The sequence below is a fragment of the Bombina bombina genome, chromosome 1 (assembly GCF_027579735.1).
Source record: "Bombina bombina isolate aBomBom1 chromosome 1, aBomBom1.pri, whole genome shotgun sequence".
Taxonomy (NCBI): Eukaryota; Metazoa; Chordata; class Amphibia; order Anura; family Bombinatoridae; genus Bombina; species Bombina bombina.
The window spans coordinates 950,818,889-950,890,977 of record NC_069499.1 but is presented as its reverse complement, the minus strand read 5'-3'; positions in this window follow the sequence as shown (position 1 = coordinate 950,890,977).

Genomic DNA, 72,089 nt, shown 5'->3' with positions numbered 1-72,089 from the left:
CTGAAGCAAAGACGTATATATACATCTTGCAGTACCATAGGTAAAGTACTGCAAGACGTATAAAAAAGTCTTATTGGGTTAAGGGGTTAATATATCAATGTTGGTTGTGGAAAGCTGGGGAATGGGTAGTAAAGACGCTATCTATCTTTTTAAACAATAACAATTTTGTTGTTGACTGTCCCTGTGTGGGGGTTAAGCACAAGGCTTTACTGATTCGCTAGTGTTAAAGTTATATGTTGTAAAGAATTTTTTTTTAACAGTATAAGGGGCCTTTAACCTTTTATATTTCTTGTAAATTTGATATTTTTGGATGAATTAAAAAAATATATATCAAGAATTTACTTATTTTCCTCCCCTTTGGATTATATTAGTCATTTAATTTGCCTGGGATAAACAGCACCTCTAAAATAAGTGTAATAAAGTAAAAATAAGATATATGAAAATAAACATACTGTAGTTAGTACTTATCAGTCATTTAAATGATGTTTCATCCTACTGGATATTTTGTTTTACCCTCTCACTTTCATTCTCTCGTTTACTATTGTGAGAAAAAAATTTGTTATGTAATTAAACATAATTTGAGATCTGAAATGTGAAGCATGAAAGAAGAGTACAACACTGAGAATGTGTTCCCACTATACGAGAAGGACATGCAAGCCAAATATTTAGCTTTGTCTAATGGCAAAGCTTCAAAATTAATATCTCCGCTAAGTACGTTCTTCCTTTCTCTAGTCTCTCTTGATAAAAGCAAAGGTCATACCAAAATGAGTTATTTTTTAATGTAATCCCACTAATTTTCTTGTTTTTGTGATTAACCTCTTTATTATCACAAGAGACCAGTGTAGCATTCCTGGGTTTCTCCTTTGAACTTTCTGATAGCAACTATAGGGTTAATGGAACATTTATTAGAGTAGAAATGAATCCAGCAGAGTATAATTATAGAACCGCTGGGATGTGAAGGAAAAAGGGAAAGAAATATTTAATTGTATCCTATTTGGCAGATATTAAGTAAAACAGATGGCTTGAAAATGAAGCCAGAGTCTGGATGGACATGGGAATAAAAGCTATGAAAATGTACTATGTGTGCACAATTAAATGTACATGTATATTGATAGACACATACACAGCTGAACATAAACTTTACTGCCTTTCCCAAGTACACATCTACCAGGTATGACTGTTAGAAGGTGTGTACTTTCATTAAACTCAAACATTTATCATCATCCATGTAAAAGATAATTATTTAATTGACATCTGCTTTTAGTTGGTCAAGTCCTACAAAAAAAAAATGTCACCCTCCCTCACATTTAATATTGTTTTATACACACATACACTCACACACACTGTGTTTATATTTATATAATCTATACACTTTGGTTGATGAAAGCAAATTAAATGAAAGGTTGAGTGGTTGCCTTTAGGGCTGAGAATCCTCCTCTGTCACAGAGTCTCACCCACTTAAGGAGCAATAGTCCAATTTCTGCTGAGAGGAGCTAAATAACCCCACAGCAAGCCACACATAAATTTAAGCACCATGTGTTCCACACAGTGAGGGGTGATCACACAGCAGGACCGCTGACAGGCTTGCATTTAGTGCATTGTAGAAAGTGTTACTTCCCATTACTAGAGGATCTCACTATCCCTCTAACAGACTGTGCTCCTGCTCCTCCCACCAGCAGTAGCAGTGTTTACTGAAGCGTTTCTGTTCTCTGTCTAGAGGGGACTTAGTTCCTCCAGCAAAAATAGTGCAGGAACTCCATTCCTATGCGTCCCCGCTCGACTTGACCCCTGCATTCATTGTATTCATTTTACCCAAAAAAGTGTCCCATTTAACAAAAAAATAATAACAAATAATAACAAATGCATGTGGCACAAAAACTTAGTTGTTTAGTGACAAACCTTCTGAATCTAGTAAGAAAAATAAGTTTAAACAAATATTCTTTCTTTCATGTAATTAGCAAGAGTCCATGAGCTAGTGACGTATGGGATATACATTCCTACCAGGAGGGGCAAAGTTTCCCAAACCTCAAAATGCCTATAAATACACCCCTCACCACACCCACAAATCAGTTTTACAAACTTTGCCTCCTATGGAGGTGGTGAAGTAAGTTTGTGCTAGATTCTACGTTGATATGCGCTCCGCAGCAGGTTGGAGCCCGGTTTTCCTCTCAGCGTGCAGTGAATGTCAGAGGGATGTGAGGAGAGTATTGCCTATTTGAATTCAATGATCTCCTTCTACGGGGTCTATTTCATAGGTTCTCTGTTATCGGTCGTAGAGATTCATCTCTTACCTCCCTTTTCAGATCGACGATATACTCTTATTTATATACCTTTACCTCTGCTGATTTTCGTTTCAGTACTGGTTTGGCTTTCTACAACATGTAGATGAGTGTCCTGGGGTAAGTAAGTCTTATTTTCTGTGACACTCTAAGCTATGGTTGGGCACTTTTTTATAAAGTTCTAAATATATGTATTCAAACATTTATTTGCCTTGACTCAGGATGTTCAACATTCCTTATTTCAGACAGTCAGTTTCATATTTGGGATAATGCATATGAATAAATCAATTTTTTTCTTACCTTAAAATTTGACTTTTTCCCTGTGGGCTGTTAGGCTCGCGGGGGCTGAAAATGCTTCATTTTATTGCGTCATTCTTGGCGCAGACTTTTTTGGCGCTAAATTTTTTTTTCTGTTTCCGGAGTCATACGTGTCGCCGGAAGTTGCGTAATTTTTTACGTTCTTTTGCGCCAAAAGTGTTGGCGTTCCGGATGTGGCGTCATTTTTGGCTCAAAAGCATTTAGGCGCCAAATAATGTGGGCGTCATTTTTGCCGCTAAAAAAATATGGGCGTCACTATTGTCTCCACATTATTTAAGTCTCATTATTTATTGCTTCTGGTTGCTAGAAGCTTGTTCACTGGCATTTTTTCCCATTCCTGAAACTGTCATTTAAGGAATTTGATAAATTTTGCTTAATATGTTGTTTTTTCTATTACATATTGCAAGATGTCCCACGTTGAAACTGAGTCAGAAGATACTTCTGGAAAATCGCTGCCTGGTGCTGGAGCTACCAAAGCTAAGTGTATCTGCTGTAAACTTATGGTATCTGTTCCTCCAGGTACAGAATTGGCTTCAAGATAAGGCCTCCTGCAAAGAGATTTTTTCTTTCCCGTGTCCCAGTAAACCCAGCGAAGGCTCAAGCATTTCTGAAATGTGTTTCAGATCTAGAGTTGGCTGGAGTAATTATGCCAGTTCCAGTTCTGGAACAGGGACTGGGGTTTTATTCAAATCTCTTCATTGTACCAAAGAAGGAGAATTCCTTCAGACCAGTTCTGGATCTAAAAATATTGAATCGTTATGTAAGGATACCAACATTCAAAATGGTAACTGTAAGGACTATCCTGCCTTTTGTTCAGCAAGGGCATTATATGTCTACAATAGATTTACAGGATGCATATCTGCATATTCTGATTCATCCAGATCACTATCAGTTTCTGAGATTCTCTTTCCTAGACAAGCATTACCAGTTTGTGGCTCTGCCGTTTGGCCTAGCTACAGCTCCAAGAATTTTTACAAAGGTTCTCGGTGCCCTTCTGTCTGTAATCAGAGAACAGGGTATTGTGGTATTTCCTTATTTGGACGATATCTTGGTACTTGCTCAGTCTTCACATTTAGCAGAATCTCATACGAATCGACTTGTGTTGTTTCTTCAACATCATGGTTGGAGGATCAATTTACCAAAAAGTTCATTGATTCCTCAGGCACAGGTAACCTATTTAGGTTTCCAGATAGATTCAGTGTCCATGACTCTATCTTTGACAGACAAAAGACGTCTAAAATTGATATCAGCTTGTCGAAACCTTCAGTCACAATCATTCCCTTCGGTAGCCTTATGCATGGAAATTCTAGGTCTTATGACTGCTGCATCGGACGAGATCCCCTTTGCTCGTTTTCACATGCGGCCTCTTCAGCTCTGTATGCTGAACCAGTGGTGCAGGGATTACACAAAGATATCTCAATTAATATCTTTAAAACCGATTGTACGACACTCTCTGACGTGGTGGACAGATCACCATCGTTTAGTTCAGGGGGCTTCTTTTGTTCTTCCGACCTGGACTGTAATTTCAACAGATGCAAGTCTTACAGGTTGGGGAGCTGTGTGGGGGTCTCTGACAGCACAAGGGGTTTGGGAATCTCAGGAGGTGAGATTACTGATCAATATTTTGGAACTCCGTGCAATTTTCAGAGCTCTTCAATCTTGGCCTCTTCTAAAGAGAGAATCATTCATTTGTTTTCAGACAGACAATGTCACAACTGTGGCATACATCAATCATCAAGGAGGGACTCACAGTCCTCTGGCTATGAAAGAAGTATCTTGAATTCTGGTATGGGCGGAATCCAGCTCTTGTCTAGTTTCTGCGGTTCATATCCCAGGTATAGACAATTGGGAAGCGGATTATCTCAGTCGCCAAACGTTACATCCGGGCGAACGGTCTCTTCACCCAGAGGTATTTCTTCAGATTGTTCAAATGTGGGGACTTCCAGAAATAGATTTGATGGCCTCTCATCTAAACAAGAAACTTCCCAGGTATCTGTCCAGATCCAGGGATCCTCAAGCGGTAAGAGTGGATGCATTGTCACTTCCTTGGAAGTATCATCCTGCCTATATCTTTCCGCCTCTAGTTCTTCTTCCAAGAGTAATCTCCAAGATTCTGAAGGAATGCTCGTTTGTTCTGCTGGTAGCTCCAGCATGGCCTCACAGGTTTTGGTATGCGGATCTTGTCCGGATGGCCTCTTGCCAACCGTGGACTCTTCCGTTAAGGCCAGACCTTCTGTCACAAGGTCCTTTTTTCCATCAGGATCTCAAATCCTTAAATTTAAAGGTATGGAGATTGAACGCTTGATTCTTAGTCAAAGATGTTTCTCTGACTCTGTGATTAATACTATCGTAAATCTGTATCTAGGGAGATATATTATAGAGTCTGGAAGACTTATATTTCTTGGTGTCTTTCTCATCATTTTTCCTGGCATTCTTTTAGAATTCCGAGAATTTTACAGTTTCTTCAGGATGGTTTGGATAAAGGTTTGTCTGCAAGTTCCTTGAAAGGACAAATCTCTGCTCTTTCTGTCTTTTTTCACAGAAAGATTGCTAATCTTCCTGATATTCATTGTTTTGTACAAGCTTTGGTTCGTATAAAACCTGTCATTAAGTCAATTTCTCCTCCTTGGAGTTTGAATTTGGTTCTGGGGGCTCTTCAAGCTCCTCCGTTTGAACCTATGCATTCATTGGACATTAAATTACTTTCTTGGAAAGTTTTGTTCCTTTTGGCCATCTCTTCTGCCAGAAGAGTTTCTGAATTATCTGCTCTTTCTTGTGAGTCTCCTTTTCTGATTTTTCACCAGGATAAGGCGGTGTTGCGTACTTCTTTTAATAATTTACCTAATTTTTACCTAGTAGAGAAATTGTGGTTCCTTCATTATGTCCTAATCCTAAGAATTCTAAGGAGAAATCATTGCATTCTTTGGATGTAGTTAGAGCTTTGAAATATTATTTTGAAGCTACTAAGAATTTCCGAAAGACTTCTAGTCTATTTGTTATCTTTTCCGGTTCTAGGAAAGGTCAGAAGGCCTCTGCCATTTCTTTGGCATCTTGGTTGAAATCTTTAATTCATCATGCTTATGTCGTGTCGGGTAAAACTCCGCCTCAAAGGATTACAGCTCATTCTACTAGGTCAGTTTCTACTTCCTGGGCATTTAGGAATGAAGCTTCGGTTGATCAGATTTGCAAAGCAGCAACTTGGTCTTCTTTGCATACTTTTACTAAATTCTACCATTTTGATGTGTTTTCTTCTTCAGAAGCTGTCTTTGGTAGAAAAGTACTTCAGGCAGCTGTTTCAGTTTGAATCTTCTGCTTATATTTTCAGTTTTTTTCTTTATAAGATTTAAACTTTATTTTTGGGTGTGGATTTTTTTCAGCGGAATTGGCTGTCTTTATTTTATCCCTCCCTCTCTAGTGACTCTTGCGTGGAAGATCCACATCTTGGGTAGTCATTATCCCATACGTCACTAGCTCATGGACTCTTGCTAATTACATGAAAGAAAACATAATTTATGTAAGAACTTACCTGATAAATTCATTTCTTTCATATTAGCAAGAGTCCATGAGGCCCACCCTTTTTTTTGTGGTGGTTATGATTTTTTTGTATAAGCACATTTATTCCAATTCCTTATATTTATGCTTCGCACTTTTTTCTTATCACCCCACTTCTTGGCTATTCGTTAAACTGATTTGTGGGTGTGGTGAGGGGTGTATTTATAGGCATTTTGAGGTTTGGGAAACTTTGCCCCTCCTGGTAGGAATGTATATCCCATACGTCACTAGCTCATGGACTCTTGCTAATATGAAAGAAATGAATTTATCAGGTAAGTTCTTACATAAATTATGGTTTTTGTGCTGCTGTTATCTTGTAGCAGTAACTCTAGCTATTATGTTAGCATTGTTTAAAGAGATGTGAAACCCAAAATTTGCTTCATTCCTTCGGTATTCTTTGTTGAAGAAGCAGCACTGCACTACAGGAAGCTAGCTGAACACATTGGATGAACCACTTATCAGCAGCTAGCTCCCAGTAGTGGATTGCTGCTCCTGAGCCTACCTAGTTATTTTCAACAAAGGATACCAAGAGAACAAAGCAAATTAGATTAAAAAAAAAAAAGTAATTTGGAAAGTTGTTTAAAAGTTGTTTAAAATTGTATGCGCTATCTGAATCCTGAAAGAAAATGTTAGGGTTTCATGTACATTTAAATCCTTCATTACCGGGAATTTCAGAAAAAAAAACTTGCGCAAAGTAGCATTTTTGATAGCACTCCATTTAAACAGAAATAGAGCCTTTGTTTATTTTATTTACTTATAAAAACTATATATATATTTTAAAGTAGGCAATCCAAGATATTGATCTAGCCCCATTTTGGTATAGTTGATGACACTATTTGGCCGTCAAATATGATCACATAAAAGAAATCATTAAATTTTTTGCTAACTTAGGTGTTCTCACTGAATGATTTACACACTCAGGGGTCAATTTATTAAAGTCTGGCGGACATGATATGTTGTAGCGTATCATGTCCGCCAGACATCGCTGAATGCGGACAGCATACGCTGTCCGTATTCAGCATTACACAAGCAGGGGGTGTCAATCAGCCCATCGTATAGGATCGGGCGGATTGCTGTACACAGCCTCAGAGATGGCATATAAGTTAAGGAGCAGCAGTCTATAGACCGCTGCTTCTTAACTCCTGTTTCCGGCGAGCCTTAAGGCTTGCGCAGAAACAGGGTGAATTGGCCCAATTCGGCCATTAATAAATTGACCCCAAATACTGTTCCTTTTTTAAACAAAAGCAATGGAACAATATATCTAGCAGAACCTCAACAAGGGGTTTATACGACATTCTTTCTCTCCTGCAGGAGCACGGTTCTTTTTTCTAAATTGACCATAGAGGCCTAAACTGCATTACTAGAAAGAACTGTTTGAGTTTTATGTTCAACTTTAAGGAGAAATTTGGTTCACAAAGTTGGATCTCTGCTCTGCATACACATAAAGGAGGGAGGTGAGTAGAAGACCTGGGTAGCGCTTGCTTATTGGTGGCTATATTTATCAACCAAATAGCAAGCGCTACCCAGGTGCTGAACCAAAAATGGGCTCCTAAGCTTACATTCCTGCTTTTCAAATAAAGATACCAAGAGAATGAAGAAAAAATTATAATAGGAATCTGTTGGCGCTCTACAAATAACCGATAATAATAATAATAATAATAATAATAATTAGAAAGTTGCTTAAAATTGCATGCTCTGTATAAATCACAAAAGAAAAGATTTGGGTTTAATATCACTTTAAATACCTACTGTGGGTATTATAAATATTTAGTATTGCCCTTAGGACTTTGGAATGCTCCACCTGCCTTCCAGTCACTCATAAATTATGTTCTCTGATATATGTTGTGTATATCTTGACTATATTCTCTTCTACTCAAAATCATAGCAGGAATGTTGACAAAAAGTGCTTAAAATTCTACTGAGGCCTTGTCAGTACCTGAGGCCTCATCTGCATCGGAGGCCTTGCCAGTAACTAACCTTGTCAGCATTTGAGTCAGTACAGTACTGGGTCTTTACTTGATTGATTTCACTGAACGTCTCCACTCTATTGCTGATGTCACCAGAATCCATACCCCAATAGCTGACAGAACCTTACAAACAGAAGTGGTTCCGGAAAAAAGTGCACACAATTGTAGTCACAAGGTAAACCAAGGCAAATGCATCAGAGTCCAAATTTAAAACAGAAAAGAAACAAAATTGTTCTGATGATGTGGCTGTAGCATAGCCACCAAATAATGATGCTATAATCAAAGAAATTGATGAACACAGTGAGGAAGTAAAAAATAAAAAAAATGATTGTTAAAACACGACACGGGTAAATGAGGTTGCAGCATGATATATATTTGTCCATAATATTGACAATGACATTCCAGCGCCGGTAATGTCTTCACAACATACCCCGGCAAATGTATTTTTGCCAAAAAATGTAAACACTGCTACTTCTACAGCAATAATGATGGTGGAGACTAGACAGCGGTTACATTGCGCTGACAGAACATTTTGTGGATGACATATTCAGATAATGGTAGCATAAACTGTGAGCAAAATTGCAAAACTTACCATTCCTTTTAAAGTGAATATAAACTTTAATTAATTAAAGGCCTGTGTCAAATAATAATCTTAAAAATAGGGGCACTTTAATTAATTAAACTTTACAAAGATGCTTATTTTTTAAAATACTTACCTTTGTGTTATGGTAAACATAACGCAGCTCCTGCTTTCTTTAGCAGAACAATGACGAATCCGACGTCCTCCAATTGTTGTGTGCCCCCTTTGGCATCCAGCTCGTGGGGCAACACAATGATTGGAGGACGCCGGATCGACATTGATATCCTAATGCAAGCACGAGCTGCAGGTCGGAGGATCAGCGTTATGTTTACAATAACGTAAAGGTAAGTATTTGTAAAAGTAAGCATCTTTGTAAACTTTAAGGAATTAAAGTGCCCCTGTTTTTAAGAGTATTATTTGATACTGGCCTTTAATTCCTTAAAGTTTACATTCACTTTACGTTTTCAATCGTAATAACATTTTCGCTCCTGAACTTTTCAAATGGTTGCCATTTATAAACAGCAATAATATTTATAGCTAGGGAATCACAGCAAGACATTCCAGATATTTTTTAATTTGAATAATTGCACATAATTCTTGAATACCATTATATGGCAATATCATTTGTAGCTTCATTATTTGCTATTTTGCTGCATAACTAATACGAGAGGGGGAAAAATATCCAATTATACACATAAATTACTTTTTGTACAGTATTCTTTTACATTCAAAGTGTTTTCATAATGATCAGTTCTAACTTGTAAAACTGGACAAAGAAAATATGGAATTAATTATGAATTAGATCAAATCTTTTAGGAGCCTAGGATTTGCATCAAGTTTCCCTGGCAGGATAAATGGTTTCTCAGCCAAACTAACCAACAGACATATTCAATAATAAAATACAGCTGTCTGAATTGGCTGATACCTTGCAAAAAATTCTCTGTTCTAAATGCTGACAAAGAAAATGCTGTAAAAGCCAAACATTGCTTTCCAAAAAGGGAATATTTATTTAAGTTATTCTTTCAACATTTTTACATTCTAGCAAAATAAGTTAGAACAAAGCTTGTCGTAATAGTTATGATAAAACATGCATGAATTGTATATGCTTTATGTATAATTGCAGGACTTTAAATGGATATTAAATCCATTGTTTTATACTCAAAGCATGTAGCAGTAATTAACTAATGAATTGTTAAATATCTGCCGACAAAAGAAAATTTTTAAAAGCATATAAAACAAAACTGTATTTTTTTAGCACACTTCTTATTGTTTTGCAGTCCAAAGACACACCCCTTGAAAGTGTCTGGAGTGTTGTTTTATATCTGCCCAATTAGGGGCAGATATAAATTAACTCCTGTACATGTCAAGCATTCACTCTACAGCACATGGGAAAGTCATTACCCGCAAACTGCATACCAGCCTCTCTAGGGGTAGTGGGGAAAAATGAAAATTTTTAGATTTAAAGGGCCAGGAAACTTTGAACTTTTATTCATTGTAACAGTAAAACTCATCTTTAGATATGAACTTTTTTATGCAAAAATCAATTTTGTGTAATGTACAATAACAGTTATAATTAGAGCTCCATATTTCTTCTTCAAAATCTTTTGCGCCATTATAACATCCAGTAGCAGCTTGCAGTATAATGAGTCTTTCTATATGTATTTTCCCAATCACATGCACTGCAGCTATGCGCATGTGCAGTCACACAAAAGTGAAGAGCGCTGCATGTAAACACAGAGCAATTATGTCAGGCTTTCTTCTCCTTCACTGCAGTGATAAGACAGTGTGCAGACGCTAGACATTGGTCGTGCATGCTCCTGAGGACTATATGCATAATCCTCTGTGGTTGGCATAGTATAATAAGTCACATGGGGGGCAGGGGAGCATAACCATGATCATTTTCCTGGTACAAATGTGCATGGAAGGAGATCAATAAATAAATTAACTGACTGCTATGAGGCATCTACATGTTAGATATTGTTCTGTGCAAAACTGGAAAGCTTTTATTTTTGGGAGATTGCAAGGCCATTTTAAGTACAGGAAGAGCAGGCACAATAAATAATAAAAGTGCTTTGCAAAGTTTTTCTCTATGCAAAAAGCTTTTTTATGGGAAAATTAAACAGCAAGTTTAATGTCCCTATTTAGACTGCTTTTTTTGTTATTTTCTTATTACTTGGGCTTTGCTTTGAGTGTTACTGGACCCCCACGTCATAGTGAAAGTTCAGATCATTGCAGTGTTCCATAAAACATAATTGGCCGCCTACAGTTTTCTTACAACAATTTTAACAATCTCTGCTCCGTTCTTTTCCCTTTTTCATTTGTACAAAAGTGGCAGTATGCTACATCACGCTGAAGTAATGGGGTTCACCCAACAGCTACACGCCTTGCTTAAGTATCTAACTGTCATAAGAGGGTGTGAGAATCGTTAGGATTGTTAGAATTATTATCATTGTCTTTTTAGTAACATAACAACATATTGTACAGTGCTATACATTAGGTGGACAAATGAAGGGGTTGCACATCTCATGCATCTAGAGTTGCCAACTGTTTTGGCAGAAGATAAGGGAGACTAAGGAGTTAAACAAATTTCACTCAGTAAATCAACAAATTATGCCTTCAACTCCTGCCAAAATCCCTCCCTGTTTCCTATGTCATTTGTTTAGCAAGCCTCTCTTTTGGTATGTGAATTGGGTCCCTGCATTCAACTCTTGCATTAAACTTGTGCCAAAATCCCTGTTTCCTGTGTCATTTGTTTAGCAAGTCTCTCTTTTGGTATGTGTATTGGGTCCCTGCATTCAACTCCTGACAATATCCGTGTTTCCTGTGTCATTTGTATAGCAAGTTTATCTTTTGGTATGCGCCTGTAGTCTGTGAAATAAGTTATGTATTTACTCTGCTGATATCTTGTCTTTATCTTTGTGATGTTCAAACCTTTTCAATACTTGTTATAATTCCTATATTTATAATTTCACTAATGTTATAACCCCAGCCTCCCCCAAATTCTATTGTCTGTTATTTTTACTTATCTCACCCTGAATCAAACTTTCCAAATTGGCCTTTTGACTGTCTTTGATCATGTCATCATTACCTAATTTATTGCAATCAGCTGAATGTTCTGGCCTATAAATGTAACACTGCTAAGGGGAAGCAATGCAGGCTTAGATGGCAGTATTCACCCCACCTCCCACTACAACTTCTCTCTCAGCTCAAGATGTTGCCAGCTACTTCAACAGCAAAATCAGAAATGAAATCGGCTCTCAACATACTACCGGTCTCCTCCCCCAAAAAAAAAGTTTACAAGAAACCCAAAACCCACATAGCCAAAAATTTAGCTCTTTTACCCCTGTTACAGAAGAAGAGGTTTATGCCCTTATACTATCATCTCACCTCACTACCTGTCCCCTCGACCCCATCCCCTCACAACTACTCCCTTCCATCTCTTCTACCCTTACTCCTATACTTAGACACATCTTCAACCTCTCCCTCAGCACTGGTATATTTCCCTCATCTCTTAAACATTCACTGGTCACACCAATCCTCAAAAAACCCTCTCTCGATCCAACCTACCCATCCAACTACCATCCTATTTCCCTACTCCCTCTTGCCTCAAAGCTTCTTGAAAAGCTAGTATATGCACGTCTATCCCATTTCCTTACATTAAACTCCCTACTTGAACCACTGCAATCTGGATTTCACACTGCTCTCTTGTGGTTCTCTTAATATCTGTCTAACTGACTTTTAGTGTAGACTTCTCTGGGGCATCCCCTGTGCCGTTACCTCTTTCTGTTGGGGTACAGCAAGGCTCTGTCCTTGGTCCCCTTCTCTTCTCAATCTACATGTCAACATTAGGTTCCTTCATAAAGTCCCATGAGTTTCATTATCATTTGTATGCCGACGACACCCAAATCTACCTCTCTGCACCAGAACTATCTCCTTCCTTGATAACCCGTGTCACTAACTGTCTCTCTCATATCTCATCTTGGATGTCCTCTCACTACCTCAAGCTAAATCTCTCGAAAAACTGAGCTCCTTATTTTCCCCCCTTCTTCCAAAATCTCCACCCCCCATTTCTCTATAACTGTTGATAACTCAATCATTACCCCAACCCCACATGCCAATGTCTTGGGGTCACACTTGACTCAGATTTCTCTTTTACTCTTCACATTCAGTCCTTGGCTAAAGCCTGCCGCTTTCACCTTAAAAACATCTCTAAAATTAGACATTTCCTTACACAAGACAAAACTAAGATTTGAATCCACTCTCTCATCCTTTCCCCCCTTGATTACTGCAACTCCGTCCTTTCTGGTCTACTTAGCTGCCGCCTAGCTCCTTTACAATCCATAATGAATGCCTCTGTCAGGGTAATCTTCCTTACACGATGCACTTCATCTGCTGCACCTCTCAGCCAATTCCTTCACTGGCTTCCTCTTGCCTCCAGGATTAAATCCAAAATTCTCACTCTGACTCACAAAGCCCTCAACTGCACTGCTCCCCCCTACATCTGAAACCTTGTCTCCAGATGCTTTCCCTCCAGTCCCTTTCACTCCGCTCATGATCTCCTACTCTCCTAATCTCTTGTTACCTCCTCACATTCCCATTTACAAGACTTCTCCAGACTGGCTCCCATCTTATGGAACTCTCTGCCTCGCTCCACAAGACTCTCCCCTAGTTTTGAAAGCTTCAAGTGCTCCCTGAAGACTCTATTCAGGGATGCATACAACCTACACTAACCTTCCTATCTCCACTGCTATCCCCTTAAATCCCATAGCATGTAAGCCTATGAGCCGAGCTGTTTGTAGTTCCAATTCATAAGAGACGACTACAACAGTGCAACTCTCGGCAATGCCCTCTACCCACTTGACCCCTGTAAATGTTATTTTATATTCCACCTATGTTATAACACTGCCGAATCTGTTGGCGCTCTACAAATACCTGATAATAATAATAATAATAAATTATACAGGAGTTACTGAATTATTATTACTATCAGGTACTGTATTTGTAGAGCGTCAACAGATTCCGCAGCGCTACTAAAAATTTACTTTATTTCATGATTTGATACAGTTTAGTGCAGCAATTTCTTCATACAAATCATCCACATTCACACAGTCTAGCTTAAAGGGACAGTTAATTAAAAATTTTTATTTTAAATTAAAAAAATGTAATTTGCTTTATTCTCTTGGTATCTTTAATTGAAAAGTAAAACTAGGCAGGCTCATAAGAGCTCAGGAGTGTGCATGTGTATTTAGTATTCTATGGCAGCAGTGTTTAGCAACATTGTATAACAAAGCTACAAATAATGTTGCAAAATACTAAGTACTAAAGACACGTGCACACTCCTGAGCTCTTATGAGCCTGCATAGTTTTACTCTTCAATAAAAGATACCAAGAGAACAAAGCAACTTTTATAACAGAAGTAAATTGGAAAGTTGTTTAAAATTGCATGCTCTATCTGAATCATAACAAATTAGTTTTGACTTTACTGTCCCTTTACGATAGACTGTGTGAATGCAGATTATGTTTTTAAACAATAAATATTTTAAAGTAGACTATCCCTTTAATGTCAATCCTCTTTATATTCTGCTTCCATCCTCTATAGAAGCTTATCAATAGTGGTTGGTGTAAAACATTAGCTTTTATTACTCAGCAGCTAGTAAAGTTGTTATCTATCTTTTTAAACAATAAAAAAATCAAGTAGACTGTCCCTTTAAGAGGATCTGTTACTGCTCATCAAGAGGCTGAAAACTGAAGACCCTTCAGATAGACTTCTGGAAACAAGATTAACGGTTCTTTTTAAAAAAAAAAAGTTTATATAATATAGATGTAGTGGGATTATTTTTTATGAGAAGGGGGTCCACATAAAGGTTTAAATATGGGGGGTTATTTAGTGGGAGGTGTTATATGTGGTTTGGGATGGGGTAACTTACCATAGTGGCAACACATTGTTGAAATTAATTGCAGTAGAGATGAGCTGGTTCCGGTATGAGTGGTATATTGTTTGGAGCAGTGTTTCTGAACCACAGTCCTTAAGTACCCCCAACAGGCCAGGTTTTCATTATAGCTGAACCCATGCACAGGTGGAATAATTAGCTGATCAGTAACAACATGGTTACTAACTTGCTCTCACCCGGCAGCTGATTATTTCACCTGCCCACTGGTCTAGCTATAATAAAAACCTGGCCTAATGTTGGTACCTGAGGACTGCAGTTCAGAAACAATGGTTTGGGGACCCCAGTGAGGTTATTAGTGGTGGGATTGAGTCTATTATTATGGTTACTAGAGGTTTGGTAAGGTCAGTATTAGGTTTAATTGCTTTGTATTGTTGCCATCCAGCTTATATTTTACCGATATGGAATTTTTTAGGAACAGGTCAAAGTTGGAAATAAAGAATAAAGGGGTATAAAGCCCAAAATAGTTCTTTCATGGTTCAGATAGAGAATGCAATTTTAAACAACTTTCTAATTTATTTCTAATATCATTTTTTCTTCTCTTGGTATCTTTTGGAGCTTGCCCATTTCTGGAGCACTTTATGACAGCAGTTTTGCAAGAATGTTATCCATTTGCAAGAACAATAGAGGGCAGCACTATTTCCTGACAAATAGTGCTCCAGATTCCTACCTAAGTATCTCTTCAACAAATAACATCATGGGAAGGAAGCAAATTTGATAATAGAATTAAATTATCAGCTTTATTAAAAACATTTTTAGGGTTTCATATCCTTTTAAATATAGACATAAAAATGTTATAATGTTGAAACTTCTTGCAAGTAAGTCTAATTATAAACCAATGATTATTTAAAATCAGTCCTAGCAGCTTTAGTTTCTCATTTATGCTGTATATGTAATAATTATGCAAATGTATGCTAATGAGCATGAGCAGTATTTTTTTCAGGAAAGGTGGCAACCCTAGGGGCAAAAATTATTAAGCCCCAAAGAAATGCACCTAAAAAGTTGCGATTATTTCCACTGTAGTTCGCAATGTGTAAATTTAAAAAATATTGCCAGTATTTATCAAAATTTTAGAGACATTTTTGGGGATTTTTTTTTTTTTTTTGCAATGTCAAGCGAATGGCCGATCTAGTTTTCTTGTGAAAATATTGTTTTCACTTTATCAATCTTAACTTTAGCCAACAGTAAATGGTTTTATGTTATTTCTTATATATTAAAGTTATTTTTATTTTGCCCCTTCTTTGGCTCTCTTTCATCGAGGAAGATTGCCCGTTTTTTGGAGCTTATCTTTGTTCTTTTTAGTACCCTTATTTCAATTACACTTTAAATTATTTTACTTTTTTTTATAAATATGTATATACCTTTTGTTAATTAATTAATTATTATTATTCTACAGGTTCTACACCTTGTTGTGGGCAATTTCTAACCCTAGATACAACCATTACGGCAAGAAAAATTAATTTTTCCATTTTTCCCCCTGACAAACAACAATATCGCTCTTTATTTTTCACTATCTCACAACCTACAAATTGGCAAGATTAAAAACAATGAATATTGCATGTGCCACTTTTCATAAATATATGAGAACTGCGAATATATACGGGCATTTTAAAATGCCAATAGAGATTAATTCAAGAATTAGGCATTTCCAGACAACTTATTTTAATATATTAAAGACTTGCGAATGGTCAAGAGTCAATTTGTTTGCACATATGACAAGTTGCGACTTTATTGGCGCATAACCTTTCATAAATATGGTGATATCATTTGTGAGGGGTTTTTTTTCGACAAATGTGAGAATTGTCTTATTCCCACTTTATTAAATCTTGCCCTAGGTATTTGCTGTAGGGAAAATTACAGTAAGGTTTAGTTTCAGTGAGAAGCATTGGGACAGCATCAGTTAGGGTTAAAATTTGATGGAATGGATCAGGTGAGCAGCAGTTAATCTTTAAAGGAGGGTGAATGTTTGGGAAGATCACTTCTTTTTGATCTTCTGCATTGTCTTTTTGTCTAAGCAATCATCATTTGTATGACAGCTAAGAACAGTTGTACAAATGCTTTTTATCATGGCTAAAAGGGGTCAGAGAGAGCACTGCAGGCTGCCAACCCTGTCAATATTATGGTCTAGCAGCAATGTTGCTATTGCTTGGGAGGTGCTGCAGTAACTCAGCAGCTTTTCTGTTTTAACCATTCAAATCATATCATAACATATCAGTCCTAAACTTTTCTAAATTAACTTAAAGGGACAGTGCACCCCAATTTTCATATAACTGCATTTAATAGAAACTGCTATAATGAAGAATATGCACAGATACTGATATAAAAATCCAGTTTAAAACCTTTTTAAAAAACTTACTTAGAAGCTCCCAGTTTATCACTGTTGATGAGGTTAGTCTGGGACACCCAGTGAAAGGGGCTGGAAAAACAAAAAGAGCAAATACTCCCTTCCCTGCCTATGAAAATACAGATAACATAAACAGGAGCCAGTAGGAGTCTGTAAACGCGTGTATACATCTGACACTGTGGGGCTTGGTTTGGAGTCTTAAAATTAGCACAATTTTATTAAAAAAATAAGCAAAACTATACATTGTTACAAAAACACTCCCAGGTGAGCTATACAAATGGATCATCTACAAAACATTTATGCAAAGAAAAATCTAGCATACAATTTCCCTTTAAGTTTGCAGAAATATCCATAAATGTCAGTAAGCCATAATACAGAATGCAAAAATCAAAGGTATTATTTTTTGGTTTGTTTCATTTTCTATAGATGAAATGGTAAAAAAAAAAAAAAAATGAACTCCATAGTCATTTATATCTGTTTTGTAGCTTGTATGTAAATCTTCACTGGAGGAAATACAACTTGCAAACTTAATTTTAGTAAAAAGTGGTAAAATTATCAATAATAACTGTAAATTTTATTTTGAGTTGTATGTCCTTTTAAGGAGCACTGGTACTGGATATAGCAGAAATGAAGCTATGGTATGAGATTTATAATATTGATATGGGATATACAGAGCAGATACATTGTTGTTATTATTATTATTAGTATTATTATTATTATTATTTTTTTTTTTATTATTATTATTATTATATGAACAGTAATGTAAGATGTAATGATATTGAATTTAATAGCAGTATTCTAGGATAAAGGGACTAATGTGCTATGGGGTCCTATGGTATAGAATACAGGGACTAAAATTCCACCTGTAAAATGCTTAGCAACATACAGCAGGGGATGGTTAACCAGCAACTGCTTTTACAAAATTCATTGCAGCTGATAAGCTAAACATTGTTGTTATACCTACTGCATAATTAATCTCAAACTTTGGCAAGCGACAGGATACTAAAGTTATGGGCAAAACAATCCACTAATGCCCACGGGTATCAGGCAGGCAAGGACTTAATGAGTAACCCAATGCAGAAGAATTTAAATTGGACTACAAAGGTGCAGATTTTTTTTATTATTATTATTATTATTATTATTTTTAGAAACGGATCAGGTGAGTTGATCCTAAGCTGAAATGTGATATTGACCTCTCCAGGGGACCTGCATACTCTAATTGCCTTAGATTCTCAAGGACATTTCAACCAATGTCCAATAGGAAGACAGAAGATAATTCTTGGACAAACAGATTTTACTTGTAATTTCAATGATCTTGTAAATCATTAAAATACTATTTCAGAAGTGTTCTTTTTCTTTGAGAGCTAAACAGAGAGAAATCTGGCTCATCATGCCCAAGTTTTTCCTCATATGACCCCAAAAATAACATCTCAATATTGTTTTAGACTTATTCAACACACAAGGATAACAAGGGCACTATATAGGCAAGCTCCTCATTGGTTTCAATTGTTTAAGATACTATATTTAATTTTAGTATCTATATTTTATATTCCTTTGGGGAGTGGTGCTAGCATCTAATACTGAACTTGCAGAAAAATTGGGATGTAATCCCTGGAAAGAAATGCTATGTAGCACTCTCTGCCCAGACTGGGGTAGAGCCACTAAAACATTTTAAAATGTAACCTTTATTTTTCACTTTAAAAAGAATGGGTGGACATGAACAAATTAAAATTTCTCTATCTCTAATGGCTGGTGGCAATTGTTTCAGGTTATTATCAACCTATTCAAGTGACCGGTTGATTCTCTAATACTTTTATATGTGATTTTGTTAGATCAATCGGTACTCCATTGTATTTGTCAAATAAGGTTGGTAAGAGCCTTGTAATGGGTGTTTATGGTATTTTGATGTCTCATATATTTTTTTTTTTACTTGTATTAGTGTAGAATTGGTTAGAATCAAGCCTGAGTGACAGCAGGGATTATCAGGTTTTATTCACGTTTGTACATAGATCTTGGTTGTGGTTTAGTATTTTGAAATTCACTTTACTTTATTGTGTTGGTGTACAGATGCCCTGGTTTGGGTATCACTTATATTCAGAGTTTATTTGTATATTCCACTTATATTCTATAATAGATTCAGTGACCATACATATGGGATCTGTTATTTTTCTCACTCCTTGGAAATAAAGTGATCCTGTATTTATATTGCATGTACTTGTTTATACACTCTTGGGTAATTAATTAAATAATAACACCAGTGTGCATGAATTTTTTGATACTGATAATTTTCTTTCTAAGCCCCACTGTTCACAATATTTCTTTTATGGTTACCCTTATTTTTGTGGGTGTCTGGGCTACTATATGTATATCAGTCTTATTCCTTCCTAGGCACTCAGAGACTGGTTTTAATTATAATTGCAGCATCCACCTTGGGATTCAGTTCCATTCAATAGTGATTTGGCTTTTTATATGAGCTGTATTACTAAGGTGGCTGCATAAATTAAGTGATCATATAATTGAGATTTGTTATATCTCTTACTACTTGATAATACAGTAATCGTGTGTATGTATTACATATACTTATTCAAACACTCTTAGGTAATTTATTAAGTAATGATGCCTGTGTGCGTACGTTTCTTAACTGATGATGTTCTATATAAGCCCCCCTGTTAACAATATTTTTTCTTTAAGGTTACCCTTGTTTGTGGGGTGGCTAGGCTGCTGTATTTTTTGTTATTACTTTTGCACCACACGCATTATGTAATTGTAAAGTGTTATTATCAGTACACAATGTTGCAACACTCTAACTCTGGTTCCTTACTGGGGACTCAGACATTAGTTGTAATTGCAATTGCAACTTCCACCTTTGAGTTAAATTTCACTCGATAATATTTTAACTGTAACTATTGACTATGCTACTAAGGTGGCTGTATATTGGTTAAATGAATCTTCCGGATTACCAAACAACCCGGTACTATGCACTTATTAATTACTATAGTAATGTTTACGATAATTCCCTAACTGCCGCTCTACGCTGTTTTCACTACAGCTGGGTTTGGCAATCTTGTCACTAATACGGGGTCTTGTTCGGTTGTAAATCTGTTAGCAACCGATGCTTCTGTATGGCCAAGTCCCTTTTTGACACTAGTGAGAATGCACTTGGGTTATTAGTTCAAATAAAGTTACCCATTAATTCTATTCAGGTTCTTGTCACAGTTAAACGTTTTAATGCCAACATGCACTCACACACTGTCTGATATAATCCCCATTACTTATTCAAATTGCAGCTATTTGAGATAGATTAAATTAAAACACACATATAACACTTTAGTGGGACCCCATCGTCCCACGCAACCCCCCTGACGCGTTTCGCCAGTTACGGCTTTATCAAAGGTGGCGGGCCGCCAATTTTCAAAGTCTTTATTTATTTTCAATTGCGGAAGTTCCGCCTCTACCGTATTCTCATTCGTTGATCTCGGCTGTCAATCTTGTATGTACAGCCTATTGGGATCAATGTATCTGATGTTATGTTTTGTTTTAAGGTCGACTGCTGGTTTTGGAATTTAAGGTGGACCTATTTCTCTGCTCAATTCCTCCGATCTTCTGTTCCTATACCAATGCTCATTATTACAGTAAATTCAATAGATCATAGATATGACGTTTATTATACTGTTGTACTATTGTATTTTCCTCCTATTTTATACTGTATTTTAAATAACATTGCTTATATAGATGTTGTGATCGACATATTTCATTTATATCTAGTCAAACCACATTATTTTTAATAACCCTCATTCTTAAATAAATCACATGATTAACAATAACATGACTATAATAATCATTTCTATTAAGGGCATTGGTAGTGTTGTTCCCCTGCATGAGATTATATGATCATCGTTTTCCTGTGTATGTGTGTTTACCATTTTTCACTGTCTGTGTGTTTACATGATTATTATTGAATTATGTAATATTTCTTGCTTTTTTTCAAATCTTGATTTTGACTTATTTTTGTGTGTATAATTGCATCTATGGATCTATTTGAGGTATATATTGTGTATTTTGAATTTATGTTCAGTGTTATTGGTTTATTTTAGATTAGCAGTGTACATTATATGTTCAGAATGTACTCTTATATAAATGTTGTACTTTCAAATATTTGTTTAATTCTTCAATGAAATTGGTTTAAATCTTTGTATTTACTTTAGCTGTATTGATTACAATTCTATTCAAGTATTGGTGTGTGATTTAATTTCTCATTGAATTAAGATTCTAAGTGAGATTGTTGTGTTGCCTATGTGCTCATATTGAAAGGAACTGGCATCCTTTGTGTTTTTGGTGCTTCCATGTGTGCCTATGTGCTCATATTGAAAGGAACTGGCATCCTTTGTGTTTTTGGTGCTTCCATACCCATATAACTTATTCTTAATTTGACTTGTGTTATTGTGAATTGTTCTATTGGTTTTCAGTGCCTGGGTGTCGGTTTGAGTTATTCTACATTGGGTCGGTGTATTTACATTATTTTATTAAATTATTCTCTGTTACTTATTGCATACCTTACTTGGTGCCATATTCATTATGGTGCTCTCAAAACAGTGTATATTCCAAAGTGAACTTGTGGTGTTACCTTAGTGATTGTGCTCTATTGTGCCTTGTGAGGTGATGTGATAAAAAACAATATTAATGCATTTTGGATTCAAATAATATTATTTAAAACTTGTTTATTTTCCCCTTATCCCATTACCCACTCTTCATGGGTTCTTGAAATTGTTTTTGTTTGTATATATATTGGTTCATTTTTTTCTGTATTTAAAACTATGATCTTTCTCTTTGTATGCATCTCTATAGGAATACACAGGAGTTGTTATTTCCATTTCTTATAGGAATACAAAAAAGTTGTTATTTTCATTTATTCCATTTGGATGTACCATATTTAATAAATATATCCACTTGCTCTCAACTTTGAGCAGAGCTGTTTCTAGGTCTCCTCCCCTTACTCCTAGTTTAATGTGTTCTATTCCCCAACATTGGAGACCTTTGGGGCTGGAATTATGTTTGAATAGAAAGTGTGATGCCACACTAGTTATAGCTTTGCCATCAGCCACATCTTTTCTGGCATTTTTGATATTTCAAAGATGTTCCATTAAGCGAACTCTTATCTTACGGGTCGTCATGCCTACATAATATAGTTGGCAAGTGCATTGTAATACATAGACTACCCCCTGAGTGTTGCAGCTTATGTATTTGTTGATTCTATGAGTTTGACCAAACCTATCCGTTATAATGTTGGTTTTCTTAATATATTGACATGTGGAGCATGTTCCACACTTAAAGGAACCTGGAGTGAAGGCATTCATTGTTCTCTTGCTGCTATAATGACTTTGTGTTAGCATGTCTTTCATATTTTTGGCTCGTCTATATCCAATCTCTGGTTTTTCTCCCAGTTGCACTCTCAATGCTGGATCTGATGTTAAAATATGCCAATGCTTTTGGATGATTTCTTTGATTTGGTTGGTCTGTGAAGTGTAAGTTAAGATCAATCTTGTTTTATTGTCCTTTTGTTTATTTTTCTTTTTTAGGAGTTCTCTCCTATTGGTGTTCATGGCTTTGTTTCTTGCTTTTCTAATACTTGTCTTACTATATCCTCTGATAGTTAGCCTTTCTTCCAGTTCTTTCGCCCTTATTTTAAAGGTGTTCAAATCTGTACAGTTGCGTCTAGTTCTTAAAAATTCCCCTGTTGGTAATCCTCTTAGGGTACCTGGTGCATGAGCACTTGATTTGTGTAGTACGCTGTTTGTTGCAGTCTTCTTCCTGTACAGATCCGTGGTGATTCTTCCATCTTCCTCTTTGATTATTCTTAGATCAAGGAAAGCAATTTCTTTTTGACTCATTTCGGATGTTAACCTGATGTTTAAATCATTTTGATTTAATATGGCTAGGAACTCTTGTAGTGTTTCATAAGAGCCCTCCCATATAAATAAAATATTGTCAATGAATCTTATCCATAGGGGTATGTAGTCAGTATATTGGGTATTATTTTCAGTGAATACATGCTCAGCCTCCCACCAACCCATAAATAAATTGGCGTAAGTGGGGGCGCATGCTGTCCCCATTGCTGTTCCTCGTGTCTGCAAATAAAAACCATTATCAAAGGTAAAAAAATTATATTGTAAGACAAATTTCAGTAAGTCAATGATGAATTTATTATGGTTTTCATCTTCTTCAGATTTTTGTGTCAAAAAATATTTTACCGCCTGTACTCCCTTATCATGGTCTATGGATGTGTATAACGCTTCCACGTCAGATGTTACCAGCCATGTCGTTTTTTCTATGTAGATGTTGTCTAACTTTTGTAGGACCTCCATGGTGTCCTGAACATAAGAGGGCAACTCATGTACAAAGTTTCTTAATCTATGGTCAATATATTGACTCGCTTTCTCTGTAAGGCAACCTATACCGGATAGTATAGGTCTCCCTGGGGGGTTTGTCTGGTTTTTGTGTATTTTTGGAATGAGATATAATGTGGCCACTTTTGGATTAGGTACTTCCAGAAATTTCCTTTCTTTTTCTGTTATTACTGTATCTTTGTATGCTTTACAAATCATATAATTGTAGATTTGTTGGTATCCCTCAATGGGGTTGAATAACAGTTTCGAATAACATTTTTTGTCATTGAGCTGTTTATTCACTTCTCTTAAGTACATTTCCAAAGGCCAAATTACGATATTGCCCCCTTTGTCCGAATTGCGAATGACCACATCCTCCCAGTCTTGCATTTCTCTGAGTGCCATTTTCTCTTTGTAGGATAGATTATGTATTTTGGGATCCAATTTTAAATCTGTGATTTCTTGACAGACCAAATTGTTAAAAACTTGTATTTGAGGCAAGTGAATATTTTTTGGAACATAGGTAGATTTATTTCTTAATTTACTTCTCCATTTTTGTTCTCTTTCATTGGTATTTTCATCCAATAGTTCTTCTAAGTCTTTTAAGCTGCTTAATTCCTCCATGCTCCATCCTTCCAGCGGAGGTGTAGTATTGAACTGTTTTTTCAAGGCTATTTTTCTTAGATATAATTGAATGTCTTTGATTACTTCAAACTTATTGGTATCCTGTGATGGACAATATTGACAGATAGAGAAATTTTAATTTGTTCATGTCCACCCATTCTTTTTAAAGTGAAAAATAAAGGTTAAATTTTAAAATGTATTAGTGGTTCTACCCCAGTCTGGGCAGAGAGTGCTACATAGCATTTCTTTCCAGGGATTACATCCCATTTTTTCTGCATTGTTTTAGACTTGATGTAAATGTCAACAGCTTGTCTTTTAATATGAAACACTAGTTCAATGTCTATTTTCTTTCTTCCAAAATTCAGGTAAGCAAATCAGTGATCAATATGATTGCTGAATCTGTATGTGATATTTTTATAAGGCACTAATTAATGTTCCTAACAATTCCCTTATGTCATGTGCCATTTTCCTCAGGCAATTAATAACTGTTAGAGAGTAAATGTAAACGTTATTATAAACATAAATTATAAACATGTCATAGCATAATTATAGTAGTAAAATTAATTTTATTATATAAATTATGTTATTGATCATAATCCTATTTAATAAAAGGCCAAGTGTGTCTGTCCGAAGCTGTCATGCGCAGTAGATACTGCGTGCGAGGACAAACACACTTGGCCTTCCAACTGACCTGGTGTGTCGAGTGGTGGAGTGGGCGTGGCCAGGCGAGTGTCGAGTGGGCGTGACCGGACGTGATGTGGGCGGGGCCGGGCGTGACTAGATGCCGGCCCGAGACAGAGAGCTCTAAGATTGGGATAAAGAGAGCAGAAGAGGTGGGATAGAGAGAGGGGGAGAGAAACAGCAAAAGAGAGAGGGGGAGAGAGACAGCAAAAGAGATAGGGGGAGAGAGACAGCAAAAGAGAGAGGGGGAGAGAGACAGCAAAAGAGATAGAGGAGAGAGACAGCAAAAGAGAGAGGGGGGAGAGAGACAGCAAAAGAGAGAGGGGGAGAGAGACAACAAAAGAGAAAGGGTGGAGAGAAAAAACAAAAGAGAGAGGGGGGAGAGTGCAAAAGAGAGGGCGTGATGTGGGCGGGGCCGGGCGTGACTAGATGCCGGCCCGAGACAGAGAGCTCTAAGATTGGGATAAAGAGAGCAGAAGAGGTGGGATAGAGAGAGGGGGAGAGAAACAGCAAAAGAGAGAGGGGGAGAGAGACAGCAAAAGAGATAGAGGGAGAGAGACAGCAAAAGAGAGATGGGGAGAGAGACAGCAAAAGAGAGATAGGGAGAGAGACAGCTAAAAGAGAGGGGGAGAGTGCGCAAAAAGAGAGGGGGGAGAGTGTGCAAAAGAGAGGGGAGAGAGTGCACAAAATAGAGGTGGAGAGTGCGCAAAAGAGAGGGGGAAGAGTGCGCAAAAGAGAGGGGGGAGAGTGTGCAAAAAAGAGCGCAAAAGAGAGGGGGGGGAGAGAGAGAGCAAAAGAGAGGGGGAAGAGAGACAGCAAAAGAAAGAGAGGGGGAGAGAGACAACAAAAGAGAGATGGGGAGAGAGACAGCAAAAGAGAGGGGGAGAGTGCACAAAAGAGAGGGGGGAGAGTGCGCAAAAGAGAGGGGGGAGAGTGTGCAAAATAGAGAGGGGGAGAGTGCGCAAAAAAGAGGGGGGAGAAAGCGCAAAAGAGAGGGGGGGAGAGAGAGCAAAAGAGAGGGGAGAGAGAGAGCAAAAGAGAGGGGAGAGAGAGAGCAAAAGAAAGGGGAGAGAGAGACAGCAAAAGAGAGGGGGAAGAGTGCGCAAAAGAGAGGGGGGATAGTGTGCAAAAGAGAGCACAAAAGAGAGTGGGAGAGAGAGAGCAAAAGAGAGGGGGGAGAGAGACAGCAAAAGAGAGATGGGGAGAGAGACAACAAAAGAGAGATGGGGAGAGAGACAGCAAAAGAGAGGGGGAGAGTGCACAAAAGAGAGGGGGAGAGTGCACAAAAGAGAGGGGGGAGAGTGCGCAAAATAGAGAGGGGGAGAGTGCGCAAAAAAGAGGGGGAGAGAGAGCAAAAGAGAGGGGAGAGAGAGAGCAAAAGAGAGGGGAGAGAGAGAACAAAAGAGAGGGTGGAGAGAGAGACAGCAAAAGAGAGATTGGGAGAGAGACAACAAAAGAGAGATGGGGAGAGAGACAGCAAAAGAGAGGGGGAGTGCACAAAAGAGAGGGGGAGAGTGCACAAAAGAGAGGGGGGAGAGTGCGCAAAAGAGAGGGGGGAGAGTGCGCAAAAGAGAGGGGGAGAGTGCGCAAAAGAGAGGGGGGAGAGTGCGCAAAAGAGAGGGGGGAGAGAGCGTAAAAGAGAGGGGGAGAGAGAGCAAAATAGAGGGGGGAGAGAGACAGCAAAAGAGAGATGGGGAGAGAGACAACAAAAGAGAGATGGGGAGAGAGACAGCAAAAGAGAGGGGGAGAGTGCACAAAAGAGAGGGGGGAGAGTGCGCAAAAGAGAGGGGGAGAGTGCGCAAAAGAGAGGGGGGAGAGAGGCAGTCTGGAATATAAACTTTTTAAATTTTTTTTATATACATTGTTGCATTACCGTCCATTTATCAGGTCTAATTTGTTCTCTTGATACTCACAGTATGCACTTAGTATAATTAATATAGTGTATCTAATTATTGCCTTTTAGCCAAGCATTGTTATATTGCATTTTTATTATTTATTTTATACACCGGTGTATTGTATTGTATACTGTTAACTATTGATGTATTAAATTAATATGTTACTTTTCATCTTGTGTCTGCATCTATTTTAGACTTTTTAAGGTTAACGTGCCCATTTCAGCATCATTTATGTGGGTTCTCTTATAGTTGGTATTAATACCGTTGATTGTTATTTGTTTTTAACAGTCAGCCTGAATTTGTCAGTAGGCTAATACTGTTATTCCAATCATAGATCAGTGTCATTTCTCTGTTTTTCCTTAATTTAGTTATTTGTAAAGCTCTGACTACAGGAAACCATTTTAGCTCTGAATAATAAACTTTATCAATAACTAACTTACTCCAAATTACAGTGTTTTGAGACCAGTAGGAGGGTAAGAGAACTGTTGGGGGGCAGGGAGGTGGGAGGCTGAGGAGGGATCCCTACACTACAGAAATTAAAATAAATTAAGGGCCAATTTACGAGGGGAGCACAATAATGCGCATACGTGAGCGAGATATTTGCGCTCCACTCATTAATTACATTGCTTGCAAATGTGAGATGGTATTAAAACTGAAGCGCGATGCAAATGCAAACATGCTTTAATAGGCTCCCATGACAGCATCATTTTAATGAAGGTAACACGGCAAACCACCTAGCGTAGCACAGGGGGCAAATTGCGCAGCATTGGACAGCAATTAATATATATGTATGCTTAAATACATATTTATTTACCGTATCTCACAAAAGTGAGTACACCCCTCACATTTTTGTAAATATTTTATTATATCTTTTTATGTGACAACACTGAAGAAATTACACTTTGCTACAATGTAAAGTAGTGAGTGTACAGCCTGTATAACAGTGTAAATTTGCTGTCCCCTCAAAATAACTCAACACACAGCCATTAATGTCTAAACCATTGGCAACTAAAGTGAGTACACCCCTAAGTGGAAATGTCCAAATTGGGCCCAATTAGCCATTTTCCCTCCTCTGTGTCATGTGACTCAGTGTTACAAGGTCTCAGGTGTGAATGGGGAGCAGGTGTGTTAAATTTGGTGTTATCACTCTCGCACTCTCTCACACTGGTCACTGGAAGTTCAACATGGCACCTCATGGCAAAGAACTATCTGAGGATCTGAAAAAAAAGAATTTTTGCTCTACATTAAGATGGCATAGACTATAAGAAGATTGCCAAGACCCTGAAACTGAGCTGCAGCACAGTGGGCAAGACTATACAGCGGTTTCACAGGACAGGTTCACTCAGAACAGGCCTCACCATGGTCAACCAAAGAAGTTGAGGGAACATGCTCAGCGTCATATTCAGAGGTTGTCTTTAGGAAATATAGGTATGAGTGCTGCCAGCATTGCTGCAGAGGTTGAAGGGGTGGGGTGTCAGTCTGTCAGTGCTCAGACCATACACCGCACACTGCATTCTATTGGTCTGCATGGTTGCCATCCCAGAAGGAAGCCTCTTCTAAAGATGATGCAGAAGAAAGCCCACAAACAGTTTGCTGAAGACAAGCAGACTAAGGACATGGATTACTGGAACCATGACCTGTGGTCTGATGAGACCAAGATAAACTTATTTGGTTAAGATGGTGTCAAGCGTGTGTGGTGGCAACCAGGTTAGGAGTACAAAGACAAGTGTGTCTTGCCTACAGTCAAGCATGATGGTGGAAGTGTCATGGTCTGGGCCTGCATGAGTGCTGCCAGTACTGGGGAGCTACTGTTCATTGACGGAACCATGAATGCCAACATGTACTGTGACATACTGAAGCAGAGCATGATCCCCTCCCTTCGGAGACTAGGCCGCAGGGCAGTATTCCAACATGATAATGACCACAAACACACCTCCAAGATGACCACTGCCTTGCTAAATAAGCTGAGGGTAAAGGTGATAGACTGGCCAAGCATATCTCCAGACCTAAACCCTATTGAGCATCTGTGGGGCATCCTCAAATGGAAGGTGGGGGAGAGCAAGCTCTCTAACATTCACCAGCTCTGTGATGTAATCATGGAGGAGTGGAAAAGGACTCCAGTGGCAACCTGTGAAGCTCTAGTGAACTCCATGCCCAACCGGCTTAAGGCAGTGCTGGAAAATAATGGTGACCACTTAAAATATTGACACTTTGGGTCCAATTTGGACATTTCCACTTAGGGGTATACTCACTTTTGTTGCCAACGGTTTAGACATTAATGGCTGTGTGTTGAGTTATTTTGATGGGAAAGCAAATTTACACTGTTATACAGACTGTACACTCACTACTTTACATTGTAGCAAAGTGTCATTTCTTAAGTGTTGTCACATGAAAAGATATAATAAAATATTTACACAAATGTATGTGCTTATATGTGTATATACTTATAGTGAAAACACAGTCCCCCCATTGACCTCCATGTAAAGGCATCTTTATTTATTTTGAGGGCAATTTGGGCAATTTTTTATTTTTAACCAGAGGTTTGCCCCTTTACAGCGCTCCACTCATAATCTGGCCCTAAAATAAATAAATACTGTTTTTTTGTTTGTTTGTTTTTTAAACAAGAGCCCTAAACTGCATACTGGCAAACCTTAGATGGTGGTGAATAATGGGGGGGAGTTGTTTGGAAGGGATTGGGTAGGGATAGGCGAGTGGGAGGGTAATCCCTACGCTACAGCAAAAAATAATCTTACAAGCTAACTGATTGACATATATGACAGAAGTAGCTGTGTGTAAACAATGTCAGTGAGAAATCTAAAGTTTGCGTAAAAATTTACTTTTTTTTATATAATCGCCTTTTGCGGCCAAATAGGGGCATCAAGTATACCAAAATGGACCTAGATCAATATTTTGGGTTGTCTCCTTTAAAAATATATATATTTTTCATAGGTAAATTAAAAATGCTAAAAAATGTCTGGTACTTTGGGCAAGTTTTTTTTTAAAAAATGTCTGGTAGCGAAGGGGTTAACCGTTGTCAGATTTCTCGAAAAGCATGCCATAACAAGTTCATTGCCACAGTGATCCGACTTAACTCTATAAAAATTATGGTTAGCGCCTGCGCTCTTTAGCTTTGATCGCCTCCAGAGAGAAAGACACGAGAGTTAGTTGCGCTGGTTGGAGTTTGTTGGTTTGTCTAGCTATTTGAGAGTTAATAGAGAATTAGAGAGTTATTGCAGGTCTCATATAATATTAGGAACACACATACACACCCATACATTAGAAAATTAACACACATTAAGCACACGCACACATTGCCTCACACATATATACATTTTTTTTTTAACCAAATACAAATCACATTTACACATTTTTATCTTTTGTGTTTTAATTCATTAATCCCATATCCCCATCTGCCTTTTTTAATTGAATTTCATTAACCCCATATCCCCATTCACATCTGACATTATTATTATTATTATTATTATTATTATTATTTGCATTTCATTACCTCCATATCCCCATTCACATCTGACTTTATTATTATTATTATTATTTGCATTTCATTAACCCCATATCCCCCTTACATCTGACTTTATTTTTGTATTTGTACATTTAATTAACCCTGTTTCCCCTTCACACATTCTCTTTAACTCCTCTTCCCTTCCTTATTACATATCCTTTTTTGGTCTATTGTTTTTTATATATTTCTCACATCTGTTTTTAATTCCATCCTGATTCTTTTTTTTCCCCTAAAAGCCTTTTCCCACTTTTTGTTTAGATTTTTCTTGGCTTCTTTGTTTCTTTTATTTCCTTTTTAGGGATCTAGGTTAGTGTTTGTTAGGGTCTAGATAGGTTAGTTAGTGTGAGCATACTTTAGTTAGGGATTAGGTAGGTTAATTAGTGTAGTTAAGGAAGCTAGGGACTTTAGTGTTAGGTTAGAGTTAAGGAGGTTAAAGGGATGGATAGAGCTAGCGGAGTGGATATGTGAGGGGGAGAGGGAGGGTAGTGGAGAGGGACAGAAGGGGAGAGAGAGGGAGTAGGATGGGTAGGTCTTGGGGCCAATGTTTGGGAGGAGGATTTGTCCTACCTCAAACTCTGGCAGAGGAGGGAAGTTAAGAGGGTGGATGAGTGTAGGTGGGAGGAGATAGGAGGAGTCAGCCTCAGCCAGGCACATCAAGAGTAGGGAGGGTGTGGCAGAATGTGACAAGTGAAGGTGGGGCTGCAGGTGGCCTTTCACAGCCTGCAGGAATGGAAGATGGCTGATCCCTAGTCACTGGAAGGAGAGTCTGGCCTTTCATATGTGAAGGGCAGGCTAAGGGAAGAGAGGTACTCAAAGGAGGAGAAGGAAGCTCTTGTTGAGGCCTATTTGGAGAGGGCATCCCAACTGGAGAATCCCAACCTTAGGCCTAGCCTCCGCAACCACCTTTGGGGGGAGGTACGAATGGCAGTCAGCTGCTTAGGTCGCAATCTGTCAATATCAAGCATTGGACATCGCTACCATGACTACTTGATGGAAACCAAGGCAAATTAGCCTAACAGGAAAGATATGCCAGTGGGACAGGTGGTGGCCCAAGTAGGCCTATTCATTTAAACTTGTAGGTGGAGATGATGTCATCTCTGAAGCATCTGTGCTAGGCTGTAAGGGGACCATGGACTAGGGATGGGTGAATGTGCTTAAAGTATAAATTGTTTTGTAGAACGAATAGTCTTGTGGACATTTGTTTTGGACAATCGAATGGTGATAAGAATGAAAATCCATAAAAATTTGGTAATCGAATATTATTTCCGGTTTTCAGATGTTACTGTTAATAATTAGATTGAAATTTCTAATGTAACATATGATTTAACAAATACTATTCAGAAGTCAATAGTAAATTGATATATAATTACAAATACATGTAGCCCTCAGTTTACGCCGGGGTTAGGTTCCAGAAGGAATGGTTGTAAATCAAAACCGTTGTAAATTGAAACCCAGTTTATAATGTAAGTCAATGAGAAGTGAGGGAGATAGGTTCCAGGCCCCTCTCAAAATTGTCATAAGTAAGATGTAATACATTATTTTTAAAGCTTTTAAATGAAGACTTTAAATGCTAAACAGCATTATAAACCTAATAAAATAATCACACAACACAGAATATATAATTAAACTAAGTTAAATGAACAAAAACATTTGCTAAACAGCATTATAAACCTAACAAAATAATCACACAACATAGACTTCACTTGCATTTTTCTGCAAACAGTTATTTCTATGTATTTCAATCTGGACTGATTTATAGACCAGAAGATCTTGTTCCTTTGAAATCTGCTCGATAGCTCAGGTCTGGTTAAATTGATTAATTTAGGCTTGCTTGGCTTTGCTGCAACACAAGTGGACAGCTCCACCTACTGGCTATTTTAATAAATGCACTGCTTCTCAGTGCTTTTCAATAGTAGTCACATGACTGGAAAAAAAGGTTGTTATTCTGAAACGGTGTAAATTGAACCGTTGTAAAACAAGGGCCACCTGTATATCAATTTGAATGGTTCTATTTTAAATATTGCAGAATTCTAATATTACATTTAAAGAGAGCATTTTATAAATACTATTACAAATATATTGATTCAAATTTTTCAATTTCGAATATTGCAGAATTCGAATCAAATTATTAGAAACATTTGAATCGAATATTACATTTTGAGAAATACTATTACATTATACAAATGTTAAAATGTGGTATGTACAAGCATTCAAAAAACAAAACGAACAAACAAATGTATTGAAATTTGTTTCATTTTTTGAATATTGCAAAACATTCGCTTATCCCTACCATGGACACATCAGATCCTGCAGAGGTCCATGAAGGTAAATAATGAATATCATAAATAATTGATAATATTAAAATCTATTGTTAAGAGACTTGGGGGTCGATCCAATAAAAATCGTCGCCCGCAAAAGCCGGCGACGCCAATATTTACGCTGGTTTGGTATCACATATACGGCGTAACCTAGAAGTTACGCCCGTATATTTCTGCCGTCGCCCGTAGTTTTTTGGGCCATAGGCAGGTATACCAAACCAGCGCAATTTGGTATCCAATATGCAGCGTAAGGACTTACGTGGTGAAAATGGAGAAATCTTACTCCATTTTCACCTCGCCACAAAAATCAGCCGTAAGAAGCCTTACGCTGACTATTGGAGCCCCGTAACTCCCTAAACTAGCTAGAAAATAAACCTAACACCTAACGCATGCGCAATGTCTATCTACCTGTCACCCGCGATCTGCTAAATAAAACCTAACACCTAACGCATGCGCAATGTCTATCTACCTGTCACCTGCGATCCCCCCCCCCCCCCGAAATCCCTAATAAAGTTATTAACCCCTAAACCGCTGCTCCTGGACCCCGCCGCCATCTACATAAACTAACCCCCTACTGTGAGCCCCTAAAACCGCCGCCATCTACCTTATCTATCCCCTAATCTGACCCCTTACACCGCCGCCACCTATATAAAAATTATTAACCCCTAATCTAATCCCCCTATACCGCCGCCAGCTATATTAATATTATTAACCCTTAATGTAAGCCCCTTACACCGCCGCCATCTCTATTAAAATTATTAACCCCTAATTTAATCTACCTACCCCGCCGCCAGCTATATTATCTATATTAACCCTAAGTATATTATAGTTAATATAGTTATTAAATTATATATATTAACTATATTAACCCTAATTATATTAGGGTTAATATAGTTAATATAGTTACTATAGTATTTATATTAACTATATTAACTCTATCTAACCCTAACACCCCTAACTAAATTTATATTAAATTAATCTAATTCATATTATAAACTAAAATATTCCTATTTAAATCTAAATACTTACCTATAAAATAAACCCTAAGATAGCTACAATATAATTAATAATTACATTGTAGCTATGTTAGGGTTAATATTTATTTTACAGGTAAATTGTTAATTATTTTAACTAGGTATAATAGCTATTAAATAGTTATTAACTATTTAATATCTACCTAGTTAAAATAATTACCCAATTACCTGTAAAATAAATCCTAACCTAAGTTACAAATACACCTACACTATCAATAAATTAAATAAACTACAAATATCTATCTAAAAATACAATTAAATTAACTAAACTAAATTACAAAAAACAAACAAACACTAAATTACAAAAAATAAAGAAAAGATTACAAGATTTTTAAGCTAATTACACCTATTCTAAGCCCCCTAATAAAATAATAAAGCCCCCCAAAATAAAAAAAATTCCCTGCCCTATTCTAAATTAAAAAAAGTTCAAAGCTCTTTACCTTACCAGCCCTTAAAAGGGCCTTTTGTGGGGCATGCCCCAAAGAATTCAGCTCTTTTGCATTTAAAAACATATACAATACCCCCCCATTACAACCCACCACCCACATACCCCTATTCTAAACCCACCCAAACCCCCCTTAAAAAAGCCTAACACTACCCCCCTGAAGATCTCCCTACCTTGTCTTCACCACACCGGGCCGAACTCCTCATCCGATCCGGGCGATGTCTTGCTCCAAGCGGCAAAGAAGAATTCTTCCTCCGGCGATGTCTTCCTCCAAGCGGAAAAGAAGAATTCTTCCTCCCGGGGACGTCTTCCTCCAAGCGGCAGCAAAGTCTTCTTCCTTCCGGCAGCATCTTCCATGAAGCGGCATCTTCAATCTTCTTTCTTCGCTCCGCCACCGCGGAGCATCCATCCCGGCCAACGACTGAACGACGAATGAGGTACCTTTAAATGACGTCATCCAAGATGGCGTCCGCCGAATTTCGATTGGCTGATAGGATTCTATCAGCCAATCGGAATAAAGTTAGAAAAAATCTGATTGGCTGATTGAATCAGCCAATTAGATTCAAGTTCAATCCGATTGGCTGAACCAATCAGCCAATCAGATTGAACTTGAATCTGATTGGCTGATTCAATCAGCCAATCAGATTTTTCTACCTTAATTCCGATTGGCTGATAGAATCCTATCAGCCAATCGGAATTCGACGGACGCCATCTTGGATGACGTCATTTAAAGGAACCTCATTCGTCGGGAAGTCGTCGTGCCGGAAGGATGCTCCGCAGCGGAGGAGCGAAGTAAGAAGATTGAAGATGCCGATTTGCTTGAAGACGTCGCCGATGGAAGAAGACTCTCTGCCGCTTGCTTCAAGACATCGCCCGTATGGAAGAAGACTTCACTGCCGCTTGCTGGAACACATCGCCCGGATCAGGAGTTCTGCCCGGCGGGGTGAATACAAGGTAGGGAGATCTTCAGGGGGGGTAGTGTTAGGTTTATTTAAGGGGGGTTTGGGTTAGATTAGGGGTATGTGGGTTGTGGGTTGTAATGTTGGGGGGTGGTATTATGTTTATTTATTTTTTTGCAGGCAAAAGAGCAGTTTTCTTTGGGGCATGCCCCCACAAAAGGCCCTTTTAAGGGCTGGTAAGGTAAAAGAGCTTTGAACTTGTTTTAATTTAGAATAGGGTAGGGAATTTTTTTATTTTGGGGGGCTTTATTATTTTATTAGGGGGCTTAGAATAGGTGTAATTAGCTTAAAAATCTTGTAATCTTTTTTTTATTTTTTGTAATTTAGTGTTTGGTTTTTTTTGCAATTTAGTTTAGTTTATTTAATTGTATTTTTAGATAGATATTTGTAGTTTATTTAATTTATTGATAGTGTAGGTGTATTTGTAACTTAGGTTAGGATTTATTTTACAGGTAATTGGGTAATTATTTTAACTAGGTAGCTATTAAATAGTTAATAACTATTTAATAGCTATTATACCTAGTTAAAATAATTAACAATTTACCTGTAAAATAAATATAAACCCTAACATAGCTATAATGTAATTATTAATTACATTGTAGCTATCTTAGGGTTTATTTTATAGGTAATATTTAGATTTAAATAGGAATATTTTAATTAATTATATTAATATTAGATTTATTTTAATAAGAGTTTAGTTAGGATGTTAGAGTTAGATAGGGTTATTATACTTAATATATATATAATATAATAACGATATTAACTATATTAACCCTAATATAATTAGGGTTAATATAGTTAATATATATAATATAATAACTATATTAACTATATTAACCCTAATATAATTAGGGTTAATATAGTTAATATAGCTGGCGGCGGTGTAGGGGGATTAGATTAGGGGTTAATACATTTATTATAGGTGGCCGCGGTGTAGGGGGATGTAGATTGTAGGCAAAAGAGCAGTTTACTTTGTGACAAAGCCCCGCCAAAAGCCCTTTTAAGGGCTGGCAAAAGAGCTGTCACTTTGGGGCAATGCCACGCAAAAAGCCCTTTTTCAGGGCTATTTGTAGGGTTAGACTTAGGTTTAGTGGTAGGGATAGTTTAGTATTTTAGGGGTTAAATAATTTAATATAGATGGCGGCGGGGTAGGGGGATTAGATTAGGGGTTAATCATTTTAAAATAGCGGCGGGGTAGGGGCTCACTTTAGGGGGTAGGTAAGGTAGATGGCGGCGGTGTTAGGGGCTCACTTTAGGGGGTTATAGATTTAATATAGCTGGCGGCGGTTTAGGGGTTAATAACTTTATTAGGTAGCGGCGGTTTAGGGGTTAATACATATTTTATTGTTAGGATAGTGAGGGGGGATAGCGGATAGAGGGTTAGACGTGTCAGGCTATGTTAGGGAGGCGTGTTAGACGTGTCGGGCTATGTTAGGGAGGCGTGTTAGACAGTGCGGGTGATTTAGACTTTAGTCAGGTTTTGCAGGCGTCGGCAGTTTCTAACGTGCCGCAAGTCACTGGCGACGCCAGAAATTTGTACTTGCGCAGATTTCTGGACATCGCTGGTTTTTCAGACTTACGGCACGTTAGCATCTGACGGCGACATATATGGGATAGCTCGAGTTGCGAGCTGAAACTGCGGGCGACGCGGGTTCCCTCGCTTGCGCCGCAAACTGCGATCTATATCGGATCGCGCCCAAAATATCTATATGCTTTGATCATGATCAATTTATTTGTCATTATTGTAAGAATTAGAAAATATACACAATGCTAAATAATCATTAGTATAATATGTATAAAGTGAGCATTATTTATTATTATACAATGCTTTGACTAAATCCCAAACCAAAACAAAAATATGGTTAATTACGTTGACATTTATTTAAATGAAAATGCCACTGTAATCCAGTACATATATAATACAGAAAAACAAACACATTTTATTTATGGATTTTAAACATACAGTTTTTATCATAGTTGGAAAAACATACCTAGGTAGGCTGTGGATAATTAATGTTTTACAGGGCGCAAAGTCTGATTTGCACATTAACATAAATGCATCTTTACATAGGTTTAGTGGATATGTTCAGCAAGCTCTCTGTAGTGCCTAGCTTCTAAAACAAGCAGGGATCATTTTTACAAAATTAAAAAAAAAAAATATTAATCCAAAAAAGGTTTAATATCTCAAACATATATATGTTTGCTATTATCTTTCTTGTTTGTGCTTAAAAATGATCAAATTAATTAATCATAATAATATATTTTTCAGGTTCTGAATCTGAGTATGAAGTTGTAACAAAACAAGGACTAGTGATGTCCCTCAATTTAGTGAGGAAGAGGAGGATATGTTCCCTGAAAGTACCTCCTATCTGAGACTACTAGGAGGGGACATACATCATCCAAGGGCATATAAGGTTGAGGATGCTCCTGGCCCTTCTCTTCCTCATCAGAAAGAAGATAACATATGTTTGGCTATGAAGGACAGTAACAGATGCATCACAGCAGCAGATGATGCATCCACCTCTATAGCATGAGATGCTGCCACCTTCTCAGCAGCATCAACATGTGCAGCATTTTTACTATATGCCACGACAACAGCATATGCAGTAACCTTTAATGGCACAATGGTAGCAGGATACCCCAGTGGCACTTTAACAGCACCTCCTAAGGCACGGCAACTGTCACCACCAACACCACCCACCACCCTCACCAATGTTTTGCCCACTTTGGAAACAGAGACAACTTCACAGTCCGCAATACAGAGGGAAACCACTGACCCTACAGAACTTTATGTGCCAGAAACAATGATCCAACAACTAAGATCTATGGCACCTTATGTTCCTACCCAGTCCCAGCGGAAGAGACTACTGCTGATCACAGAGAGCTTAGGCTTTCCAGGCTCCATCAATAGCAGGCATTCTGGAAAGAGCAAAACCAGATGAATATCCGGAACACCACACTTGGAAAGGCATGTGACCAGGCCCTGAACTCCCTCCTCAATTCCTTCTGCATCCTCAGTAAAATCCCTGCAGGACCCTGAGTCATGGGTGGTGCCCTCCCAACCCTCTGTTGGGATTACACAAGATGCCACACTTCCCCCTCCCCAGTACCTCTTCTCCAAAAGCCAAGTCACACCACAGACATTAATTTTGTTTTCTCTTTATTTATTTATTTTGCTTTTTTAAAGGGACAGTTTACTCAAAAAATGTCTCCCCTTTAATTTGTTCCCAATGATCCACTTTACCTGCTGGAGTGTATTAAATTGTTTACAAGTATTTCCATTACCCTTATATTGGCATTTTAAATAGTTTATTCAGCCTGTGGTATCTCCACCCATCCTGAAGGTTTTTGGCCTCAAGGCCAAGCTGTATTAACACAGCCAGCAGAAAATGTTTTACTCCCAGTGCGTTATAGAAGAGATACGGTAATAAAATGTTAATTTTCCATAGTTCTATCCAAGTATTGGTAATTGGTTTATGGACAGATATAAGATAAAGAAGCATTTATATGTACACAATGTGATAAAGTAATGAGATCTGATTATACCGACAATCTCAAACAATTTTATTAGGCTGTGGCTTCAAAACACAAAATCAGCTTATTCATATACATAAATAAGCCTTAAAAAAGCAAAGCTCTTTTATATTCTGCAGCTGGTAAAAAAAAGTAATTGGAAACACAGGGAAAAACAATGTTATAGTATACTGTCCCTTTAAGTGTGACTTCCATCTCACATCTATTCCAAATTTATAATCTCTACATTTTTGATGATTAATACTTAAAAATGCTATAGGGCTTAAAGGGACATGAAACCCACTTTTTTCATGATTTAGGTAGAACAATATTATCCCATATAAGAATACTTGAGGATATATGATATTTAACATTAGTCAACCTACAATCAAATAATGTTATGATTAATGATCTTGAAACAAATGTTGGTTGTTCGTTCAGAACAAGCTAATAAGAGTTATCCCGTTGTAGAAAACCTTGAAAGCAAGTTCTCAATCCTGTTGGTATGGCCAAATACCTTGCATTCATGATTATAGTCATGTTTGTAATGACCTTTTGTAAAAGTGCACTTATCATTAGCATGACTAATGTGATCCTTTTTGACAAATGTATTAAACTGCATCTCTGTGATGTAAGCAGAACTTAGTTTGGGATTACCTTGATATAGAGGTGATAAATACATTTTAATTTACATCATATGAACAGACAGGCTCTCCCTGGGATCAATCAATGCACAATACACTTTTAGAAAATGTAACTAACTCCATGTTAATCCTAAGAGTTCCAAATTTGTGAAGTTATTATTTATTTGTTGCTCATATTATTCTAATATACCAAAATATTACAAATGTATACTCTGCTTGAGCAGACATAATAAAAATTAAAAATATATATATATTTTAAATATTATTCATATGACAAATAACATATCAAAATTTATTGTTTGAATCAAACAGAAAAATATATTTTCACATTGAAAATAACATATATTAATGATGCTAATTATGTAATAATAAAAGTAATCATTATGAAAATATATTTGTTTGCCTTATTGTTGTCTTTGAATTTTTATCAGGTAGCAACGGTCTTCCAATGTGTAATCTCAGTGGATTGTATGTAATGATAGTCTATGCACATTTGAATATTTATTTTAATAATTTGGTTTGTATATCCCTTTAAAATAAACAACTGACATCATAATTACATTTAAGAGAAGTGCTACGGTTTTATCATTCTTCCTAAAGCCCTCCTAGGCCATTCAAAGATACAATTTTCAAACATACATTTAATACATAAGGGTCAGATTATGAGTGATGTGCTAACAGTTATGCGCAAGCGAAAAGGGGTTTATCACGTCTATTTGCACGTCTGGTGTAGCGCTCGTATTACAAGTTGGAAGTAAACATATCGTTTGAGCGCAATTGATGTTAATGCTCATCAGGATAGCGCGTCCTCAAAGCTCTCGTTAACTGTTTTTGTTGAAAAAAAAAGGGTCACAAAAACACATCAAAAATACTTTTAAACGTACAGTTACACTCATAATTACACTATATAATAATAAAAATGTAAAAAAAAGATTGCACAAAAAAGATATAAGGGCTCAAATATATGAGGTGTTAGAAAAAGAAAGGCAGACAAAGGGCTTTAATATAGAAATACATACTGCACATATACATGTCTAAACATGTATATCTATATATAAGTAAATATATATATATATATATATATATATATACTGTATATATGTGTGCACAGATATATTAATGTATTTATATGTGCATATATCTATTTACAGACATATATACACATTTAAACACATAAATACATATGTACACATATGACATATATAAGTGCTTTGGAGCCCTTTGCTGTCAAGTAGAGGAAACATATAAAATCATATTAATACAATACTTATACTTAATAAGGGTTTTAACTATGTGTTTACTGTAAATATTCGACATGCCAATGTTCTGCACATAGCAAAATATGTTCTATGTATTTGTAAATAGATATTCCTATATATATATATATATATATATATATATATATATATATATATATATATATATATATGTATATGTATATATCTATACCTATATATTATAAATACCTATCTATAATCATGTATATAACTGTAGATAGATAGATTGATAGATATATAGATGATAGATAGATAGATAGATAGATAGATAGATAGATATTTAACCAAAATACCATCTAATATATGTAGAGATATGTATTTATGAATAAATAGAACATATTCTTCTATGTGAAGAATATTTTAATGTGAAATATTCATATTTTCATGTCGGGTTCACGCACGAGTAGGGTGTTATTTCTCCCCACTTTTTTTTCTCTGTTGACTTCTATGGGTTAACACGTTTAAGCGCGCAATATTAAAATTTCTGCTTTTCGTGAACGTCAAGTTAGCCTGTGAGTGAAAATGTTTTAATTTGTACTTGTAATACAAGCACTACCCGACGTGCGCAAAACCCTTACTTCTAGAGGAGTTAGTGTTCGAGTGGGAGCGTTAAATACAGCTCCACTTGTAATCTGGCCCAAAATGTTTACAATACTATGAAAGGGACAGTCAAGTCCAAAAAAACTTTCATGATTCAAATAGGGCATGCAATTTTAAACAACTTTCCAATTTACATTTATCACCAATTTTGCTTTGTTCTCTTGTTATTCTTAGTTGAAAGCTAAACCTAGGATGTTCATATGCTAATTTCTTAGACCTTAAAGGCCGCCTATAATCTGAAAGCATTTTGACAGTTTTTCACCACTAGAGGGCATTAGTTCATGTGTTTCACATAGATAACATTGAGCTCACGCACATGAATTTATAGAGGAGTGAGCACTGATTGGCTAAAATGCAAGTCTGTCAAATGAACTGAAATAAGGGGGCAGTCTGCAGAGGCTTAGATACAAGGTAATTACAGAGGTAAAAAGTGTATTAATATAACCGTGTTGCTTATGCAAAACTGGGGAATTGATATTAAAGGGATTATCTATCTTTTTAAACAACAAACATTCTGGTGTTGACTGTCCCTTTAATGCCAATGTGTTATGTGTAAATCCTTTTTAAATTATGACACACTAACATTATACATTGCCTAACATTACATTACTCATCAAAAAACACCATGGTTTAACTACATTTCTGGTTATTAACATTAAAGGAAATTGTGAAAATCATGTATATTAGGCACGGCTGAGGCCTGGATTTTTAAACACCTGCACTAGTTAAAGCTCTAATTTCTACCTTAAAGGGACATTAAACACTTTGAGATGGTAATATAAAATGATAAATTTTATATAATAAAACAACTCTGCAATATACTTTCATTATGTATTTTGTCCTCTTTGCCTGTAATTCCATTCTGAAATTGTGAGCTTTTCAGTTCCTGTTAGAAATGGAAGTGCAGAACACTGTTAAATCCAGCACAACCATTGGCTGCACACTCTAGTGACCTATTTATAACGGTCCCTAATTGGCCACAGCAGAGAAGGTAACACAAGTTACAACATGGCAGCTCCCAGTGTTTTATAGACACTAAAACTTTACACTTAGTTTGTCACTTTTTAAACAACTAATGAAACTTTAAAAAATACATCTACATGTTAGTCATGGACTAATCTTTTCTTTGAATGCATCATTCTATCTAGCATGTATTTAGTGTTTAATATGCAGAGATATTACCACATAGTTTCAATAAATAAAATATTTCTCTTAACGGTTAATAAAATATTTTTATTTTTAAATTGTGCAAAAATGCCATGGAAATTGTGTAGTGGATAAGGATAGAGGGGGTGAGAGAGGGAGGGGATATTCAATTACATATTACATTTTGGATTGTTGGTCAAATATCACATCATTTAAACATATAGCTCATGATATAAATTTCTCAGATATGTTCCATTTTTAAAAACTGCATATGGACCTGCATATATCAGGCACATACTGGGCTATTTTCAATGGAAACATTTTACTAAATAGTTAAAAGAACAAAGATACAGTGAAATTATGAATTTATTTAAATTAAGCAAATCATTCATTTTTAAATTATATTTTCCTATTTATTAATATATGTAATATTTAGTGCTGCCCTAGGCATAGGTATAGTTGGAATTTGGTAGATATGTGTTTGCAGATATTTTTTTTATCTAAATACATAAGAACAAAACTGCAACTATTTCTATACATGGGATAACAATAAATATTTTTGTATGGGAGGGTACAACAGAACTCTTGTCTGAATTTATCGCCACTTTAAATACGAATCCCTTAGGATTATTTCTCACCGTGATAAGCACAAACTGGAATTTTTAGATATTACTATCAGAAAGGTTGAAAACCATCTGGAAACAGACACATATAGAAAGCCAACATCTACTAACAACATATTATGTGCTGATAGTTATCATCATCCTAACACCATTAAAAGCTTACCCATAGGTGAATACCTTAGGATTCGTAGGAACTGTTCTACAGTAGAATCTTTTAATAAGGCTGCAAAAGACTTGAGATGATGAGATCGAGATTACTACAAAGAGGCTATACAAAGGCCTAGATTTGGAGTTTGGCGTTAGCTGTGAAAACCAGCGTTAGAGGCTCCTAGCGCTGGTTTTAGGCTAACTCCGGTATTTGGAGTCACTCAAAAAAGGGTCTAAAGCTCACTTTTCAGCCGCGACTTTTCCATACCGCAGATCCCCTTACGTCATTTGCGTATCCTATCTTTTCAATGGGATTTTTCTAACTCCGGTATTTAGAGTCGTGTCTGAAGTGAGCGTTAGAAATCTAACGACAAAACTCCAGCCGCAGAAAAAAGTCAGTAGTTAAGAGCTTTCTGGGCTAACGCGGGTTTATAAAGCTCTTAACTACTGTACTCTAAAGTACACTAACACCCATAAACTACCTATGTACCCCTAAACCGAGGTCCCCCCACATCGCCGCCACTCGATTACATTTTTTTAACCCCTAATCTGCCGACCGCCACCTACGTTATACTTATGTACCCCTAATCTGCTGCCCCTAACACCGCCGACCCCTGTATTATATTTATTAACCCCTAATCTGCCCCCCACAACGTCGCCGCCAGCTACCTACAATAATTAACCCCTAATCTGCCGACCACAAAGCGCCGCCACCTACATTATAGCTATGTACCCCTAATCTGCTGCCCCTAACACCGCCGACCCCTATATTATATTTATTAACCCCTAATCTGCCCCCCCCAACGTCGCCTCCACCTGCCTACACTTATTAACCCCTAATCTGCCGAGCGGACCGCACCGCTACTATAATAAAGTTATTAACCCCTAATCCGCCTCACTAACCCTATAATAAATAGTATTAACCCCTAATCTGCCCTCCCTAACATCGCCGACACCTAACTTCAATTATTAACCCCTAATCTGCCGACCGGAGCTCACCGCTATTCTAATAAATGTATTAACCCCTAAAGCTAAGTCTAACCCTAACACTAACACCCCCCTAAATTAAATATAATTTTAATCTAACGAAATTAATTAACTCTTATTAAATAAATTATTCCTATTTAAAGCTAAATACTTACCTGTAAAATAAACCCTAATATAGCTTCAATATAAATTATAATTACATTGTAGCTATTTTAGGATTAATATTTATTTTACAGGCAACTTTGTAATTATTTTAACCAGGTACAATAGCTATTAAATAGTTAAGAACTATTTAATAGTTACCTAGTTAAAATAATTACAAAATTACCTGTAAAATAAATCCTAACCTAAGTTACAATTAAACCTAACACTATACTATCATTAAATTAATTAAATAAAATACCTACAATTACCTACAATTAAACCTAACACTACACTATCAATACATTAATTAAATACAATATCTACAAATAACTACAATGAAATAAACTAACTAAAGTACAAAAAATAAAAAAGAACTAAGTTACAAAAAATAAAAAAATATTTACAAACATAAGAAAAATATTACAACAATTTTAAACTAATTACACCTACTCTAAGCCCCCTAATAAAATAACAAAGCCCCCCAAAATAAAAAAATGCCCTACCCTATTCTAAATTACTAAAGTTAAAAGCTCTTTTACCTTACCAGCCCTGAACAGGGCCCTTTGCGGGGCATGCCCCAAGAAGTTCAGCTCTTTTGCCTGTAAAAAAAAACATACAATACCCCCCCCAAATTACAACCCACCACCCACATACCCCTAATCTAACCCAAACCCCCCTTAAATAAACCTAACACTAAGCCCCTGAAGATCTTCCTACCTTGTCTTCACCATACTAGGTTCACCGATCGGTCCAGAAGAGCTCCTCCGATGTCCTGATCCAAGCCCAAGCGGGGGGCTGAAGATGTCCATGATCGGGTAGAAGTCTTCATCCAAGCGGGGCAGAAGAGGTCTTCCATCCGATTGAAGTCTTCATCCAAGCGGGGCAGAAGAGGTCTTCCATCTGATTGAAGTCTTCATCCAGGCGGCATCTTCTATCGACATCCATCTGGAGCGGAGCGGCAGCATCCTGAAGACCTCCGACGCGGAACATCCATCCTGGCCGACGACTGAATGACGAATGACGGTTCCTTTAAATGACATCATCCAAGATGGCGTCCCTCGAATTCCGATTGGCTGATAGGATTCTATCAGCCAATCGGAATTAAGGTAGGAATATGAGAGCTCAATCTGATTGGCTGATCGGATCAGCCAATCGGATTGAACTTGATTCTGATTGGCTGATTCCATCAGCCAATCAGAATATTCCTACCTTAATTCCGATTAGCTGATAGAATCCTATCAGCCAATCGGAATTCGAGGGACGCCATCTTGGATGACGTCATTTAAAGGAACCGTCATTCGTCGTTCAGTCGTCGGCCAGGATGGATGTTCCACGTCGGAGGTCTTCAGGATGCTGCCGCTCCGCTCCAGATGGATGTCGATAGAAGATGCCGCCTGGATGAAGACTTCAATCGGATGGAAGACCTCTTCTGCCCCGCTTGGATGAAGACTTCAATCGGATGGAAGACCTCTTCTGCCCCGCTTGGATGAAGACTTCTACCGGATCATGGACATCTTCAGCCCCCCGCTTGGGCTTGGATCAGGACATCGGAGGAGCTCTTCTGGACCGATCGGTGAACCTGGTATGGTGAAGACAAGGTAGGAAGATCTTCAGGGGCTTAGTGTTAGGTTTATTTAAGGGGGGTTTGGGTTAGATCAGGGGTATGTGGGTTGTAATGTTGGGGGGGGGTATTGTATGTTTTTTTTTACAGGCAAAAGAGCTGAACTTCTTGGGGCATGCCCCGCAAAGGGCCCTGTTCAGGGCTGGTAAGGTAAAAGAGCTTTAAACTTTAGTAATTTAGAATAGGGTAGGGCATTTTTTATTTTGGGGGGCTTTGTTATTTTATTAGGGGGCTTAGAGTAGGTGTAATTAGTTTAAAATTGTTGTAATATTTTTCTTATGTTTGTAAATATTTTTTTTTTTTTGTAACTTAGTTCTTTTTTATTTTTTGTACTTTAGTTAGTTTATTTCATTGTATTTATTTGTAGGTATTGTATTTAATTAATTTATTGATAGTGTAGTGTTAGGTTTAATTGTAACTTAGGTTAGGATTTATTTTACAGGTAATTTTGTTATTATTTTAACTAGGTAACTATTAAATAGTTCTTAACTATTTAATAGCTATTGTACCTGGTTAAAATAATTACAAAGTTGCCTGTAAAATAAATATTAATCCTAAAATAGCTACAATGTAATTATAATTTATATTGTAGCTATATTAGGGTTTATTTTACAGGTAAGTATTTAGCTTTAAATAGGAATAATTTATTTAATAAGAGTTAATTTATTTCGTTAGATTAAAATTATATTTAACTTAGGGGGGTGTTAGTGTTAGGGTTAGACTTAGCTTTAGGGGTTAATACATTTATTAGAATAGCGGTGAGCTCCGGTCGGCAGATTAGGGGTTAATGTTTGAAGTTAGGTGTCAGCGATGTTAGGGAGGGCAGATTAGGGGTTAATACTATTTATTATAGGGTTAGTGAGGCGGATTAGGGGTTAATAACTTTATTATAGTAGCGGTGCGGTCCGCTCGGCAGATTAGGGGTTAATAAGTGTAGGCAGGTGGAGGCGACGTTGTGGGAGGCAGATTAGGGGTTAATAAATATAATATAGGGGTCGGCGGTGTTAGGGGTAGCAGATTAGGGGTACATAAGGATAATGTAATTAGCGGCGGTTTACGGAGCGGCAGATTAGGGGTTAAAAATAATATGCAGGGGTCAGCGATAGCGGGGGCGGCAGATTAGGGGTTAATAAGTGTAAGGTTAGGGGTCTTTAGACTTGGGGTACATGTTAGAGTGTTAGGTGCAGACGTAGGAAGTGTTTCCCCATAGCAAACAATGGGGCTGCGTTAGGAGCTGAACGCGGCTTTTTTGCAGGTGTTAGGTTTTTTTTCAGCTCAAACAGCCCCATTGTTTCCTATGGGGGAATCGTGCACGAGCACGTTTTTGAGGCTGGCCGCGTCCGTAAGCAACTCTGGTATCGAGAGTTGGAGTGGCGTTAAAAATGCTCTACGCTCCTTTTTTGGAGCCTAACGCAGCGATTCTGTGGACTCTCAATACCAGAGTTATTTTTATGGTGCGGACAGAAAAAAGCCGGCGTTAGCTACGCGGGTCCTTACCGACAAAACTCTAAATCTAGCCGTAAGAAAGCTTTAGCCAAAGCATATAATAAAGCTGTAGGAAGGGATAGATCTGAACTTCTAAAGCCTAGAAATAAAGACTCCACAAACCCCCTCAGGTTTATATCTACATATACCAATCAGAGCAAATCAATTTCCAGCATTGTCCAGAAGCATTGGCACATTTTGAAAGACGATTAAATATTAGAAACTGTCATTCCTGAAAAACCACTGTTCACATATAGAAGGGCGAATAACTTAAGTGATTGCCTGACAACCAGTCATTTTAACAGAAATGAGAAAAAAATCCCACTATATAAAGGGTCTATCGCATGTGGGTGTTGTAACATCTTACACATATGATCAAAAAGAAATTTATAGTTGACAGTTTTTGCAAAAAGTGGATGATCAACAACCATATCAACTGCAAAAGCACCAATGTAATATACTGTGTGTCATGTGAATGTGACCTAATCTATGTAGGAATGACGACTAGGTGCCTTGGGACAAGAATGACGGAGCATCTAAGCAATATCAGATCTGCTAAAAAAACTCTGGAAAGAGGCAAGAAATTAACTAGTGTAGCCAGACATTTTTTACAAAACCATAATGGCAACACAAAGTCTTTTAAATGCTGGGGATTGGAGACCATCAAAACCTGGGATCAGGAGGGGAGAAACTGAACAGGTATTACTCAAAAAAGAAGCCAGATGGATTTTTAGATTAAACTCCGTAATGCCACATGGCATGAATGAAAATATTAATTTCTGGGTTTATTTGTAGATAGCTAATTTAAGACATGAATTATATTGTGGACGACAATAACAGATATACAACTATACAGGGAGTGCAGAATTATTAGGCAAGTTGTATTTTTGAGGATTAATTTTATTATTGAACAACAACCATGTTCTCAATGAACCCAAAAAACTCATTAATATCAAAGCTGAATAGTTTTGGAAGTAGTTTTTAGTTTGTTTTTAGTTATAGCTATTTTAGGGGGATATCTGTGTGTGCAGGTGACTATTACTGTGCATAATTATTAGGCAACTTAACAAAAAACAAATATATACCCATTTCAATTATTTATTTTTACCAGTGAAACCAATATAACATCTCAACATTCACAAATATACATTTCTGACATTCAAAAACAAAACAAAAACAAATCAGTGACCAATATAGCCACCTTTCTTTGCAAGGACACTCAAAAGCCTGCCATCCATGGATTCTGTCAGTGTTTTGATCTGTTCACCATCAACATTGCGTGCAGCAGCAACCACAGCCTCCCAGACACTGTTCAGAGAGGTGTACTGTTTTCCCTCCTTGTAAATCTCACATTTGATGATGGACCACAGGTTCACAATGGGGTTCAGATCAGGTGAACAAGGAGGCCATGTCATTAGATTTTCTTCTTTTATACCCTTTCTTGCCAGCCATGCTGTGGAGTACTTGGACGCGTGTGATGGAGCATTGTCCTGCATGAAAATCATGTTTTTCTTGAAGGATGCAGACTTCTTCCTGTACCACTGCTTGAAGAAGGTGTCTTCCAGAAACTGGCAGTAGGACTGGGAGTTGAGCTTGACTCCATCCTCAACCCAAACAGGCCCCACAAGCTCATCTTTGATGATACCAGCCCAAACCAGTACTCCACCTCCACCTTGCTGGCGTCTGAGTCGGACTGGAGCTCTCTGCCCTTTACCAATCCAGCCACGGACCCATCCATCTGGCCCATCAAGACTCACTCTCATTTCATCAGTCCATAAAACCTTAGAAAAATCAGTCTTGAGATATTTCTTGGCCCAGTCTTGAAGTTTCAGCTTGTGTGTCTTGTTCAGTGGTGGTCGTCTTTCAGCCTTTCTTACCTTGGCCATGTCTCTGAGTATTGCACACCTTGTGCTTTTGGGCACTCCAGTGATGTTGCAGCTCTGAAATATGGCCAAACTAGTGGCAAGTGGCATCTTGGCAGCTGCACGCTTGACTTTTCTCAGTTCATGGGCAGTTATTTTGCACCTTGGTTTTTCCACACGCTTCTTGCGACCCTGTTGACTATTTTGAATGAAACGCTTGATTGTTCGATGATCACGCTTCAGAAGCTTTGCAATTTTAAGAGTGCTGCATCCCTCTGCAAGATATCTCACTATTTTTTACTTTTCTGAGCCTGTCAAGTCCTTCTTTTGACCCATTTTGCCAAAGGAAAGGAAGTTGCCTAATAATTATGCACACCTGATATAGGGTGTTGATGTCATTAGACCACACCCCTTCTCATTACAGAGATGCACATCACCTAATATGCTTAATTGGTAGTAGGCTTTCGAGCCTATACAGCTTGGAGTAAGACAACATGCATAAAGAGGATGATGTGGTCAAAATACGCATTTGCCTAATAATTCTGCACTCCCTGTAAAAGTGTGTAAATAATATTTACCATTGAGCGATTACAATATGGAAACATATTTATGGATCACAATAGTTGATTTCAACTCTAGTTATCTTCCACTATCTATGTACTTATGCACATTTTTGATGATCCTCGCCCATGATCTTTATTATTTTCTGGGATCTTGGACGGATACTAGTGTGCAAATATGATTAGCTAGACATTAAACCCATAGTATGGGATGTGCACCCCAAATGGGCTTTCACACTATTATAATGATTTGTGCAAAGTGTTTGCAATAATTAGGAGGAAAATTTAGTCTCTGTTTACGCACACTAAACACGTAATAAATCGAATTGGTATGAGCCCCCTATTTGAGCTACAGTTAATAAATGTATTATTAAAACGTCACTAAGGTTTGGTAATGATCTGTGAACTAGTTTCATATAATAAACCTTCAAGACAGTATAACAGCTTACAAGGATATTGTTTGTTGTGTGCATATCCCATGTATACTTTATTTATTTCCAAACATGCTAGCCCTGTTTTATATTGCAATTGGTATGTGCAGCACAGTATCATACTTAAAACCCCCCTAAAGTTTAAAATTACATATATCCACTTATGATCTAATCGTTAGTGTGTATGGAAGTGTAAACTTAAAATAAAGTTAACATATACTGGACTTAATATGTGAGCTCTCCATACAGTGAGGAGTAACCTGTCTTTGCAGCTGTTTCTAGATGCTGCTTTGATGTGATCGTACAACCGTAAATGACGATTCAATATTAGATCTAACACGATCAAGTTATGTCAAAGAAGCAGTCTGACTTTTCAGACGGACTTCTGTTTTGGGGGAGTGTACTATGATGGTAGGATGCGATAGTATATGTGCACTGAAACTCAATCCAATCAGAGCATGGATACCAGTGACAATAAGTGCTACACATAAACAATCGATACTGATTGGCCATCTTAGAGGCGTGTGCATTTGCGCCTTAATGATTGGTTCTTTAGCTCTTCCTCTAAGGGTTTAAAAAGCAACGAAAACGGAGAATCGGCTTGTCATTTTTTCAACTTGAATCACATTGAGAAAGGCCGTATGATGGCCGAAAAGCATTTGTGTTGTTCTGTTTTTAAAATTAGTGGTTACTCTTATTCACCTTAAGTGCTGCTTATGAATGTTTCTATATGCTAACCCTGACACCTGATGCAGATGATTCCTGCTATCGGCCAGGAATACAGGGGGGTGGCACTTTTGTAACGTTGCAGCTCTAACTGTGTTTTTGAGGGTAATTCAATTGGTGTGGGCAAATTATAGGTGGTGTTCATCACCTTAGTAATTCACTTTTTAACTTTATAAATAAAGATTAATTTTATTACTATTCGTTATTCACTAGCAGTGCCGTTACGCTGTAATTATACAGCATCTCAAATATGATAGGTGTAAGAGTGCTTACTAATCCCCTCTTTGTCCTCCTATTTCCCCTTCCTAGTTGTTCATGTAATTTAAAGGGGCAGCACCGAGGTTATTTATATAATACCTCTACAATCCTATCTTTACATTAAGATACTGTGCCTATATCTGTCCAAATCAATAAAACAATAAATATTACATATAACAATCTATTTCTAAAGTGAAACACTTGCATTGTTTGCAGTCATTACTATTTCAATGGGTACTAGGCCTTAAAAAGCAAATTTTTCCTCTTTAACACCTAGTTTAGCTGGGTGTAATTTTTCAGTTTATCAATAGCCGCAGACAGTGTATTAACGGTTTGTGCTTTCATTGGAAACCTGGTATAAATTAGCGCTTAACGGCTTCCAATACTTTCTATGGGAAGCAATATTATTTTCAGCAGCTGGATTTCGGCTACTGATATGGTGGTATAACGTGTCATCAAAAGCAGTCGATACACAAAACTGCTCCCAACAGCATTTTTATCAGTTTTTGACCTTGTGCAAACCTAATTACCATTCAATGTAAACGATCCCCCAAGATGTGCAACAAGCACTGCTGATTGGATCAGAGGTGGTTTCTGACTGGGAGTTAAACACATAGTAGTGTAGTGTCAATAGTCTTAAAATTACATGCCCTCACAAGGTAGAACATGTCATTTTTCGACAACTATGTCCCTTTAAGGAAGGTCTTTACAATGCTTTATATACTTCTGTCCAGAGACCTATACAAGGTTCTTGCTATAGTTCTATATATTGATACGTTTTACTTGATTTACTTTATATAATGCCACTCCGTTCCTTGGGGTAATTTTGATGGCAGGAAGGGTACATGGGTGGCCTATTTTTATATGAGAATGGATTAGTTCATGTATTTTACAGTATTAAAGGGACATTAATCACTAAATAAATGTTAGATAGAATGATGCATTAGTCTGAGAGTAACATGTAGATGTATTTTTTAAAGTTTCATTAGCTGTTTAAATATTGAAAAAATAAGTGTAAAGTTTGAGTGTCTATAAAACAATGGGAACTGCCATGTTGTAACTTAGGTTACCTTCTCTGTTGTGGCCAATTAGGGACAATTATAAATAGGTCACTGAAGTGTGCAGCCAATGGCTGTGTGGACTATAACAGTGTTTTGCACTTCCTTGTCTAACAGGAACTGGAAAGCTCACAATTTCAGAATGGAATTATAGGAAAGGGGGGCAAAATAAATAATGAAAGTATATTTCAGAGAATTTTTTATATATACGATTTATCATTTTACATAACCATCTCAAAGTGTTTAATGTCCCTTTAAGAAGATTGTAAAATGTAAGATTTATACTGTTATGCCTTAATATGTAATCTGAGACCAGTTTTTGTTCTTTATGTTTGTTTAATTTCCAAATAAATATAAATAAAACAAGTTTTACATTTAGCAAAAAAGAAAAAACAAACTCAGAAAACTCTGTTATTTTGAATGCACCTTAGAGATTTCGTCCCTTTAGCAGATTACTTGTTGATTGCCGATAAAATGCATGGAACCATTTTACATTTTTAATCTGTGTTTTTAATACTGGTTTATGGTAACTGGTTTCTGGAAGATGTAAAATAAATGTTTGGCATTTATTATTACAACATAAATCATGTGAGTATAATTATGCTATAACTGTATAAGCAGTGAGTGATACAATGCTACTCTGTCTTCTTTTTCATTCAAAAAAGGTTTTACAGTTAAAGGGACATTCCATGCCAGAGCAGAGATTACAAGTGAAGCGCTATTGATAGTGCAGGGAGAAATATCAATATCGTTGGACCAAGCTAAAATTAGCAAGTCCATGGTAAAACTAAATTACCAACGATGGTTTAGCATGCCTGATATCCCTTTAGCGTGCCCTATGGTTTCAATGGATATCTGGAATACGAGCTAAGCATCAAATAACGTGAAAGTTATGGGTTTCACTCAAGCATAATCAGATTAATCTGAGACCTGAAGTAAAGTGTTAGGGGCCGATTTATCAACCCCCCGTATTCACCTGTTTGGCTCACCGGAAACAGGAGTTAAGAAGCAGCGGTCTTAAGACCTCTGCTCCTTAACTCGTCCGCCACCTCTGAGGCGGCAAACAGCAACCCACCCGATCTGATACGATCGGGTTGATTGACACCCCCTGCTAGCGTCTGAATGGTCGCGAATGTGCAGGGGGCGGCATTGCACAAGCATTTCACTAGAAATGGTTGTGCAATGATGAATGCAAACAGGGTATGCTGTCGGCATTTATCGATGTGCGGCGGACATGATCTACTACAGCGGATCATGTCCGCTTGCACTTTAAAAATTCGGCCCCTTTGGGTTAGAATAAACGTTTAAAAAAACACATGTAAAAAAAATTTAAATAAAGTATTACACTTATATATATATTTAATCTATATATTTAATGGACTTGTATTGTGCAGTTTTATTATTGGTATTCGTTACAATTTTTATCCATATCATCACCTACTGATCTCTTTTCTCTAGCACCTGCATTATATTATGTATTATATGCTATTGGTACTATTGGTTTTATTTGGTTTGTGTATTAGAGACTACCTTTTTTTTAAATATAAATGTACCGTATATACTAAATATATCACTTTACCTGTATATTATATAGGGATACATATTACATATCATATCATATATGAAAATATGAATTTTATACGTTTACCTAATTGATCTATCTTATCCTTAGGTGTCAATACTAATTCTAGATAGACAAAGTGTTTTCTAAATAGATAAAGTGCAGTCTTGCACGCTTAGGTCATACTTTTTTGCCTATTCTCTTCTTTGGAAAGATATTTCGGGATAATTTTTCCTCATTTGACCCAGCTGCTGAGACATAGTGACATGTAATTATCTGTTGGATAAAGATATACCGACACTTGTGGTAACTTAGCGCAATCCCAGAGACGTGTTTTTTTACCACAATCTCTTTTGCTGTTGTTTTTAAAAAATATATATAAAATGATGGGGGTGGGGTTTTTACTGTAGTCGGAGGAGTTCTGTTTGCTTTTATTTGCACTGACTTTGTACACTTGCGCTTGATATTTGTCACTGCATCCTGGTCCTTCATTTGCTTTGTTTGTGAGAGTGTACCAGACATCTTGAATTGAAGTGTGGACTGAATGCTTTTTACTCCCCTCCACAGTAACACCCTATCATTATCATTAAATTTGGGTACATATCACTAATGGTATTGATTGAACAATGGATACATCATCTCCAAGTACTCCCCAAGTCTCCATTCCATTGGATGTTGAACAAGCGGATGTTCTCACTTTTACTGAGGATGATGCAGCTTGTATATTATTTGATATCGACATAACTGATACATCCTCTGAAACTGCACAATCATTTTTTTTGTCTCTTTTAAAGGTAAAAATAAATAGTGAAATGGCTACACAGCACTTACCTGTTAGAATATCAAAGAAAATGGATGATCCCTAAGGGCTTTAAGATTAGAAACAGCCTTACTATTGGGAAGAAAAACCCCACATTTTGCAGGACATGGTTTACTATCCTGAATAAGTGCTCTCTTTGACCTTTTATTACTGGTGGTACAGGAGGTGGGGATCCTGCTCGCTAAGTTTAATGATGAAGTCAAAGCATTTGAATTGTCAAAAGGTCCTTTATTAAATCAGGATACTGTGATGATTGGCAGAATAAATTATTAACACAGCTGAAGGAGTATAAGGATGCCATGATTGCATTTAAGAACAAAAAATTGCAACATGTTTTGGAGGAATAAAAAGAGAAGGTATATAAATGGAACTTGGGTCCTGAGGAGAGACATGCCTTTCAACCACGGAGTCCTCAATGACAAAGAGCTTACACCAATTACTAATGGTGGTCAACAGTTCTGGCTCCGATTCAGATACATTATCTTCCATCAATAGTCCTCCTCAATCCTCCTCAACTTTAACATCAAACAAAACTTTTTCTAGGGGTGACCACCAGATCTGGATAAACAAGAAGGGATGGAAGCCACACTTGAGGAGGGGAGGCTTAAATAGGAAAATCTCCACTCCCTTCCCGTTCCCTCCACTCCCTTCACGCATTGCGCTTAACTTTTATTAGCAGCACACATTTGGTTTTGCAGAGTCAAGTGCAAATATCGCGCTCGCGAAAGCACAATTTTGCGCTCCACTCATAATCTAGTCCTTAATCTTTAGCAGGATCTTCAAAATTGAAAGATTACTTCAAAAATTAACCTTCTGAGTCCCCGTCAAGTCTTTTCAGAATGCTGAGCAAGTTTGATTTGTTATAAACTCATGCCAGTATCAAAACATATTTGAGATTATTCTCTATGGATGCACAGCCTCTACAAAATCTAAATTCAGACACAACTTATTACTTGAATAAAGAAAGGCCGTGATTTCTTTGGCAACTGATCCGAACATCATCATCTGCATGGCGGGCAAAGGAGGGGCATAAGTTGTTATGGATTATGGTTATTACAGGGAAGAGGCATTAACACAACTACAAGACATACAGATTTATAAGAAATTACCTGATGATCCTGTCACATCCTTTTGGACCATGATAACATAGAGGTTACAAAAAAGGGTTGGATGATGGTATGATTGACAAACTCAGCTTTTAATGGTTAACCGTGAAGCATCATGTGTGCTTTATATTCTACACTATCCCTAGGAAACACAAACAGTTGTACAGACCCCTGGGAAGTCCTATAGTCTCCCCAAGAGGCTCTTTATTACAACTATTGACCATATGGATTGACCATTTTCTTCAACCACTTATGTTATATTATCTTGTTATGTTATCTTGAATTACAAACGCTACATCGACAATATCTTAGACCTTTCTTATCTGGCGAGGATTTGATAATGATCTTAAAGCATGGATTGAACATTTTAAAGGGATAGCCTAGTTAAAATTAAACTTTCATGATTCAGATAGAGCATGCTATTTTAAGGAACATTCTAGTATACTCCTATTATCAAATTAATAAGCCCAATAATCTCTTATCCAGAAAGAGGGTCCCAACAGGATTTGTCTTACAAAAAAAACTGCATATGCACACTCGCGTCTCTCTGTAAGCAAAATTGCAGCAAGGCAGGATTGCAACAAGGAAAATAGGCAAGGTTCAGTCAGTCAGTCACAAAAAGAAGCAGCGAGGGATCACTGTCTTCCATGTGCAGAGCTTATATCAGTCATAAACTCTCCTCCCTGTGCTGATCTCTGGAGTGTTTTAACGTATGTATTACTAAAACCGCTGCCTGCAACACTTCCTTTTTTGATATATATATATATATATATATATATATATATATATATATATATATATATACTTCCTACTGATAATGTCTTAAGAGATGCACTTTAGAGTCGTTTTTCTATTAGGGGACTTAAAAGGATTTTAATTTAATACTTTTCGTATGATATTAATAATCAGCTATACTATTAAGTATATGACTTAAAACTTTCAAGCAGTTGTCATTCAAGAGCTTTGATAAGAACTAAACCTAAAGCCCAACTTGCAAGGGTAATAAGAAATAACCCAGACCATTATAAAGCTTTGGTACAACTTGATGAGTTGTCATTGAAGTTTGGCAACAGGGGTTACCATGATGTTTTCATTAAACAGACACGCCAGATGCTCAAGAAGTCCCCTCAACAAGATATGCTTTCATCTTCTGTTTGACACTGGTTACCACTTATACATTTTCAGTGGCATCACATAGTCAGACAAAATTGGGATAGAATTGCTCTAACCGTTTGGTGACTAGGGAACCCCCATGGTGTGTTTCCAAAGAGGTTGCAAACTAAAAGACACAGTGATGTTGACTGACCCGATACATGGTTATCGTCCAGGCCAATGGTAACAGTCTAGCAAGAAATAGTGTTTCAGGTACCTGAATTGCACCACTTGCAACTCTATGGTTCAGGGAACTACTTTTTGCCATCAACACAAGAATTAAAAAATGTAAGGCTCAACATTACCGTTTGATGACTGGGGTTGCCCCCTGAAAGATTTAAAAAAAGGCTGCAACCTAAAAGACATGCTGGTGTTGATTGACCAGAAATATTGTTATTGTCAAGGCCAATGGTTACAGTCCTGCACCACAAAGTATGTTATATAACTAATTCTTTTTTAATATGGAAGCTTCTATGTGGGGAAAACTGCAAATTAGTTTAAGAAATTAAGAAAAGGATAGCTAATCTTCAGAGTGCAATTAGAATAGGCTTACAATCTGGCATATCTGAAAAACTGGTCGATGACCTGTCCTTAGCAAAAAACTGGAAAGCATTCTTATTGAGGCCCTTAGTAAAGAAATCATTGCCAAATCTGAATTTGATTTGGTTTTAAAAATATATATTTTTTATTTTTTATTTTTTTTAAATCGTATAGAAATACAGTCACCCCTCCCAGCAGACCAATTATTAGTAGCATTGACTCACTAACAGTCAACCTTTCAGCATTTATAGATCATTTCCTACACCCATTTGCTTGCAATGCCCAACCAATGCCCAATACCAAGGGATCAGTTTTATAGAGTCAGAAGAAATTGTAGTACCATCTCAGGTTTTGATTAACAGTCTCTCACTTTAAAAGTGAGATTTGTGGCTAAAGGTTACTGTCCTTCATTAATTGAAAAAGAGATAACAGTAGTACGAGAACTAAACAGGAGTGTTCTATTTAAAAATAAGTCCACCACTAGCAAACAACACAATTTGAGGTTCTAAAGTCACTAATCCTAAGTAAACCTGATAAAAAGGCTCACAATTTGAACAATAAATAAGTGCAATCTTTAATTAAGAGTATTGCTCCTCAACATTTAAAAATAAATCCCTCCTGCTTGTGCATAGACTTTGCGTACGATGAAAGTAAAAAGTTTTTACATGCAAAAAGTCCAACTTTAAATATTGCGACCACGTTAACGTATTAACCCATACACTTAATTGGAACGTGAAAAGTGGAATATAAATATATATATATATATATATATATAGAGAGAGAGAGAGAGAGAGAGAGATATTTATATATAGGTATAGCTATATACTGAGAGGAATGTATTTTTATAAATACTTAGGGTTTGATGATATAAACTTTGCCTGCTCAAAGCCACTTTTTCTCACCGACTCTCACAAGGCTGCCCCAGTGGAATGATAGCAAAAAAGGGGCAGTATCTGTGAGTTACGAGATGGCTCCTATTAAAAGTATTGGAGCTCGCTGGATAGGGACACTTTGCTCCGTAGAGCGAAGTTAGCAGGGAGCAGGGGGAGCACATTCAAATTAAAATCCTGCAGCTGCTTTCTGCATTGAGCATCTTATATTCGCCTATATTTTTGTATATATGTGTTTATCTATTAGGGTTATAATTATTTTGAGCGTTTTGAGAAAAGCTTGCCAACTTTTAGTTGGCGAGAAAAAACTGTGATATCTGCAGTGTGAAAATCTTTATAGAATTACGCTGGGATTAGAGAGACATTTTCATATACGCCCATGGAACGCCCATGTTACACCCATTTTCAGCCCATTTTACGAAAAAGCAACAATTACGCTTTGCATTTTGTATTTATAAGTTCACATTTCTGTGTGATTTTCGCACATCCAGTGTACTACAATTACGATTTACGCTATGCATATTTAATTTGATTTATTCTTGTGTAAATTATATACAATTTTAACTTTTTTTTAACATACGATTTTTGGTGAAGAATTTTGTACTGTTTTTGATGCACCTTGACAACACATTTTTTTCCTGCTTCTTTTTGTGTGAATGGTTCAAATATTTGTTTTGTATCATGTTAAAATACGAATTTTGTTGTGCATATTTCACATGAAAAATGCAGTATACGCCCCTTAGCCTGACACCCTGGTTTCAGAGTATAAAGTGGCTTTAGATCATTCCACCAGGGAAATAGAAGGACTGGTGAGCATTCTAATCTCGCCAGCCCAGAGAGCTATCAATCATCAAGCCCTTAGAACATATTCCGTATTACCCCATAGACTTATTTGGAATGTTTAAAATGGAATATAAATAAATATATATATATATATATATATATATATATATATATATATATATATATATATAGGTATAGATATATACTGAGAGGAATGTATTTTTATAAAAACTTAGAACATATTCCATTATGGGAAGAACAATAGAATGGGAAATATTTACAGTAAATACATAGCAAACACTTTATTAAATATGAATATTGCAAAAATATGATTCTACATGTTTTCAACTACTTGACTGCAAAGGGCTCCAATTCACTTACATTTGTATATGTCTTTATAAGTATGCATATGTATTTATGTGTTTATATGTGTTATACTATATATTTACTGTACATATTTAACACTCAAATGCTCTTCACTCACAGGATAATGTCCTTTTTATTCTTAAATACATATTTCTATATATATCTGTATATACCTATACCTATTTTATTATATGTCTGTAAATACATATATACACATATAAATGTATAAATATATATGTACACACGTATATAACTATATATACATACATATACCGTATATACTGTATATATATATATATATATATATATATAAATATATATACAAATTCAAAATAAGGTGCACTCCATTAAACCCAGTCCAATTGCCGTGGTGCTGCATAAACAATACATATCCTTTCCAGCTCTCCTTGTTACTAGAAGAAATGCTGCACTCACCGGTCTTGTTGTAGAAAGTTTCTTTTATTGCAAACAAATGACAATTTACATCACACAAATACCCCAGACGTTTCGGTGCGCCTCTGGCACCTTTCTCAATGGGCTTGCTTTCCAATCCTCTGACAAAACAATCTAACTACCCGCCACCCTTATCCCTCTATTTAAACCCCCTATAAGTGCTCTATACTTCCGGTATCGCCAGACCGGAGCAAATGCATGACGTCACTACCGCCGACGAAGCAGTGCTGGAGGGCAGCCGCATGGCTAATTAGCATATCCCCTCCTCCTGTGATAGACAGGCGCATCGTCCAAACAGCGTACAGCAGTGATACCATAGCATTGCATCAGGCCGGTGAACGTAATAAAAACAGTGTCACCCCATAAAGTGAAACAAAATTTAAATTTAAAAACGGCTAGACCAGCACTAACTTAACTATGCTACTGGGGACTATATGCACAAATTATAAGCAGTAGAATTATTCTAATATATTCTTTGTTTATAGTAGAAAAGATCATCAAATAAATATGATCCCCAAAACAATTTTTTTAGCAGCTTAAAATGAATAATGAAAGGTCTAAATTTACAAAAAATAAGCTTGTTATAGACAGATCCCTTATCAAAATTAGCCATCATTAAGAATAAAAAAAAACCACAGCTCCCTCTTCAAGTCTCTCAGACTATGGTGAAACTTCTTTTAATTTGGTAACACACTCACATAGAGACTACGGTTCCCAGGGGACTACTACCCCTACTATGGGGAAAACATGTGTGCCCCTAAGACAAAAATAATGTCAATATGGTTATAAATGATAGTAGTGATGGTAAACGTCCAGACACAGACCTAGACTGATGAATCATAGCCCAGTCCAGTTAAATAAACACATTATAATCCAATTGGGCATTAAGTCCTCTCGGGGTGACGGTATCCAAGCGATATATCCAGGAGGCCTCGACCTGTAATAACTTGGTGTGCCTATCTCCACCCCTCTTCATGGGTGGTACATGGTCAATAACCATTGTTCTTAAGCTTGCAGCGGTGTGACCTGCCTGCATAAAATGCCTGGCAACAGGTTGATCCGATTCCTTCTTCTCAATCGCAGTCCTTATTGCGTGGCGATGATTCGCCATCCTCTCCCGGAACGTTGTAGAGGTCTTTCCGACATACACTAAAGAGCATGGGCATGTCAAAATATATATCACAAAACTGCTAGTGCAGGTCAATCTATGATAAATTTTATATTTCTTTCCTGTGCGAGGATGGTGAAATGTAGATCCCGTGAGCATGCTGTTGCATGTGGTGCAGTCGCCACATTTGAAGCAACCAGGTTTCCTAGTCGTATCCATCCAAGTGCCTTTTTTATAGCACTGTATAGGGTCATTGTGGACCAGAATGTCTTTCAATGTAGAAGATTTTTTGTAAACCATCCTTGGTGGTTTTGTTGAAGCAAAGGGGAGAGACTTGTCCATCCTCACTATCTCCCAATTCTCCCGCACTGATTTCTCTAGTGCTCGATGTAGAGGGGTATATGTAGTGATCAAATTGATCTCTTTGTCATTTGCTTTATTCACCTTTGTTTTGTGGAGGAGTGCACCCTGGTCAAGTTGGGCCAATCTTGATGATGAATTTTCTATATCCCTTGTTCTATATCCTCTTTCCTTCAATTTCTCTTTCATGACTTTTTCTTGGAGGATCCTGGTCTCTGTGAGTGTGTTATTACGGGCGACTCGCATGAGTTGAGATTTAACACCGGTACTATTGGAAACGGAATACTCATAAAATCATATTCATTCTCCGTTATTATACCTGCCTCAAACCCACGTTTTAATGTAAGATCAAGTGATTTTTTAAAGGAAGTTGTAGGGTTGCCCCTTAATTTAAAGTAGGTATTGGTATCTGATAGTTGTCTATATGCCTCTTGATGGTAATCAGTGTAATTTTGGATTACTATGGATCCACCCTTGTCTGCCGCATGTATAATGATGCTATTGTCAGACTTAAGGTTTTTTAAGGCTAATTTCTCATCTTGAGTAAGATTAGATACATAACCCTTTAGTTCTGACTGTTCAATAGTATTGGTAACCATTCTTGTGAAACTTTTAATGGAGGGATTGTGGTTTGCCGGATCAAATTTGCTTGGGGCTTTAAACTTACTGATAGTGGTCTGTTCTTTGTCCTTAAAAAAATCCCTAATCCGTAATTGCCTCTGCAATTTATACATGTCAATGTTTAATTGAAACTTATCAACCTTGGGCGTAGGGGCAAAGAACAGACCCTTATTCAGCAAGCTCCTTTCACTATCACTTAGAGGGCGATCACTTAGATTGTAAACAATGTCTATTTCTTTTTCTGTGCTTTTTTCTTTGTACCCACCCCTTCTAATTGCTCTCCTGCCTCGTTTCTTTTTGGCAGGGGTAAAGGGGGTTTGTTGGTTGACCTTGTAGAAATGCCACCTAAAGGGAGTTCTGCGTTATTTGTACAGCTCACTGTGGCATTTTCCCCTTCCGAGGACTCTGCCCCGCTACTATCCAAGGTTTCCAGATTAAGTTTAGTTCTCACCTGCCTCCTACGTCTAAACTGGAAGCTAGATTCATCTCTGCCATACAGCCACCTGTAGATTTTTTTCTCACGGTAGTCAGTTTCAACAGCTGTTAGCTTGTTATTTTTAAAGGACAATAGATCATTTTTGTACTTCAAAACTTGTGTTTCTAATTTTTTAATCCAATTCTCACTAGTCATTGACCAAAACCTGATAGCTCTGCTGTTTGAGATCACTGATCTCTAATTTAATCAAATTATATAATCTACTAGATTCTTCAACAACTAATAGGATTAGGTCATATGAGCACTTGTTTAGAATGGAGCACCATTTTTTACAAAACTCTGGGTTAGACCTTCCTATAGTGGGTATGTTCTTGATCCTAAACCCTCTTGGTATATATTTGTTTTTATGATAGTTAGAAAGATAGACACAATGTAAATGATGATCAATTTCTCTTTTTTGTAAATTCAGTAATTTATGATAAATCTCCAGAGGCACATCACCTCTCAACTCATGCAAATCCGTTACAACCCGTATCCTCTCTGCATCCTCCTCTGTAAACATAAAGGATTCCTTGTTCACAGAGTCTTCTGCTAAGTTAAAAAAATTACCTTGTGAAGAACTAGCTGTCTCCATTGTGGTAAAGAAATCTTTTAAACACAACAATAAACAAGGCTATAAGCAGGATAAGGGTTGTAAGTCCAGTATCAGCAAGTAACTTGCGGTGTAGCCACTTAAAAACAATACAGTCTATACCAATAGACCGAAAAAATAGAGCTTGTAAAGAGGAAAAAATTTAAGGCTAAAGATTCACTGTAGTAGATTCATATACCTTTATAACAAAACAGTCAATATAGAACAATAATTTGAATCTGTAGGGTGCCAACCTTCACAAACATATGCAAATTCAAAATAAGGTGCACTCCATTAAACCCAGTCCAATTGCCGTGGTGCTGCATAAACAATACATATCCTTTCCAGCTCTCCTTGTTACTAGAAGAAATGCTGCACTCACTGGTCTTGTTGTAGAAAGTTGTAGAAAGTGAAAGGTGTAATTAAATCTCAACTCATGCGAGTCGCCCGTAATAACACACTCACAGAGACCAGGATCCTCCAAGAAAAAGTCATGAAAGAGAAATTGAAGGAAAGAGGATATAGAACAAGGGATATAGAAAATTCATCATCAAGATTGGCCCAACTTGACCAGGGTGCACTCCTCCACAAAACAAAGGTGAATAAAGCAAATGACAAAGAGATCAATTTGATCACTACATATACCCCTCTACATCGAGCACTAGAGAAATCAGTGCGGGAGAATTGGGAGATAGTGAGGACGGACAAGTCTCTCCCCTTTGCTTCAACAAAACCACCAAGGATGGTTTACAAAAAATCTTCTACATTGAAAGACATTCTGGTCCACAATGACCCTATACAGTGCTATAAAAAAGGCACTTGGATGGATACGACTAGGAAACCTGGTTGCTTCAAATGTGGCGACTGCACCACATGCAACAGCATGCTCACGGGATCTACATTTCACCATCCTCGCACAGGAAAGAAATATAAAATTTATCATAGATTGACCTGCACTAGCAGTTTTGTGATATATATTTTGACATGCCCATGCTCTTTAGTGTATGTCAGAAAGACCTCTACAACGTTCCGGGAGAGGATGGCGAATCATCGCCACGCAATAAGGACTGCGATTGAGAAGAAGGAATCGGATCAACCTGTTGCCAGGCATTTTATGCAGGCAGGTCACACCGCTGCAAGCTTAAGAACAATGGTTATTGACCATGTACCACCCATGAAGAGGGGTGGAGATAGGCACACCAAGTTATTACAGGTCGAGGCCTCCTGGATATATCGCTTGGATACCGTCACCCCGAGAGGACTTAATGCCCAATTGGATTATAATGTGTTTATTTAACTGGACTGGGCTATGATTCATCAGTCTAGGTCTGTGTCTGGACGTTTACCATCACTACTATCATTTATAACCATATTGACATTATTTTTGTCTTAGGGGCACACATGTTTTCCCCATAGTAGGGGCAGTAGTCCCCTGGGAACCGTGGTCTCTATGTGAGTGTGTTACCAAATTAAAAGAAGTTTCACCATAGTCTGAGAGACTTGAAGAGGGAGCTGTGGTTTTTTTTTATTCTTAATGATGGCTAATTTTGATAAGGGATCTGTCTATAACAAGCTTATTTTTTGTAAATTTAGACCTTTCATTATTCATTTTAAGCTGCTAAAAAATTGTTTTGGGGATCATATTTATTTGATGATCTTTTCTACTATAAACAAAGAATATATTAGAATAATTCTACTGCTTATAATTTGTGCATATAGTCCCCAGTAGCATAGTTAAGTTAGTGCTGGTCTAGCCGTTTTTAAATTTAAATTTTGTTTCACTTTATGGGGTGACACTGTTTTTATTACGTTCACCGGCCTGATGCAATGCTATGGTATCACTGCTGTACGCTGTTTGGACGATGCGCCTGTCTATCACAGGAGGAGGGGATATGCTAATTAGCCATGCGGCTGCCCTCCAGCACTGCTTCGTCGGCGGTAGTGACGTCATGCATTTGCTCCGGTCTGGCGATACCGGAAGTATAGAGCACTTATAGGGGGTTTAAATAGAGGGATAAGGGTGGCGGGTAGTTAGATTGTTTTGTCAGAGGATTGGAAAGCAAGCCCATTGAGAAAGGTGCCAGAGGCGCACCGAAACGTCTGGGGTATTTGTGTGATGTAAATTGTCATTTGTTTGCAATAAAAGAAACTTTCTACAACAAGACCGGTGAGTGCAGCATTTCTTCTAGTAACAAGGAGAGCTGGAAAGGATATAAATATATATACATATACACATATTTAGACATGTATATGTAAATAACTTAATTGTTATTAGACAGTGTTAATTTTAGTGTAACTGTATTTTAAATGTATTTTTGATGTTTTTTGTGCAACTTTTTTCACTCGTGTTAACAGTTAACCAGAGCTCTGAACTTGCGCTATCCAAACGCATGTTAAATTAAATTGCTCTCAATCGAACACATTTACTTCAACTTATAATAAGCACGCTACTTTTGACGCGAGCAAAGCCCTTTTTGCTCACATGCAACAGTTTGTCTAGCACTAAGTTGGCTTCTAGGCTTGTGGGCGTAAATCTTGTAGCTATAAAAAAAGGTTTCAAGAAAGCTTTACTTCAAAAGTTACTGGAAAAGAATGTAAAATTAAATATTTCATAATCTGTAAATCACGCAATGTTCAATATCCATTACACTGTGGGGTGCAGTATTTAGGACCAACTTCTTGATTTCTTAAAACTAGAATCTTTTTAACATCTAAATAAAATTAACAAAATACATGAAGTTCATAGGATCCTCCTCCACTGCAACCTTGTAACCTTCCAATGGATAGGTATAGAGAAGGTCTTCCTGCACTGGAGAGGAGGCACTATAGAGCAGGAATAGTTAAAAAAGGAAATGTGGTGGATATTTCAGAAAACAATTTACTCTGCACATTCTATTCTGACATAGAATATTTTATTTATTTTAAAATATGTCACCATGTCACAATTTTTATTCATATATAATTATATAGTATCACCAAACATAGCACTTTTAGATTTGTAATTGATTAAAATTAATTACACTTATACATATGCAAAATGAATTGCTTTATGCGAAAATGGATGTAGAGGATTAATTATTTTTTATTTTTACTTGTAAATGAAATGCACTATAGCTTACTTCTTGCACTATATACTTTTCACTATATATATATATATATATATATATATATATATATATATATCCGATTAACAAGTTATTCCATTGACTGGGACTACATCAATAAGGAAGCATGTCAGTAAAAACTACCTGATTGAAAACTACTCTATCTGGGAATAAAGTTTGGATAAAAATGACACCCACTTTGCTGATGTCATTCAATTTTGATTGGCAAGTGATAAAAGATTGACATTCACTGTTCGCTACATGTTACAACATACCTTCTTCTCTCAAGGTTTCGATTGGGTATTTTAAATACTCATCTATGTGTATGATTGGATGAAGTTATGTAAGAATTTTTTTTAGTGATTTTTAGCTTGTGAACTTGTGTGAATGGCAATTGATTTTTATCAATAAGTATTTTTTATAAATACATATGTTTTATTTTGTTTATTTTTAATATTTATATTATTACTCAATGTAATTTCCATTGATATAAGAAGGCAGTCCATCTTCATCCCGACGCCTGTGGTCCCTATTCATCTTGGCAGCGGCCTTCTATATTAATCCATCTTCTTTTTTCCTTATCTTTCAGATCTACTATCCCTGACCTCCTCTTAATCCACCACATACTGAATTTTGTATGCAAGGAACCCCATTTATATAGGGGTACAGCTGCATTGTCCAATGAAAAAATTTTGTCAGGAGCACCAAAAAGTAAATTGAAAAGACTTGCTTTATTATTTTTGTGAATAAAACAAAACAAACAGGGTAAGAATGATAAATAACCTTAGAAACACAGAAAACAAAAAGGCTGACCGGTTTCGGCATCTGCCTTAATCCTAGCCTGCTTAAAAATTGTGTGTGAGATTCAAGTTTAAAAACCCACCTCTGTGATTCAATTGGTTAGGGTACACACCCATGTCTTGTTTCACCAATGATAACTTTATATGGTCATTGTAGATTAGAGTAAACACCTGTGTTCCCTAGACAACTGAAAAGCTAACGTGTATACTTCTGATTGCACAGTGAAAAACTATAGGCACTAAATGCTCTGCTGTGTAAAAAATAAAAGACCTTTACACCAAATTCTGTATTATAATGTGCATTTTTATGTTACTAAAGATCGCTGTGTCTGTTCTCTGCTTGTATCAATTTCTTCACAATTGCTGCCTCTCTAGTTTTAAAGTAAACAGCATTTTTTTTTTTGTTGTTGCTAAAGATCGCTGTGTCTGTTCTCTGCTTGTATCAATTTCTTCACAATTGCTGCCTCTCTAGTTTTAAGTAAACAGCATTTTTTGTTGTTGTTGCTAAAGATCGCTGTGTCTGTTCTCTGCTTGTATCAATTTCATCATAATTACTGCCTCTCTAGATTTTAGTGAACATGATCCTGGTTGCGAGTGATCAGAAAATGATCAATTAATGGGGCTAAATGGTGCCGTGTCTACAGCTGCTACAACTAACAAAGTTTCACCCTGCCTCTCAGGCACTAGCCAGGCTGTAGCTATCTCTATTTGGAGTGTTATTTTTATTTATTTTTTACTCCTCAGGGACACTGCCGATCTGTCTCGTAAAGGCTTGTTTGCATGCCTGACAACAGAACCTAGACCACTCCCTCCTCCCTCCCTTCCAATGGAGAATTTGTTGCTCTCATGGATCATTGGGAAATGTGCTGTGTTACGTGGGGGGGAGGAGGGGGGTGTGTCAGTTATTCCTGTCATGTGTATATGTTTTACTGAGACGCATTGCTAGTTATTCTAGCTTGTATTATGAGTGCTTATTCACTTGTTGCCACACCTGCCTGCTCTATAAAGAAATTCAAACATTTTGAGATAAAGGTGTACAAAACTGGATACGGGCTTAATCTTATCAGTACATCACATTACTATTCTGAATTGACTTATTATTGCATGATCACTAGGCTGCTTTTAAGGATTACAGATACACTGCCTGCCAGACCCACTTATTTGCTCTGTAATTTGCTAATACACTATTGCCCGCAATTTTGCTCAGCAACAGATATTAATCTGCAGGTATTAGGATGATCAGAACATGATATGTTTTTTATCATCTCTGTGCATTTCATATCTATATTAACCTATTATTACATCATCACTGTGTGATGTGTTGCTGACTGAAAATATACACTACCTATGCTTGGTCCTGACTTGTGTACTCAATAGCAAACCATTTTGGCATGGCTGTAACTTTGTAATTATAACGTGAACTTGTTAGGGGTTCTATTTATCTTATATTCTCGTATTAGCCTATGACTTAATTCAGTGTACTATTGGATATACGGATCTATAGGGATGTAATAATTACATTAATGTCTTCGTATTATTGAGTGATAGAATATTTCAAAACCTTAAAAACTTTTATAAGCTGTAATTACAACATGAACTCTTTTAAGGGTTCTATTTATATTGCATTCTCATATTTGGCCTGTAACCTCAAAAGGACACAAGGTTCTTTACATGGACCATAATTGAGAGGGTCCCCATACAAAATAGAGGAGAAGATAGGACCCGAAAACTGGGAGAGAGAGAGGCCTTCTGGATTTTCCGGCTAAAAACCAGGATTCCAGAAGGTCTGAACTCAGAATTTGACCTCATTAACTTTTGGTAATCCAACATATAGCAATTTCTATAGTTCCATTAATTACTTAATGCTTATAAAAGTTTTTGTGATACTCCATCACTCACTATAATGAATACATCAATGGAATTATCATAACCCTATAGATCTGTATATCAAACACCACAATAAATTAGGTTACAGGCCAAATATGAGAATGCAATATAAATAGAACTCTTAAAAGAGTTCATGTTGTAATTACAGCTTATAAAAGTTTTTAAGGTTTTGAAATATTCTATCACTCAATAATACGAAGACAATAATGTAATTATTACATCCCTATAGATCAGTATATCCAATAGTACACTGAATTAAGTCATAGGCTAATATGAGAATATAAGATAAATAGAACCCGTAACAAGTTCACGTTATAATTACAAAGTTACAGCCATGGCAAAATGGTTTGCTATTGAGTACACAAGTCAGGACCAAGCATAGGTAGTGTATATTTTCAGTCAGCAACACATCACACAGTGATGAGGTAATAATAGGTTAATATAGATATGAAATGCACAGAGATGATAAAAAACATATCATGTTCTGATCATCCTAATACCTGCAGATTAATATCTGTTGCTGAGCAAAATTGTGATCATGCAATAATAAGTCAATTCAGAATAGTAATGTGATGTACTGATAAGATTAAGCCTGTATCCAGTTTTGTATACCTTTATCTCAAAATGTTTGAATTTCTTTATAGAGCAGGCAGGTGTGGCAACAAGTGAATAAGCACTCGTAATACAAGCTAGAATAACTAGCAATGCGTCTCAGTAAAATATATACACATGACAGGAATACCTGACACACACCCCTCCTCCCCCCCACGTAACACAGCACATTTCCCAATGATCCATGAGAGCAACAAATTCTCCATTGGAAGGGAGGGAGGAGGGAGTGGTCTAGGTTCTGTTGTCAGGCATGCAAACAAGCCTTTACGAGACAGATCGGCAGTGTCCCTGAGGAGTAAAAAAAAAAAAAAAATAACACTCCAAATAGAGATAGCTACAGCCTGGCTAGTGCCTGAGAGGCAGGGTGAAACTTTGTGAGTTGTAGCAGCTGTAGACACGGCACCATTTAGCCCCATTAATTGATCATTTTCTGATCACTCGCAACCAGGATCCTGTTCACTAAAATCTACAGAGGCAGTAATTATGATGAAATTGATACAAGCAGAGAACAGACACAGCAATCTTTAGCAACAAAAAAAAAATTAAAAAAAAAATGCTGTTTACTTAAAACTAGAGAGGCAGCGGGGGGCGGAGCCAGCTGCAGTGGAGACAGGACGCACATATCACGAGCTCCTGTAAAACTATTTCATATCTCGCTTTTTGGAAAGCATAACTTGTTCCTCTTAACTAATTACATGTCCTGCAATTATAAAGAAGGAAGGCAGTCTGTTATCTCCCTATAGAAAGGAAAGAGGAGAATCAACTAACAAAATCTTAGCGGTCCACTACAATAACGGCTGAGGACTATTCCGCATGGCTTGCTCATGAGGCACAGATAATACCTAGGTTCACAGCTATCTGGTAATTCATACAGATCCCCTTTGAATATGGCAGACTTTGGTGAGCTGGTCCTTAAATGCTTAACCGAATTTGAGGAGAGAATGGACCGCTGTTTTTATGCCCTGAGGTGTACAATCAGAGATCGTTCTGGAACGAAGGACTGCTTAAATCCTAATATGGTGGCTGACTTAAACAACAATGAATTCACTCAGTTTAATACTACGGTACCAATACCAGACCCTATAACATTGCAGGATCACTCGGAGTGTGCTACATCCCTCACAGAGGTGGTTGATATTCTGCTACTATCACATACCTCATTTGCACATGTTATAAGTGCTCAAAGCACCCGAGGTAACAGCTTTGCAAACAAGATGGCGGCGGGCTCCGTGAAACAAGAAGCAGCTAGAGAGAGCAAATACCCTCTACACATGACCGTGATGACAGCTATGCACAGGTCTACCCCTGCTAAACCTCTACATCAGAACCGGGATGAAGCGAGCAGTTTCCTCACCGCTGTCTTAGATACCCGCGAGGGTCCGGTCCCAACTGCCTTCAGGTGCGGTGGGGTTTGTAACACATTCAGATCCCCAAGTAACAGCAGACAAGGAAAAGCAGATCCTATCACTGCAAGAGGTGAGAGACAGTCCCTTATAAAATACGGATCACTCACCAACTTGAATAGCTTGATCAGGCAACCAGACTCTGTTACCCGCATGCGGCTCTTATCCTCCAGATTTGCCCGGACATCGGTATCCCCGGTAATGACATCCTCTAACCTGCTGCAGAAAACCGTGAGGCTGATCCCCTCTGTGCCTGTGGAATCAGACGGGCACAGAGGTTCTTTTGATCCAGGCGGTTAGCGACATCTCTGCTCTTTATACTACAGGGGTCACACCGGATATTTTAGAACTGCTGTCCCTGATGTATATTGTGACAGTTAGCTGATGTTTACCCCTCATGTCAGTCCACTCTAACCATAAGCAAATTACCTTACCATGGATACATTGCCCTGCTAAGTTTAGTTACTAGCATACTTGCTCACACCCCTGCTGTTGAGCAACGTGTACTGTTTATTGTTATTAAGCTGCATATTGTCATAGTTGCTTTATTTTTTATTTTTTTTCATTATTTTTGTTCTTTAAACCACGTGATAATTCCCCATATTTATTTCTCACTTGCGAGTGTACCGAAGAACGTCTAGAATATTGCTCACTTTACTACTATGACCCCACACCTTGAACTTTAATTTGAGACTCATGCTGATGCTCAGTCACTTCTGCATATCATTCTATATGCCTCCCGCATAGTAGCTCCTGTTTAGTTAACTCAGGTTTGAATTCTAAAAGACAGTTTGAAGTTGATGTTTATTATTATTATTTCTCTCAAATGCTTATCTTCTGCTCACATGTTAGATTACTCATATAATTTGTGGGTTTGAAGTAACGAGCAACATGTGGAACTATATTTTTGGTAGTGGGTAAGCTTTAGACTTGCAAAAGCCAGCCCACACAACATCCTTAACAAACATAACAATAGTGGAGTTTTTATAGTTGGGGTTTGTTGTAGCCATGTTTATCTGTAGTTCCTCTTTAGTTTATATACTCACGTAGGTACGCATATCCTCTATCTATGCTGTAAATATTAACAGCATTTATTTAAACCAAGTTATACTAACCACTTGTCACATAGGTCATACTTAAACCCATGTATAAGAGTACTGGGCAATATATGAGTAGCCCTCTTGTACGTCCCTCTTTACCCCATCCTAGCAACTCCCACGTAAACCTCACTAGTATGCTATAGCAATATAGCTTGTTACAAAAGCCCTCTCTGCTCTTTCAAACTCTAAGTAATTTCTGAGCTTCATAGAAGTATCCAGTGTTTATTCACTCGGACATGCATCTTATGGAACATATGGTTCCACTTGGTCTATCTCAGTTGTGGGTCGCGCCTATAACAGGAAATAAAATACAGCCATTAAAAGCGAAATATTTATGATACAAGACAAAACAGGTCATTATTATTATAAAATTCTATATGATTGTATTTAGCCTGTACTAAATTCGCTATATGTTTTGTAATGTTTT